The 69,972-nt window shown below is 41.5% G+C and overlaps 2 protein-coding genes across 2 annotated transcripts; both read left to right on the forward strand.

The window, feature by feature from the left end:
* The first annotated feature begins 2,422 nt into the window (after positions 1–2,422).
* On the forward strand, positions 2,423–50,779 carry pot1 (protection of telomeres 1 homolog). The gene is made up of 20 exons (XM_070907693.1): positions 2,423–2,459; positions 11,273–11,406; positions 12,007–12,076; positions 14,277–14,377; positions 16,593–16,700; positions 17,954–18,028; positions 20,746–20,872; positions 22,865–22,995; positions 23,156–23,449; positions 25,877–26,032; positions 42,659–42,843; positions 43,526–43,620; positions 44,871–44,897; positions 46,296–46,452; positions 46,683–46,891; positions 47,125–47,260; positions 48,189–48,271; positions 48,787–48,881; positions 49,114–49,219; positions 49,696–50,779. The coding sequence occupies exons 2-20, from the start codon at positions 11,287–11,289 to the stop codon at positions 49,836–49,838; spliced, it is 2,418 nt and encodes an 805-aa protein (XP_070763794.1). The 5' UTR covers positions 2,423–2,459; positions 11,273–11,286; the 3' UTR covers positions 49,839–50,779.
* An 801-nt stretch (positions 50,780–51,580) lies between these two features.
* Positions 51,581–56,761, forward strand: gpr37a (G protein-coupled receptor 37a). The gene is made up of 2 exons (XM_070907900.1): positions 51,581–52,540; positions 55,928–56,761. Exons 1-2 carry the CDS (start codon positions 51,581–51,583, stop codon positions 56,759–56,761), a joined length of 1,794 nt encoding a protein of 597 aa, XP_070764001.1.
* Positions 56,762–69,972: the final 13,211 nt, after the last annotated feature.

Here is a 69,972-nt window from a genome sequence, read left to right on the forward strand (position 1 = left end):
ACAAAGTCTGACAGCTTGAAGCTGTGCTGCTTCTGACACACTTCCAGTGGATGTTGAAACCACAGTGGAGATGCATCACAGCCATTTGGACATTTGGGGTCAGATTCCCATTTCCCAACTGAAGGCAGCAGCATGATCCTGAGGTCAGCGTGAACAGTATCTATCAGGACCAGCTAATGAGTCCCCTTTTCTCCCCCAGGCAGCAACAGAGCTGAATAGAACAATATGGAAGTTGTTGTTTTCCATCTGGAAGACAGCTTCATGTATGTAGTTTATTGTTAACATTCTTCACAGAGGAGGATGGTTGATTAGAAACATAAAGCAGGAGCTGAACCTCAGGCCTGATGCTGTGGTGTGTCTCTGCAGGAGAAACTCATTAGTGCTGAGTAATGAGTCTCCTGCTAATACAGCAGCAGAATTATGCTCTCTATCACAGGCTCTGTGAGTGTTTGGCATTTTTCAATTTAATTAAACAGTCAGTAATCTGGTTGTAAAAGCTTCTGAGGTTTCCATCTATAATGTAACATGAATATGACACCGGCGATAGCTCAGAGCAGCGCTGCTGTTTGACGAGAGGGAAGTTGTTGTTTCTGCCCTGCACATAATGACGCTGATTGATCCAGATCCATCCACAGAAAGATATCTCAATAATTACTGGACAGATTGATTCACTCTGGATATTCGTGCTCACCAGAGGATGATATCGGTGACATCCTGACTTGTCCTCTAGTGCCACTGAATGCAATAGATTTTTAGCCCCACCTCGGATAAGCCTCTAAGACACCCTTCATATGATCAGCGATACAAGCTATACAAGCTAGGATGCAAAAAACTGCAAAATTCAGGAGAACAGGCTGATATGGGATTATATCACTAATGTGTGCCACCTGGCAGGAAAATACTATGCACTGTACATGTTTCCTGGATCTCCATGAGATTACCTGTCTAAACATAGCGGCTGATGAACAGGCCAGGATGGGTAACTAACACATGAAGGGAGTAAACGTAACACAGATGCATGTCGTCTCAGACACTGACACTCAGTGGTGTTGAAAAGGACATAGACTCTCCCACGGTGAGTTTCTGATGCCGGCGGCATCTGCACTTCAGTACCTCTCATTATTTTGACTCCTGACAAGACGGAGTGCTGTAGAAATGCCTCCAAAACACACCAATCGTAGGGGGGCGGAGTCACCGAGTGTGAAGTCCTCCGTTGTCTGCTGTCACTTCCAGTGGCTGCAGTCAAGAGTCTGGATGCTGGCAGGTCAACCTGCTTGATGTCAGTATTGCACCTCCTCTCCTCAACAGACTCCAGCTCTTGTCAGACGGCCAAAACAAAAAAACTGCTGTCACATAGTGCAGAGAAAACCTGTGGAAAGGCTGCCTTCAGTGCAATGATGGAAAAATATTCTAATTACATTAAAGTTCAAATCTAAGCCATGGTGGAACCTCTGTGTGGTCCACCAAAGCTTCTTGAGGGGACATAATTAAGCCTGGAATTTGGTTTATCCCAGTCAACGCATTTGTGGACTGGAGACAGGAAGTCCTAATTGCGGCAAAAAGGGGTGGAGTCTGGGTAATTTGTTGTCAACTGGACAAGACAACATTTTCTGAAGTTAATGTCTGTGTGCTCGCTGTGGAAATTTTGCAGTTGAAATATCTGAAATAGCTACGGCAAAGCTTAAGTTGAAGCACTGAAAGAAATTCAAGTGTGGCTGTTGAAACAGAATTTCTGACAGCAGTTTAAGTGTCAACTTAAGCACTGAATAAAGATCAACTATCAGTTCAAGTCAAAGTGCTGAAAGGACTTTTAATGTTAGTTGAAATTTAAGTGATAAATTCAACTGGAAGGGTCAGTTGAAGTAGAATTCCTGATATGAGCTAGTGTCAGTTGAAGTCTATACTTTTCAGGTAGATATTGTAGATAAGTATTAGTTTAAGTGTAAGCACTGAAAGCAGTTAGAATAAATAGTGCATGAAAGGTTGAAATTGTGGGGATGAGAAGAAGTAAAAGTGTCAATTTAAGTATAAACATTGAAATGAGTTGAGGTGTCAGCAGATGAACTCTCATTTCAAGAGTAAGAGATGAATGTGGAGGGACATGTAAGCGATGAAAACAATTAAACAAAAAGTTTAGAAAAAAAGAACAATGTCTAGACTAAAAAAACTTGTTTTGTTTTAGTAATAAAACAACGTTGTTTTTTATATGTATAATTTGAGAATTTATTGTCATTTATTATTTATACAATTTTAAATTTGTATTTTTTTTATTATATTTGTTTTTCTTATTTTGTATTGCTTTATTTGTATCATTGTTTTTATGATTTTTATTATCTGCTCCTGCTTACTTTCAATAATCAGTTTTTCTTGTCAATACAAATAGTCTTACACGCATGCGCGTTACAGCAGCCTGTCAATTCGAAACCAAGCGAGGGAAAACAAACCAAACCCGTGCAGCCGTAAGTTTTCCTCTTTTATTTCCAGGATGTAATGCCGTGTTTCCGTTCCGACTGCTAAAGATGGCCATTTTACCACGATGGTACTTTTGTTAACTGTATTCGAGAGGTTGTAGTTTGTAGTTTCTAGACGCTTGTTTAGCGACAGTTTGACGCAGCTCAAACCTCCGTTGTCTTTTAGCAAAAGAGCGTGTGGCCAGACCCAATCTAAAAATGTTTAGATTTTGGTTTGCATTGCATATTGGCAAAATGGCACACCATGCATAGTACGGGTTTAGGGGTTTTACAAATCTGTATATTCCACCTTAAAATTCGGCTTACATCCACAAGGGGATTCTTTGTTGAATAAAAAGTGTTTTTTTGTTTAGTTGGTTCTCGCAGTCTTCTTGACTCCCAAATCATGCTAATTTCCACAGCTTGCGGTCCGAGGGGAGAGTTGAAACATTACTTAAATAACGTGCTGCATTACGTATTGTATGTTTGCCGAATGTACCAGTAGAGTCTATTTATTCATAAAAAACTTGTACGTTATCTTCTATTTTCTGTATATGATTGAAGATAATCAATATAACTTTAAACCGAAGGATTTTCGAATGGAGTTCACTTGACGTTCGACTTAACGACAACAGGGTATATCTCGCTCGCTATGCTTTCTTACACTTTTTTATTGTTCACTAGCTTACTTCAATACTATACAATTAGTTTGAAGTGCATACTTGAATGCTACTGTAACATGATTATGTGCGTGTTTAACCGGAGGCTAAGCTGCCCTCCTTAGTGTTTGCTAAAGTTGGCTAGCAGGCTAACTAGCTAACAGTTAACTTGCTGTAGCCGAACTTCTGAATATCTGAGGTAACTTATCGATACAAAACTGTATTGGCATATCGGTATGCGCTCACTGTTCATGTTAACATTGGTTGTTAGTTACTTCCCCTTAGACTGCATAACACGAACTGTGACAGGTGGACCAGCAGCGCTGACACTGTTTACTCTGATGGTTACACCTGTGGCCCGAATGTATGCTAATGCATGAGAGGCTCAAAACGGGGCTATTAGTGGCTGATAGTGCTGGATGATGGTACACTGCTGTTTATTATCTACAGTGAGTGTTTTTTCCACTATAATGTTATAGCATTCACAGTGAGCTTTGAGCCACAAGAGGAGAAGAAGACATCACTGTAAGATGCAGCAGTCTCAGCCATAACGGGACACTTAAGTGCTGTTTTTCCCTCTTATTTCTTCCAGGTTGTGATTGTTCGGAAGATCTCTGTCTCTCTGGTTTTTACTGCTGATATTTTATTGAGGTGTGCTGCTTGGTTAATCAGATGAAGGATGACAGTGTGGGGCCTAACAACTCAGAAAATGGATTTAGCCTTGCTGTTTTCCAGCTTTTATTCGAGAGCAAATTGCAACAAAATCTGCTTTTCATTCTAAAAGGAAAGAGGCTGCAGGTATTTAAGAAAAGTGACCTCTGCACAAAATGTAATTAAGATGATTTCCTAATGAGCTGTTGTTGCTTTATACTGTATATGGAATTTGTATGTGGGTGTTTATGCCTTGTTAATATCACGCTGGAGTTATCGTAATTACGAGCTTCTGACTTTAGAAGATTTATACACTCTGAAGGCCGTTTTGGTAATGCTCCGTTTTGAGGGGAGAAAGATGCGTTTTTAGTCTGGACGTACTCTCAATTCATGGATCATTCAGCTCCTGGATTCCTGTGTGGATCTGCAGGCAAATATTTATGAGGTCTGAGGAGCTTACTCATCCTTTCTCCACCCGCCTGTGAGAGTTAAAAGTCCAGGTTCCCTCCTGCTTTTGAAGTGCCGGCCGCTCGCTGTGGGATAGATCATACAATGCATGACCCCGGCGACCTCCTGCTGGACAGCTGTATGAGTGGGTGAGGACATTGGACTTTCATCTGGCTGTGGCATCCTGGTATTTCTCCTCTTTGCCTTGATGGCTGCAGCATTACAGAGGCCACCTGTCACCTTTTTTCACCCTTTTCACCTGAAACATGGTTGATTGGAGTGAAAAAGAGAGTCTAGACTCTGGCTGGTTTCCCACTGAAGAGACTGAAAGAGCAGACTGATTCTGTCCACTCAGTCAAACAAAGTGACGAACTACATGTTAATGGCTATGTAATACTTCTTTCAAATTGCAAGATCCACAATTGTATTAACATTTGATGATGGTGTACAATTTGTTGGTGGTTTCGCTAGCTGTAAGACATCTGTTGCTGGCAAATTTACTCAGCTGTTGCATATACATTTTTTCTGTGACCAGGCCAAAATACAAGATGAAACTCTTTTGTTGATGTTTTGTTACAATGACGCCTGCATGTTGGTTGCACTACAGCTCTTATAGTCAGCCTGACTTCCTCAAGTAAGAGATATCACTCTGTATCAATTTGATGTTTTTGATTGACAATAGACTGTGTGCTTTCCAAAAAAAGAGCAACAAAGTTTGAATCTTTATCTAGATAAATGGTCAAGATGAAAATTTGAAATTATTGAGTAATATCATACCACATATGTAATATTGTAAACATAAATCAGTTTTTCTGTAGAAGACTTATCTGGCTTGTGACTTGTGAGAACCTGGAAGGAAAACAAGCATTATTTTATCAGATTATATTAATGTAGAGACACGATAAGTTTAATATGCTTGGTGCAGACTTGGTACAGTGGCATTATTTCTACATATTACCTATTACCTCAAATCGTCCTGCCTTAGATGAACTAGTAATATCCAAAATGTGGGGTGTTCCCTGTAATGTAACAGGACAGGTGAGTGACGTGGCGGTGGTGTAGGTGTAGGAGTCTCCGCCCAGCAGAACAGCAGCACGTCGGTCAGCTACTGATTCTTCATACAGAGACACAACACAGCTCGTTCCAGTATGGATACGACAATCCTCTCTCCAGATCTATTCTGGGAGTTAGGATCCTCTAGGAGCCTCTCAAAGATTATGCAAATGTGGAATAAATAAGGTTTGTGTCATGGCCAACGCTCCGGCGTCGACTGAGCGAACAGAGAGGACAGTTTGTGATTTTGACACACAGTAGCTGTTTGTTAGAGGAAAAAAAAACAAACCCTGCGAGGCTGCGTCTCAACACGGCCTCACTCTCTGTCTGACATGTTTGTTTTCCCCTCCGCCGCGCTCCGTCCTGATTAGCTGAGGTTTGGCGGGATGGATTAATTCACATCTTCTGCTGTCTCACTTGATTTCTGACACTGAGGCATGACAGCCTACACTGATAAAGGAGATTAGTTTTCATTCACGGTAGTTTTCAGAGAAGTTAAAAGATAAATCATTTGTAATAATACAACAATAAGATTTGGGCGTAATATTAAAATGTTCCCATAGGCCGCCGTCCCCCCTTAAACCAGCCATTTACCCTAAAATCTCAGGGTGGCTCTATGACGTGGGAAATGAATTTCACAAAGAGAGAATTATCTTTCAAGAGTTTATTGCAATATTCTGTCATTCACTTGGCAAATGGACCTCTGAGCTTGTTTGAGAGATACTGTATGAAGTTCAGTGATTTGTATTTGTGCATACAGCCGCATGCGTCACAAAACATCCCACATTCGTCACCTTCAGAGACTACAAGTTGTATGCACAGTTTTCCTGCTGTCCATTCTTAGCTTTATCTGTCTTTCTTCCTTAAGGCCTTTGTCTGCTGAGAATTAGAAGTTGAAGGCCGAATCCAACGGCTTCTCTTTTGATAACTTCTCACTCCTGGCAGTTGAGCGTTTTCACACGAGAGGCAGAAAAGACAAAGTATCCCACTGTGTGCGTAGACATGACACAGAATAACATAAGACAATACCTGTATACATTTCTATTACACTTTATTTGCTTTCAATTGCAAGAACAAGGCCTTTATTTGAAACAAGCCTATATTTGTAACGACCCCAGTTCTTCCCAGTTCTTCTGTTTGCGGTTAAAGATACACAAAACTCAAAATTAGTAATCGATATTATTCCAAGGGACAAAATACAAGTATATTTGTATGCAGTGTGAATTTCAGCAGAACTGGAAACAAAACAAACTGAGCTGGTAAACAGTTTAGTTCAGGAGGTGGTGGGGAGGCTCTGTCGTTTTTTTTCCCCAAATTAATTGTGAAATTGCTGTGATTATATATTTGTTACCTGCTGTGGTAAAATGATTCTGAGTTTATCAAGTGAGACATTATAATGCAGGTAATTCTGCCCCTCCTCAATAATTTTTGCCCAACCTTTTTAAGCGTCTTTTATTTGAGAATTTGCAGAACGTATGCAAGTGAAGTTTGAATGAAGAATGAATTGTGTTAACATTCGCTCTTGATGTGCGTTAGCCTTTCTTCACTTTCTTAGCATGATATGCTGTCATTTTAAAGCAATACTTTCTTGATATGTTACATTTCTCTACAAAAACAACCTCCTGTGCAATTAACTGATTATTAAGTCGTCATCTGTGATACAGTAATTACAGACCTGCTCATTCTGTCATCTTATCTGACAGCTCTGGCCCAGAGTCGTCCTCAGCCAAAAAGTGATATTTAATTTGAGTAGAAATAATTTTTTGAGTGAGGTGTACCACCATAGGAGCTCATTAAAACCTCTATCTCCATTAAATCAATAAAGAAGATCGCTGTGGGGCCTGCAGTCAGCAACTCTTCAGTATTTCAGTTTTGAGCTAAAGCTAAAAATCTGCTTCTACTAGCACAGAAATATCCATCATCGTTAAGGTCATATTTTTGTCCTGAGAAGAAGTCGTGACCAAACAAACACAAATCTGTAGTCTTGTTTTCCACACTGTCAGTTTTAACACAACATGTTAAATCATGTTTTTAAGGTTGAAACCAAGGCTGCCCCCTAAACATCAATATTTCAATTAATTGGTCAAGAAGCCGCCTTTTTTGTCAGTTGAATCACTGCACTTGTTTTTTAGCTGCATCATTTAGCATTGTACACATTGTTTCCCTCGAATTACACTATAGTAAAGAATATTTTTGGGTTTTGGATCGTCGGCCGGATAAAACGTCATTTTATGATGTCACCTTGTGATTTTTGATGTTGTAATTGCACCATTTTTCACAGTTTTCTTATAGTTTCAGCCCTCATCATTATGTTGTTCATAGTGTGGCTGTAACGAACAGTTGTGTGCTGTCCTGCTTCTCAGTGTACAGTGGTGATGTTGGGATTATTGAACCTGTGTAAACTTCTTCTTATCAGCTGCAGTTGGTGAGAGAAGGGTTCATCTCTCACTGCCCTCTGGGAGGATTTCTCTGATTCCTACTGCAGAGGAAACTCCTCCAGTCTGTATGGAAATAAAACCTTTTAGATCTGTGTTTTCAACCCGGGGGTGAGGAGATAAGACGGATGATTTGGGGATGCATAGATAAAAACCCTCTCTACTACACAGTGTGTGTCATTGTAACTCCTCCAGTTCTTCTGAAATACTGAATATTTTAAGCCTCTTCTGATGATGATGAATCAGATGAAACAACATGAAAAGACAAAAAAGTTTATCGGTTCATTCTGGTCTACACTAACACCGTCAGGGTTAGCGGTTCAATTCCCTGTTACTGATCAACAAACATATATGTACTGTTTCAATATATATGTGCAATAAGAGAACGGTAACATCCGGTGCTTGTCCTCAAAGTTAACTACATTTACATCACGTCGACCCTCGCAGCTACTCAGACATGGAAAGCGTAATTCATACCTGCATTAATTCAGCAAACTGTAAACATAACAGACATGTTATCACCTTAAAAATGTATATGGTTAACCTGTTAGCAATCAGCTGCCCACTTCCAACAAACACAGAGTTGTGTTTGTGTTCACCTAATCAATATAGGTCCAATATTCACTCTCCTTTCAGCTCTAGTTTGGTCTCCTCCAACTCCTGAGAAAAATATCTGGCTCTTTAGCTGCTAGATGTTCCATTTTCTTCACCTTCTAGTCTTAAAAGCCAGTAAAACTAGGAGCTGAAAGAGGATAAAAAGCTCCACAAAGCTGAGAGGAACTGCAGAGTTTGTCTGGGTTTGTCACTATGAGTGACATCTTTCACATTATGCATTTCATCCATTGTTGATGTAAAAATATTGATTAGAGCAGGTTTGAACTGTAGTCTGACTCGGCGGTCTGGAACCAGGCTACATGCTTGTACCCAATGGTTGTGCAGTGTGTGGAGCTGCAGGTTGAAGCAGCAACCAAGTGGCTTTTTTAAAAATGTAACCTTTTACTTTTTTTTTTTTTCCCCGGAGGAAGTGTAATGCGGATGTGAGATGCGAGACAATTTAAACAGGAGTGTCTGTGTCCAGGGTCTGTCTCTCTGTCCTTTTTTCTGCGCTCCACAGAGAGCCTGTGACTCAGTGCTGAAGTGTGGTTTTAAATGGTTTTAATAAATGGGGTTCTTTGAGTGCTGCAGAGCTGCTCTCCCTCGACACACTCCCTCCGCTCTGCACTCACAAGCTGCTCCTGACTTGATAAAAACCCCTGAAATCACCTGCTGAGCTGTGAGAGTTTATTTTTTATTTATTCAATAGGTGAAGCTGCTGGAGCGTACGTCTGTGGCAGCTGGAGGTGTTATGTTGTAGGAAATGAACCTTCGGGTTGCAGCCAACACTGTGTGTGTTGGAGTTCACCTCTGTCCATAATTAATGAGTGTACTTTGGAAAATTGGAGATTGTGAAACGGCAATTAAGAGTTTTTCAGTGGATGGTGGGAGAGAGTCGTGTACTGTGTCCTGTGACGTTGTGCTGCTTGTGTTTGTAACTGTACAGTTACTTTGGTGATCCTCTGAATGTGTTGACTGATGCCATATTTATGTCTCGTTCTCTGCATGGTTTTCCATCGTTTGATGTTTGACTGTTTTTATTACATCACCTTGTTGCGCCCTCTTCTTCTGCAGTGGTTTAATGGCACCTGACTGGATGTTTGCTCAACAGTGGTGGATGGAAACACACATTCTTGCACTACATTTGGATGAAAACTTTGCTAGTAACCAGCAGCCAGCAACCAGACATGTAACCATTGAGAAAGATTTAACAAAGAGATGTTAAATGTGCCTTTCTGTGCGTTTGTTCTAAATCAATCATCATATTGCTGCTCATATAGGGCTCAGTGGTCGTTGACTGTGAGCTATCAGCGATGGACAATGTCACATTGTTTTCACATTGTCTTTTGATACTGAAACCAGGTCTGGTACAGCTCAGGTCACACAGTCTAATGAGGGGAACAGCTCAATGATGCAACCATCTAGCATCCTCCTACCCCAACAGTCATGTCTGGTCTGCAGTCTAGCTGCTGTACTGAGCACATGGTTCATCAGTGAGCTGCTGCGTGGAGATCTATCCTCTGTCCCTCTCAGCGTCTCTGTTCCTCATGAACGATGTTGTTGGGATGAACTTGAGTTACCCTCTGAGTTAATGAGCGTCCCGGAGCAGCTGAGCGGTGGGTTTCGGTGACGCTCAGAGGAGCAGAAAGGCCTCCGACTGCTTGGGGTGGCCCGGCCGTCATTTGGCAGGGATCAGCTGCTGTCCCACCGCGGGGATCAGCAGACTGTTTACGGCCGACTGGTGGTCTCTGATATGTTGCTTCTCTGTGGGAGGGACTCTGCCTCACAGCTCAGTCTGTGCCATTCATTTACTGAAGCCGACAATCAAACCAGCTACAGACCAGCTCGCTGCATGTATACTTAAGGTCCTGCAGGTCCAGGTGTCAGGATATTATCATACAGGTGGGTTTTTGTCACGTCGCCAGCAGGATGCGGTGTGACCATGGATTTGCCAGTAGAGATGCAAAGTCAGAGAAGCCACTGGTTCCACAAATACTTCCCATCACTGTTAATCAACAATTTCAGTCTGTTTGTATGTGTGACAGTGACCCCAGAACGAGAGAGTCATGTTGGGGGTTTAAGCTGTTGAAATCTTTCTGAGCTGTCAGGTGAGCTGCAGCTCCAGCGTCCTGGTGGCTTAACCTGCAGGTGTAGGTGAGTCTGTGAGCCTGCAGCTCTGTGAGGTTTGTGATGTTTTGGGGGCACACAGACTGACGGAGTGACTTGTAGCAGCTGTAGGTCAGAAGCAGAAATCGTCTGTGGTACCTTCACACAGAGTGGCTCTGAACTCATGAATGAATCACTCATCGTGCTCTAATTCAGGCCTCCGGCTCCTCCCCTCCGGTCTAAATCAGAGAGGTTTATTTGATTTTATTTTTTCCTGGCTGGGTTTTCCGCCTGACTGAGCAGCTGACTTTACGGCTGAGTGAACAGCTCGTCTGCCTTGCAGGCTGTTCCCGCTCCGCCGTCCTCGGTCGACGAGGTACCACCGAGGGACTCGGCACTCAAATCTGCCGGAAATCAAACTAACGAGCTCTGACAGGAAGCAACGTGCTACCTGCTGGGAGCACGGCCAACACTTTTCTGGGGTTTTCTCTGAAACGCCTCACAGACTTTAACTCCCGCTGTGCTGTCGACATGGATCTGGTGTTTCCTGTCAGAGGTTTTATCCTGTTGATGAGTGGAGGACATTCAGACTGGACTTCAAAAGACCTTAAACCTGAGATCCCAGGTTGGATCACTGTCAGCAGCTGTGTGTCTTGTCTTCTTTGACAGTTGACAGATTAAAGCCTGAAACCACTGACATTCACTTCTGTCCAAACCAGATGAACAAGAACTCAACATTTTCAGATGTTTCATTGGTGACGTCATTATTCACAAACCTAGAATCGGTTAAAACATTGACTCAACTCTAACACAAACTATTTGTCACCCAGTTTGTTGGTACAGAAATGAATCGTATTTTTCTATTCATGTCCGGCAGATCACCTTGACGTAATGCCTGTCCGTGTGCTGTTGGAGGGGGCGGGGCCAGGCGCCAAGATACCATCACACCTGAGCAGGGTTCCCATCTCGCTCATCAGCATCAGCTCCGACTACACCAACAAAACAGTCAAGGTTTGTTTACAGCAGGCCCGTAATCAGAGAGGCTCTTCATTTATTACACAGTGATAAGACTGATGATACTGAAATTACTGTGAAAGAAACTATATCCACACTATACTCTGATCTAACTTTTCAACCCCATATAAGGAACATAACTAGAACAGTTGTTAGGTGTTTAAGTAGGTTTGATTACTACAATGCACTGTTCCCAGGTCTTCTCAGAAAGTCTATAAATCAGTTACAGCTCATTCAGAACGCTTTTCTGTTGACTTATGTGTATTTTCTTGTTTTTCTTTTTTTCCTCTTTATTCCCTTTTCATTTATCTGTCACCTGCCACCATTTGTTCACATCCACCTAGTTTCACTTTTTCTTTACGTGAGGCTGTTGTTCTTGATTTGTACGCTACAGGAATATATTTATGAAAACCAAAGCAGCAGAATAATCCACCTTCTGTCTCGCAGCTCATTTGCCCGAGGCGCTCATCAACGCTCAGTTTTCTGATGTGGCTTTGATCAGCTGACAGGCCCTCAGTGATATTCTGCACAGCTTCAGTCAGGGCTAAATGCTTTTCCAGTTTGTCTCTAAGTTTAGTGCTTTTTTTTTTTTTCTAGGGGAAAGTGGTTCATAAAGGCCCGCTGGTGTCGTTAGCTGACAACTTCATCCTGAAGACTGTCATCCAAGGTAACACTCAACATTTCTCTGTGTGTATCAGCTGTCCGTTTGTACCTGAATTTGGTCCAAGCAGCTGCCTGCTGGATTCTGTGTTTTTATAAATTAGTTTTCAGAGCAGGCTGGTACAGATGTTAAAGTTAGTTCAGCGCTGCCGTACTTTAAAGCTGTCAGTCACTGAGGGAAATCATGTATTTGTGTACTTGTTGGAAGTTTTCAAAATGCAGTCTTTAAATACCAGTTTGATTTTTTTTAGAAGAGGAAAAACTTATAGTGTTAAATTATTATTTTTTATGATTAATCATTATTTATTGATTAAATTATTAGAGTACAGGATAAAGATCTCCAGCAACTCTATTTGGCACTCATTGCACAAAGTGAATGGACAATTTCAGTTTTCTTTTCAGTTAAGTAACTTTTACTCGACTTTACTCAACAAGACATAATTCACACCACATATTTGAAGTTGAATCAACGTAATTTGCTCATCTGAGACTGAATTCTGAAGTCAAGGAAAAGATTCTTTGACAGACAAAATGAGTCTTTCGCACCAGTGCATGCTGGGAGGCTTCCTTACATACCTCGCTTGGGATGCTACAATATAAACTCAAACAAAATACTAATATGAGGTCCTATTATTTTATATTCTTATTCTTATTTTGTATTTTAGTTTGGCGGTGGAAAATACAAAATAAGAATAAGAATAACATCAAGGTCAAAACATTGTTGCTGCGTATTTAAATGCACGTGGAATGAACGACCAGAAAAAAACCACAATTGGTGTTGCATGAAGCTTTAAATTAAGTTTTTGATGTCTTTTAAAAGTTTTGCCTTTTCTTGCCCTCGTCGCACAGTTTTTAAGTTTTAATAAAATGTGAAGTTCAGGGCTACAATGTGCATTTCCTCGGTAAACCGCTGGTGCTGGAAGCTTGGTGATGTACTTGGTTAGTTGGAGATGTACTTGGTTACTTGTGGGCTATTTGTCTGTGGCGAGTGGAACATACTTACTAGGTTGTAACAAGTTAGTCACTAAACGCAGTTGTACTGTATTTGTAGCATTGGCCTCACTTCTGACAACTGCAGACAATACTGCATCTCTGTTGTGGAGCAGTTTATACTTTATACTATATAAAACTCACAGACATATTTAATACATTAGCCTGTTTTAGAGTCTCTGGCTCTCTGTTCCCTCAAAGGTCACTGTGAAGACGTTTTGCTGTAGGTGAGAATTTGCATGTAAAAGTTCACAAAGATTTGATTGTGTTGAGAAGGTTTATCAGAGCTTCTTGCTGAGACTGAACCAGCCAGTAAATGTGCTGTAAAACCAAAACTGGGTACCTAAAGAGGCTGAAAAGCTGCGTAGTACTGCAGGGTTGATGGTGTGGAGTATTTCACTGTGTGTGTGTGTGTGTGTGTGTGTGTGTGTGGACCTTTCAGGACTATATGTGTGTGTGTGTGTGTGTGTGTGTGTGTGTGTGTGTGTTAAGCCGTTTAGCTGGTCTGGATTGTAGAAGCAGACGGAGGCCAGTGTGTTTCATTGTTTCCTAGTCTGTGGCCTTCTTATCTCTGAGCAGCCTGATTAAAAAGCCACAGAGAGCTGAGGCTCTTATTGTGGCGGGGACATCCTTCCTTTCATTCCTTTAAACTCTCTGGCCACCATCCAGCTGTGTCTCCAGCTGCAGGACGAGCAGGTCCACGTCTCCTGTTTTGTTGGTTTATAGACTGTCAGTTTTGGTACATTGCTGCTGGTGCATTGTGGGATTTTGTGTCTGTTTCCCTGATGTGTGTTTCTTCAGTTGTAGTTTTTCAATGGCTCTGTAGAGATAGATTCAGGCTGTGTTTGCACAAACCTGATTAGTGCTGGTGGTGTTTCTTAGTTTGGTCCAGTTCGTTCAGACTGCTGAGAACACCTCCAAAACACCAAAGATGTTCAGATCAGTTCATTATCACATGAGAGAAAGCAAATCCTCACAGATGAGAAGCTGGAACCAGACAATCGTTTGCATTTTTACTTGAATAATAACTAATTGCTATTTTGGTAATAAATTATTTGATTAACAAAATGTTGAATGTCTTAATGTTTACAAACTCATGATAACAAATATGTATGACCGAGATCATCACCTGAATGCCTCATCATCCCGATCTCAGTGTTGAATATTCAGCTCTACTTCGTTCCAGTTTAAACAGACGTTCTGCTTCTGTTTTGCAGAAGAAGATTCCCAACCGAGCGCCTTGCCTCAGAACCCGTCCATCAACGTCGTCCTGTTGGGAGCGTTGGCCAAGGACTTCAGTCAAGCTGTCAATCAAGGGGTACGTTCGCTCGGTCATCAAAGATATGATGTTTGGACTTTTAGACAGAAACATATATGAAGGCACAGCAGTTACTGTGATGTTTTCATCTTGAAGCAGGTGTCAGTGTTATTTACATCAGAAAGAAACCATAGTAATTCATTCACAATAAAATATAAATATCCACCACATTACTCTGCAGGGTTTCTTACTGTCCTGGAAAAACGTTAGTAACTTTGCGTAAACTACATCTGTAGGAGACTGATATAGGAATCACATATCATAATAATCTATATTTAGTGAGTGCAGACATGCTGTTGTGATAATGTGTGAATCTTTGTGCACAGATGGTGTCTTGCTGTTGAATCTAATTTACAGTTTGAGTTTGAGGCCTATTTTCTCTCCTCTGTGCCACCTGAGTGTTAACAAATCCTGCAGGTGTGTTTCTTCCCTGGTAAAGATCGCACACTCTTCACCTTCTCAAACAAGTTTGTTTTTATTTATTTTATTTGGAGATCCCGAAATGCTTGCAGAGAGCCCAGAATGATCAGTAACTCATTTTGTTTAAGTTTTTTTTATTTATTTATCAATTTCTAAAAATGCCAAAGGAGAGGACAAAATGCAAACAATTTGATAACATTTAATCAAGCAAATGCAATTAAATTTTACTGAATTAGAAATAAGAAAACAGAATATGATGATGATAATATATAACGATGATTGGGACATTTTCTAACGTTATCTGTTGAATTGATTCTGATTCTTCATGTGAGACTAAAAAGCACTGAACAAACATCTTGTCATGTTATTTTCTTCTAAATTGACTTGACAGACTGTTTACTGTTTACTGTTTACTTACTTTTCCCCCAGAATTCAAACATCACACATTGAAATGATATATGATTTATTGCATTTATTATATTTCACAGATATGTTTGATTAGATACTAAATGCGAATAAAAGCTTTTTTTATAAATGAATATTCACGTCATGCTGATGAGATTACATGATGTTATTTTCATTAAAAACGGGGCTTTGCTTTTTGGAAGGTGTGTCTGTGGAAATTGTATTTTTCTGGATCATAAAACCTGTGAGTTGAATAAGGCAATGAGCTGAGTGATTCAGGTGATGTGTTGAAGAGTGTGACATTAATCTGTCGGATGAGATAAATTCATTTACATAGTACGTATGGTTTGAAGAAAGTGCGCTGAGCTGTGTTAAGCCTAAGGTTTGAAGTAATTGAATATATACATTAGCCATTCAATGTGTTTACATTCAGTAATTACCGCTCTATATAACAGTTTTGCTAGCCGAACACTTCCTAAAGCTGCCGCCGCTTCATATTAAAAGCATTCCAGTGGCGAAACACGAGGTGGCTTTTATTGTGAAGCAGCCACAGGAAACGCAGTGTGTTTGTCAGCAGTAGCTCCTCTGTTGTTTCTGACAAAGTAGCTGCTCAAGAAGTCAAGGTAAGTAAGCTGCCTCCAGAATTCTGGTACCTGTAGTATTAAACGGCACTTGCTGTTACCACGGTAACAACAGGTGTCACCATATCAACCAGGACTGAAATCTTGCTGATGTTGTTTCTTCATGTGTCAGGGCTCTGGTGGGACAGTTCACCTCCTGCAGCTCCTTTAAACTTTACCAACAAATGGACTCTGAATCTTTGCTGCCAGTTTACTCTCGGTCCACTCTGATACTGTCACATCTGTACACATCTGTGCACAGCAGAGCGGTGAATCTGGTTTTGACCTGGACGGGGACAGTGAACACATCAGGGATAATCCTCCTGTCAGCAGCATCTCACTGTGGTTTTGGTTTACCCTGCAGCGGCGTCTTGATGGAACTTCAAGCGCCGCAAAGCTCAGTGAAGGCAGGAAGTCATCACAATCTGAGCCGCTGTGCTTTGCTGTAGATCAGAGTTCTCGTCAGGCTGTGTGTCTCTGTAACGTGATTATTCAGACTATCTGCTGTCCCTTTGTCAGCCGTGAGTGGAGGGTTTAAAGCCGTCTTGGGGGCAGCTGACACGCCAAACAAAAGACAATCTCCACTTTTCACACCGGCTTATCATCTGCGGCTTGTTGTGACGTCTTACTTAACGTCTCTCAGGATGCTACATCAGCTGCTTCAATCTGTCCCCCCTCTGGGAAGAAGGATGTATATTTATCTCACTCTCTCCTCAGTTTTAATCCCTGATTTCTCTGCTTGTTGTTGTTTATCTTGTGTGTTCCTGCAGGATGTGGTGGAGGCCTCTGGCTTCACTGTGGGCAAGTCTCCCACAGTTCATAAAGACAAGCTGCACCCCTGTAACCTGCTGCTGTCGGGAGACGACGCCTGCGTTTATGTGAGGACTTATAAATCTTACTTATAAATCTAATAATATGTTCTATATGTATATACTGTTTGCATATATAAATAGGCTCCCTCATGTCTTTCAGTTCATTTGCTGTATGGATGCCTTCACACCTAACCTGTTGGGTTTGGTTAAAGTGAACTCTGGTGTGAAAGCTGTCAATCAAAGTCTGGTCTGACAACACAAACTTTGACCGAGACCCTCGTTTTCAAGCGTTCTCATGCCGCTTCCAAGCTAACTCTGGTGCTGTTTTGTGTGTTGACTGAAAGCACAAAAAGTCCATTGACTACAAAATTTAAAAAAAAAAAAGAAAAACAAACATTTGGTGACTAAACCCTGACACCTAGAATCATGATCAGGGAGGTCGTGATGCCAGATACATGTTTACTGCTCATCCTCTCCGCTTTATTATCTGTATCTGTGTGTGTTAGTGTGTCTGTATTGCTGTCTTTGTGAAGACTATCATAGTGAGGACATGTCTGCATTGTAAGGACATTTTGGTCGAGGACTGTTTGAAGGTTAAGACTTTGTTTTAAGGTTAAAGTTAGAATTAGGTTTAGGTAAAAGTTGTGGTTAGGCATTTAGTTGTGATGTTACGGTTAGGATTGGGCTCAATGACTGTCCTCACAAGTATAGAAAGACAAACGTGTGTGTGTGAATTCAGTCTGCAGGCTGTAACAGTCTGTTAGAGCATGAGATCTTCTGTGAGAGATGTAAATTGAACATGACTCATCTTCGGCCGTGTCTCACTCTACGTCAGTGTCAGACAGACATGACAACAACAACACCACCACCTGGAGACGTGTCTCTGTTTACCTGCTGATGAATTTTACACCATCCTTCTCATGTTTTACCTGCAGGCTCAGCCATCACTGTATTAACAACGCGACAAGTATCCTCACATTTACAACTGACACTCAGTCGTCTGTTAGTCTTTGGACATATCCACATGTCACCAGTGCAATTTCAGCATATATGTATATTTTAGGGTTCACATATTAAAGTACCCAATATTCAAAAACGTTCTGTATGTTAAAAATGTTAAAATTGCTCAAAGTCAAAAAGTCTAAGAGCCTATATCCTGATTTTGGACTATATGAATAAAAAGTACTAGTTTGTTGAATTATATTGTATTCATGAGGTCAATTTGTACTACATCCTGACACATCCTGTCAGTTTTCCTCCAGCAGCAGTGGTGTCTGCTGTTGTGGCTGAAATGTCTCCACTCTGTCTTTGTCCTTCAGGTGTCCCGCCTGCCACCTCCTCCTGACCCCAGATCCCCACCGGCCATCAAGAGGAGCTCTGTGCTCTCCGCTGAGGTCAGTCGGAAGCCTGGTTAGCTGAAGAGGCTGCTGGAGTGTGTTGTGGAGGTCTTGTGTCTGTCAGGACTCCTCATGTCAGCTGACGGCTGTCCCAGAGTCACCTCAGTTGGATCAGGGTCTCGCTAGACCTCTGTGTCTGTCTCGGTGGTGATGGTGGGGCGATGAAGATTGTTGTGATAGGCGTGTCTTTAAACCTCACAGCATTCAATAACTGTTTCATGTCATTTTTATAAGTAACCCATCATTTCCAACACGTAGAAAGACGTGGGCAAAACTCTGCAGGAACAAGTGGAAGCTGAGGAACTTTTCAGAACGTGGTATTAAGTCCACGAGGGAAATATAATCTGACATTTTGGAAGTAAAGTTTAAATATTTTGAGTCTTAAAATTATGAGAAACCTGAAACAAGGTTTTAGCATTTCAACCTTTTTTCTTGTCATCATAACATTACAACTTCTTTTCATAACCCATTACGACAATCATAGTTTTAGAAAAAGTCAGGTTTGTGCATAGAATTGTGTCGAATTGAGTTTTATTGTGGTCTGACAAAAATAGAATCCAAACTAAAGTGTCCAAAGGGCAGAATTTAAGCAGTTTAACATGATGACACAGAACTGAGACTGAAATTGTGCTTGAACAACTGCAAAACATATTTTATACATACATTGATATAAACGCTCTTAGACTACCTTAAATCTGAAATTCGATTGTACATTAATTTGCCAGTTTTGGTGACAAGTTGCTTGGATACGCCTACATGTAAGTTATGAAAGCCCTTAAAAGCCAAATAGGATGCTAGGATCTCCTTGGTGTTTGTTTTGACTTCACCATTGTGATTATTTATATTATATTTATATTTCTGCAGTGACCGCAGTGGGACCCACGAAAGAGAGACAGCAAACGCTAGCTAGACTTTTATAATGCAGGAGGAACTCAGCATTGAGTGTGAGAACGCTTCCAATGACTCAGCAGGTGTTGAAATAACATGAATGGAAACATCTAGTGGGAATTGGTGGTGAAGTTATAAAGCTATGCTAACTAGCCTCCACTTTCTGAGTGAAATGCAAACTTAACAGCATGATGGCTCATCCCAAATGTCGAGTGTTGTACAGGGACAGACAGTTTTTGAGGGATAAAATGAAACAGTTCTGCTTCTCAGTGAATGTAAAGCAAAGTTGCAAAAATAACGTCAGACTTTCATGATGAAAGCCCATCTGACTGTCAGCCTGCAGAGACACACGAAAACGAATATAGAAGTCAGCTCTAACACTGCAGAGATAATCTGCTGCCACTGTTAAAGATATAATAATATAATAAAACATAGATTCAAACTGCTTTACAACCACGGGAAATAGAATTTTAGGCAAATGTCAGATGAATGAAACCGTAATAGTGAGGTGGAGCTCTGATAAACGTTTTTAAAACAGAGTAAATTAACAGTTACAACAGACAGAGTAACACAGAGTAAAAATACATAAAAGAGATAAAATATTTTCAGAAGCCTGTGATCAAAGTTTAAGGACTCCATTTAAAAGCTTTTGATCTGTACTGTAGAACAAATACTGGTATAAATAAATGTTGGACAGACTATCTCTGTCTGGTTTTCTGTTTGTTGAGCATATGCTAATTTTTCAGATCTTTATTATTCTCCTCTGAAAATCACATCTGACTGAGGAAACATTGAAAGAGATTGAGGAAGTTGGAAACTATCGGTTGCTCTGATCTGTCTCCTAAGCTTTTAACATTTAGCAGAAATGACGTTTGATTACGAGATTACAGACCAAGATTACAAAACCCGTCAATCTCAGAAAACATGATTATTATTCATTGTTTCAAACATCAGTTCTGTCAGATGGATTCTTTTTTTTACTCCAGTAAAAGGTTTATTATTTGCTGCCCTTGTTGTTTTGTGACCTGTGGTCCTTCATCACACTCTGTCGGAGACAATCCGTTTCAAACATGCTGTGTTTTTAACTGTATTCCAAACAAGAGTGCTGAAAAATGTCTAAATCTATTTTTAATATAAACATCCCCTCCACACATATCTGAAGATATTTTAAATGACTCTGCTTTGAATAATAATTGGTCTTTGATTTGTTTTTTTCCCCCACAAAAATATTTGATTACCTACTTAAAAAGTCTTAAGATTGCATCCATGCTTTCTCACTCATTGAAAAATAATGTGGCTAGCATTATCAACACTTCATGTGGCCTTCACATTAAAACACATTTATTATGGAACACATGCAGGAGCTTCATCTTTAGTTTAAAGCAGCAAATGAAGCAAGAAGAAGGCAGTTGGGCTCCTGCTGTGACAATGTGTTTTAAATAATGATTATTGAGGTAATAATATGCACAGAGAGGCCACACCTGAATTAATGTAGCAGAAATTATGTAAATATAAACAGACATTAGAATTTAACACATAAGCTACTGTAAATCTGTAAAACCACCTCCCGTATTCTGCCTCCTCTTCTCAGTATCTTAATACATGTTACCGGATGTTGTCAAATTGCAGCAGTTTGACGGACAGACCGTTTTACCCGTTTTAAATATCTCAAGAATATCTCACACTGAACCCCACAGTGTCTTTCCACACACCTACCTCTCAGCAAGTGTGTGAGAAGCTTTGGTCAATAGCTTCTGCCAAATAAATGTAATGCATGTGAACAGGCTAACATAGTGGTGTTAACATTGGCGTTGGTATCCCCTCAGGTTTCCAGGACGACCAAGGCTCAAAAATACACGTACGTCAAACTGGGCGACCTGAAGGCTGGCTCTATAGTCAACGTGTACGGAGTGGTGGTCTTCTTCAAACAGCCGTTCAAGAGCCGCGGCACAGGTCAGTCAAAAGATGGGGAAACAGTTTTGTACCTGTGTGTTTCTAAAGCAGCCTGGAAGAAAAGCCTAACTGTAAAAAGACAGAGTCTACAGCCATGCTAGCGGCTCTGTGTGGTTGTACTTAGTCACAGAGGTGCTTCGAACTAGAAGAAGAATGCTAACAACAGCATGCTGACATGCTCACACTCCCAGTGCTAACATCCTTTAGCAGGAATGTTTACCATGTCCACCATCTTAGTTTAGCATGTTAGCATGCTAACATTTTCTGATTAGAATCAAACACAAACTACAGCTGACTGGAATGTCATTATTCCAATATAGATGTTTTAGTCTGAACCAAAGTAAAGACAAGAAAGACCAACTAACACTGCCATCAATCGTTATGTCTCAGTCAAAGTAATGAGAAAAAAACTTTTCTTTTTATATCCATTCAAAAATTCTGACCTGAAGTTTCTGGGTTAGTAAAAGTGTGACAACTCTGTCCTAGAAAGGTAAATAGAAGTTACTGTTTGAAACCAGACAGAGTGAAATGAAAAAAAAAGTTCCCTTTCAGCACCACGGACAGAGACGCTAAGATGCTCGGCAGACGTGTTTAAAATTGTAAGAAAGATTGATAGTTTTTGGTAAACGGAAACATAAACCGCCTCCTCTGAGACAGAAATGAGCTGACAGACAGAAAAGAAGAGAAGGTCTTTCATGATGTGATTAAAGCTGGATCAGTGCAGAGTAAGAGCACATACACAGTTTGTTTGGATGGAAATGTCTCTGATTATTCTCATAACACACTCAGAAAGGTGTGGAGGGACGTGGAGACGAGTGGCATGGCAAAATATATTTTCAGCTTATGTGTTGATAGTCTAATAATGGACGTCTGGGTTTGAACAGGCTGCTCAGGCTTTAAAAGCTTCAGTACTTGTCAACATCACACAGGAAGCTGCATTAATCTAATCCACTGAACCTCTGGAACAATTTTTAGTCATTTACTTCATTTCCACGTTAACACACTGCAGCTGATATCATCATGAAGTGCAGAAACAGCAGGCGTAGGCTAGCACTCAGACGGCAGAATTACGAAAGAAGGGCGGTGGAAATGATGACAAGACAATAAACACCAGGCCGTTTAGTCTGAGTTGGCCTGTAGCCATGCAACACAGGATGATGAAGTGTGTGTGTGTGTGTGTGTGTGTTATGGAAGGGATAATAAAGAGAAAGAAACATCTAGGCTGGAAACTGTCCAGACTCATCTTCTTTGTGGATCCTTCAGGCGTCTTTTAGAGTAAACAAAGATATTAGAAAAATCCATCTGATCAGACACTAGAGGAACACTCATACATATACACACACACACACACACACACACACACACACACACACACACACACACACGCCACACTAAGGTACACAGTCATATTCACACAGATCAAATCCTGTCAGATAGATGCACATGAAGCAGAAGAGGGATTTCCAGCAGTGAAAAAGTCTAAAAAGATCACAAATTGGATGGCTGGTAACTTTCTAAAGTCATTTTATTTATGGCCCCCAAGACTCAACGAATATAATATCTATGTTATGTATGCGAGTATGTTAAATCCTCCTGTTTCTTCCAACTACATCTGTGTTGCTTTTTATTACACGGCTGATTTTTAACCTTGTCTTGAAAATTGTACACTTTGGTCAACTCGTGCTGTTGACTTGACATTAAGTTTAATATCATTCACGTGGGTTTGTATCCCAAAGCAGGATTAGAAAGTCAGAGGAAAGACTTTAAAGTGTGAATGTGTACCTTCTTTCTTTTTTTTTCCACCAGCAATAATCATCATGCATAATTAAAAGATGCCTCCCCTTCATCATATTCCTAAAGTTTTGTTTTATGTGCTCCTTTACTATCAACAAAATATGCAAGGATTCTATTGAGAGCATCTGAACTGTTTGCAGTCCTTGGCTTTTGGTTCGTCTCTCAATGATCTGACCACGGGAAGTTTTCTTTCCACAGACTTCTGCTCCAGCCTGAAGATTATCGATCAGTCCAACCAGAAGATCGGCTGTACCATCTTCTGTGAGAAGCTGGACGACCATCCCAAAATCTTTCAAATCGGTGATATTGTCCGCATGCACAGAGTCAAGGTCCAGCCCAGTTTACAGACTGGTTCTTTTAGTTGCCCGATTTTTACATTTACATTTTGAAGTCAGGAAGTTACATCCAAAACTGCCAGTATTGTTCTTAAACTGAGAATATGTAACTTAAATCAATCAGTGATGAATGATTCCATGTTTCTCTACACAGACTCAGTTCTTCAATGACTCCATCACGCTGGTCAACACCTTCGGTTTCTCTGTGGTGGCGTTTGACGGGGCGGTGGGCGGAGCCATGGAGCCGCGGACCTCCAGCCGCTCCTTCCACTTCGACCAGGAGGACCGTCGGACCGTGGAGGAGCTGCGATCCTGGGCCGCCAGCCAGGCTGTCCTCCCCCCGGTTCCCGCAATCTCTCTGTCTGCCGTTCAGCCCAAAGCGTACTTCGATCTGACCTGCCAGCTGCTGGCCAAAGCTCCCATCGACACCACCTGCACCCTGCTGAGGGTGAGAAAGTTACACACATGGTGAACTACTGATATACTTAGCAAGTTCAGTTACTACTATGGTGCATTTCTACGTGTGGATTTCAGGTTGATGACAGTGTCAGTGTGTTAGAGAATGTTTTTATTGGTCAGAGATGTGACCCCCAGTTACACTTTCTTTGTAATTGCGATACAGTTTATTTCATTGGGTTTTACACAATGTCACAATACAAAAAGTATAATTTCCACATTAAAATCCTTTAAAAAGGCATCTACTCCTCCTAGCTCATTAAAAATTCCAACATCAGTGAATATGCAAATGTGTTTGTGCAACTGACGGCTTCAAGTTTCCACATCACACTTGTGTAAGTTGAATATTATTTATTATGTACTATATTAACCCCATTTCCATAGGTTTCATAGTGAAGGTGCCCCCCCACCCCCCTCACCTGAAACAAAGAGCGCTTCCACTCATGTCACAGGATATTTTTTCATTTATTACATTTTTATGAAATAACATTAGGCTTATTGAGCTTCAGTTTACACTACATCACACATTAAAGGCCATTTAATGACTGAGGCATCTGTCATCCAGTAACTACATTAATAGAAAAGATGAGGCACCTCAGGATGTGTCTAATTTAACTCAGCAGGTGATGGATTGATTGATAATTAATCAAAAGCAAACCGTTTTTAAAAGTTAGATAAAGTAGAGGCAAATGGCTCAATCAGTTTAACATGTATAATTGTGACGTTGTAAATTGTGGGCCTCCCTGCAGGGGTTTGACTACCTTCCTTATCCCATTTGAGTGCCCTGATTTTGTGGCACTTTCTGATGAACTAGAACCACTAAATTTGGTCCAGTGATTCTTCTTCTTTCAATCAGAAACCTTCAGTCTAGGTTCCTATACTACTTCTAATGGGCACTGAACCCCTGATATCCCTCACTGTCATTTTCAAGCGTAACGACTGCTGGGTGTCACAGCTGTGGAGTCAAAGCATTGTGAGCAGCAACCTGGATGACATACACGCATAGTGACTACAAAAACAGTGTGAGCTCACTTTCTATTTAGCTTTAAGGCCCATAAGTGTGTTTTTATATATATATATATATATATATATATATATATATATATAAACATCACAGACTAATGATAATAACCAGTGAAGTTTACCCATTGTGTGATCTTTCCTGCTAATACACAACACAAAATCTCTAAGTGTTCACACTGAAGCATCACAGTCACCAGGAAGCTTCCCTGGAGGCTGTTTACTGTCAGCTTATATCCATTTCTTACTACCTTGTTTTTATTTCTTGTCGATGTTAATGTGACATCTTGTTAGGAAGCTGTGTAGCTGTCTTGTTCCTCCTTGTTCGTCCATCCACAGTTCTTTTTTTAAACCTGCTTAAGTAGTTCATATTGTAATTCTCCCTTTAGAATAATGGAGGTGTTTTCCTCATTTGAGTTCAGAGGGTGTTGTATGCTGTACAGATTGTAAAGCCCCCTGAGGTAAATTGTGATTTGTGATATTGAGCTGTGTAAATAAAATTGACTTGACAGTCTTCATCTGTCTTGTAGTAAATCAACTTTACAGTCAGGTGGCCTCATTGGGAGGAGGTCTAATGTATTTTATCGTGGTCCTGAGCTGTTTTACCTGCCACCTCAGTTTTCAGAACAGAAATGAGGCTGTAAGTGGTGGCTGGTTTCCTGCCAGTGAGGCTGATAGAGGAGATAAATTTGAGCAGGATTTGGCAGTGAGTGCTGGTCTGCTGCCAGCCTGCTCTCACTGATTTCTAAAGCTGCTCTGAGCGTGCTGCCTGCTGTTACGCAACGACACATACAACCAGGAGAGGATGTTTTCCAAATCATAAAAGGTTGTTAGACGAAGAATAGATTTTACTTTCCTCAAGCACCGGAGGTCATCGTGTGTGGTGAACTTCTTCAGATGTGTATGATTAAATATTACAGTCTATTCACAGCATAGTTTTGATTTAACAGTCTTACAGCTTAAAGAATAAAGATCAGCTAATTGTTTCAATCATAAACACCAAAGATTGTCTGGTTCCAGCTTCTCCTATTGTACGTGAGGATGCTTGTCTCTGTTTTATGTCACCGTAAACTGAATCTCTTTGGGACTCCAAAGCTATAACACAGCTATTGTCATTTAAGTGTATCGTAGTATCAAAATAGAAATGAATTGTCCTTCATGGTGCCGATTTTCCAGGGAACTTTTCCAAAATTAAACCAAGTTTGTCCCAAAATCACGGATTTTTTGTCGGGGGGTTTTATGATCTATGCAACATATGAGACCCTCTATCCTCAGACCACGTTCTTCAAAAGACTTTATACCGAGCTGGTCTCAAAGTGAAGTGTTTGCTGGTCAGGGGTGGGTGGTGTGGATAAAAGCGTCTGTAGTAACATAATCTATGTCATGTCTTTTTTTTCAGGTGTGGGACGGGACCAGGTGTTCTCACACTCTGCTGAAGGTGATAGTTGAGCCGAACGTCACAGAGGGGCCGTCCTCCTTCTCTACAGAGAGAGAGAACCTCATCGCTAACATCCTCGTCTACGACAACCACGTGGAGTTCGCCAGGCAGCTGAAGGTTAGAGCTCACTGTCACAAACAAAACCCTGAAAGTGTTTTGCCCCCACACGACAGCTGAAGGTTCAAATTATAATCATTATGATCCCAGCACCTTTTTGACCCATCTTGCATCACAACTCAGTCAAATCTGAACCCACCGGTGTCCCACACATACTTCTGGAATCAGCAGAAGTTACTTCTTCCAGACATAGTGGTACACACTATGATCAGGGCCGAATAATCCCTAAACGACACCACAACAATCTTCATTAAGAACTCAAGAGAAAAAGCAGCAGCGATGACAAACTATAGTTTCTCCTCTGAACTTCCCCCCATTGTTCTTGTGGTTCATTCAGAATTTGCTGATTTTTTTTAACATAAAAATACTGTATATGAAATATGCCATAAGCCTGTAAATAAACTTTGTACAAACAAACAAATGAAATGAAAGCAATACAAAGTATTGGAGAAAGAAAGCGCCCAGCCTCAGTCAAACAGGTCGTGTGTGTGCTGAGCTTTTCTCAGATTACTGAATAAGACTGAAGGATTGTTCCTGATGTAAAACCTGCTACAGATTTATCAGGTGGAAAAGAAATCAGTCAGGAACTCAGCAGCGTTTGTTTGAAGCAGCAGGAATGATGGATGGTGGCTCTTGGAGTCAGAGTTACATAAATGTTCAAAGGCTTGTTTCTATGAGTTTAATATATTTTATTAATGCAAAACACTTTTACAGCTTTCTTTTAGAAAACGTGTTTATATTCCTCAAAGTACGGTATCAAATAATATCTTTTTGGTATCAATACTGAAACTCAGGTATCGTAACAGCGTTAGGATCAATACTCAGTTTACATTTCCCACAATTATTCATTAATGTTTGGCAGCAAATGTTGCCCTCGAAACTGTAACTTGACAGAAAGGTAGACTCCTGTGTTGTGACTGAGAAATCTGTATCCTTGACTTTCTTCCTTACTGTATAGTGCAGCATTGACCTCCATCTTTATGTTAAACATGTATCTCACTCTGTTCTGCCAAACAAAGCAGTTTGTTCTCTGCAGCTCGGAGCGCCTCAGGCTCAACTCAGATCGCACTTCACAATAATCACTGTGAATTTTTAAAAAGGATGCAATCTGAGATCTCAGTTCGCTCATTTCCATCTCTCTCTCTCTCTCTCTCTCTCTCTCTCTCTCTCTCTCTCTCTCTGTCTCTCTCTCTCTCTCTCTCTCTCTCTGTCTCTCTCTCTGTCTCTCTCTGTCTCTCTGTCTCTCTCTCCCTCTCCCTCTCTCTCTCTCTCTCTCTCTCTCTGTCTCTGTCTCTCTCTCTCTATCTATCTCTCTCTCTCTCTCTCTCTCTCTGGAAAGTAGAACTGCAGCTTTGATCCTCTTTGCTTCTCAGCTGTTCTTATCAGCGCTGCAGACAGGGATTCATTAACATACAGCTGTGGAGCTCTGACACTCATTAGACCTGTTCTTCTTTACTACACATGAAGGAGTTTTGCTTTACGTTTATGTTTGATATTGTTGTCATTTAGCACCTGTGGTGAATCACAAAGAGTGAGCATGTTGTTGTTCACAATTAACAGTCTTTTAATAAACTGTGTGTGTGTGTGTGTGTGTGTGTGTGTGTGTGTGTGTGTGTGTGTGTGTGTGTGTGTGTGTGTGTGTGTGAGTGAGAGAGAGTGAGAGAGAGGTGTGTGAGAGAGAGAGAGAGAGAGAGAGAGAGACATTCATTCAGCTTTCAGCTTGTTAGATTGGATGTAACACCGGACAAATCCACACAAGTCTTTTTTACAATGATTTCTCTCAGTCTGCTGTGAAGTGTGTGTGTGTGTGTGTGTGTGTGTGTGTGTGTGTGTGTGTGTGTGTGTGTGTGTGTGAGTGTGTGAGTGTGTGAGTGTGAGAGAGAGAGAGAGAGAGAGAGAGAGAGAGAGAGAGACATTCATTCAGCTTTCAGCTTGTTAGATTGGATGTAACACCGGACAAATCCACACAAGTCTTTTTTACAATGATTTCTCTCAGTCTGCTGTGAAGTGTGTGTGTGTGTGTGTGTGTGTGTGTGTGTGTGTGTGTGTGTGTGTCTTACTGACTGACTGACTGACTGACTGACTGACTGACCGACTGACTGACGCGGAGAAGCACATCCATCTTTATTCAGATCTCTGAGACATAAATTACATTGTTTCGGTCGCAAAGTCACATTGAATTACAAGACAAACCACACAAACACACACAGACTCACACACTGTTGTGTAGTTGTGGTTGCAGGTTTATTACGAAGCTCTGTTGAACACGTCAGACCCTGAATGCATCATTTTCGGACAATTCACACTGACACCAGTTTATAAGGCATTTCTCAAGCTTTTTGCCGGTCTGTCACGTTTAACAGACGCATTTAAAGTCCACACAGACTTCTACAGTTTACATCCCTTCATATGACCCCTTTTGTTCTTTTTATTCTACAAGTTTTTTGTCTCTTGCTAAAGTGTTAACCCCACAGGCAGATGTTCATATCTACCATACCATATCTTTACATATCTTAGGTAGAACCCGATTTTGTCGACCGATGGGTATATATTGTCCGATATGAACACTTTTTTTTTACAGAACATATGACTGAAAAAGATGAAAATTGCTTTCCGATGTCAACTTGGATAAAGACAACGAACGGTTAGAATGATTTTGTTACATGCATCAGTTCATCAAATAACTGTCTTTAAAAAGGCCCTCTCCTCTTTCTTCAAATTATAGAGTATTATGCATAATAGTTCTGGCAATCACAGCTGTGAATGCCTTTCTCTTACGTTTTGGGGTTGTTGTTGGTGTTTCAGCACCCTGAGGTCTTTGTCCTTTTTGTTTTTATACATTGGTAATCAGTATTGAGAGGCCTGTGGAACTGTACGGTGGCTGAGGCGACAGGGGAGAGCCGGCAGGAAACCGGGAGCTCATTTGTCCTTTTCACTGTTTCCCTACGAGGATGTTCACCCTGTAATAATCACAAATAACTCCGTTCTAACGGGAGAAATCACTGATTATAGCTGTGGAAACCACATTCCCTGACCTCCTGCTGCAGAGCTTATCCCACACAGCCTCAGCTGCTGTTTGACTTTACACACAGGACTCTGAATATGTTTGCATTGACCTCTGGGTAGTTTCAGTGCCTTTCTGTTGTTTCTTTACTTACTCTAATACATCTCTTATACTAGAGTCGTGTGGAGGGCCACAACAGAGATTCAGAGATTTCTCTCCTGTGTTTGCTTGTAGAAGAACGTGTCTTGTATTATAACCTTGATTTTAACACTTTCAAAGTTTAAAACAGCCTCAGATCTTTAAAGCCACGAGACCTCAGATGTTTGAGCTCTGGCGGTTTGGTGTACCTAAGATGGATATTATCTGGCATTTTTATTGTGTGTGTGTGTGTGTGTGTGTGTGTGTGTGTGTGCGCGCGCCTGTGTGTAAGTGTTCACCTTCTTGAAACCTCATTAACAACAAACAACTTTTCATGCTTTAGTGGCAGCTCACAAATCAGCTGTGTTACGACATCGTTTTGAGATCAAGTGAAGTAAGCAGAGTGTAAAATCATCTTAACATTACAATTAAATGAATGAAATGAAAATAACCTTAAGAATAAGAACCTTTCCCCCAAAACACTGAAATACATGCCTTGGATTTTCCTTCCTGCCAGCAATAATAACCTCAGGTCAGTCCTCTGAAGATGCTGCCATAAAACCCCTCAGACAAATGAAAACTGGAGGACAGTGAATGCTGAAAAACTGAAGATCAGAGTTTGAGATGTTGAATCTCAAACTTAATTTCTTGCTAAGAAAATCCTGCAAAAAGAGTGATATTTTCCAGGGTAATCATTTCTTTAAAAATCATCTCTGCATGTCCCGGCAGACCTTGACTGAAGCTGATGAATGTCATAAAAATGTTTCTATAGCCCTAGTTCATCATATCTGTGTGTGTGTGTGTGTGTGTGTGTGTGTGTGTGTGTGTGTGTGTGTGTGTGTGTGTGTGTGTGTGTCTGTTTGCAACCCAAATCGCCAAAACCAATAAGAAAACTGGGGGGATTTAAGTGTTTCTTATTTAGTATTTAATAGCTCAGTTTAATGTTTTGAAGTTGTTCAGAACAGTGGGAGCTTCCTCTTCCTGTGGAGAACTCATCAGTGAGTTTACGCTTTTGATGGTGATAGAAAATGACTGTTATTCTTTAATATTTGCTTTATTTACCAATTGTTTGCCTAAGTGAAGTGAATTTCTTCTCATTAATTTTAGTGATTATGTATGAAGTGATCATCTGTCAGATGTTGTTCCAGAGTCGGTTAAATGTTGAATCTCTGAGGTTAAGCAGGGTCTATTTTTCTGTTTTACTGTGAGCAGCTCTCCATTCTGTCCTAGCGGCGCACATCTACACTCGACCCTGGAGGCGTTAGAGCTCTTCGCAATCAACCCGAGCCGGTTCATTACACAGAATATCTTTAACCACATCTAAATGCTATAAATACACTTCATCAACACGTTATTTAACTTAAAACAACAGTGGAGATAATGAGTTTGAAATTATGTGTTGAATGAGATCATCTGGAGGTCACTGGTTTAAATGTAGTTCTGAAATTATATAAGTGGAGCAAAATATATCATGACCTCTACTGAAGCCTCAGCTGGAGGAGAGTTTTCTGTGTAGTACTGCAGTACACATTTAAAGCACACTTTAGTATTATGGTTTTGAAATTGGTCTTTAGGATAAGAGTATTTCCACACCAAGTCAAGATATTCACATGAAACCAAGCAGGTTGTTCATCTTTGCGATGGGAAAAACTTTGTTTGATCAATGAAATGGGTTTCTGTTTAATGATGTAACAGACGAGACGACTGAGGACGAGGCGGCAGCATGAAGTGGTCATTCGCTGTGTGTCATTAGTAGTTCCACATCTCCTCGTTCACTTGCCCTCAGCCCTTTGTATTACGTAACAGCATACGTCGCATGAGGTGAAGTGGGCAGGAAATGGAACGCACCTGCCGTTGTACACTTTCAGCCATGGATCAGTTGTAGGCTCAGCGCTATACTGCTTTTTACAAATCATCAGAAATACCTGCAGACTAATTTCAGTGAGGCGAAGACGTCTTCTGTGGATAATTGCAATACGTCAGCACTTGGTAATTAGCTTCATCAGTTTCTGATTGTTTCTGTTTGTGATCTGTATCATGATTATCATCAACTATTATTGCTACCGGTTTATGATGTGTTGCAAAACCGCAATATTCCACGCGTTTACAGATAATGTTGGAAATAAAGAACAAATAAGCTGAACAGTACAACAATCTAAGTTAATCTAAGAGTATCGCAGACAAGACCAGGTTTTGGAGTGTCACGGTTGGGATGGGGTTTTTGGAGTTGTATAATGATGTTTTATAGGGTTTGATCTATCACACATCTGATTATCTAATTATTTGTGAGACTTCACTCTGCCTGCCCCCCTAAACAAAAAAACAAATTACACCAAAGACTGTTGTACAGACTCCACTTGTTTTTGTAACCCTCCGGGACAAACTTGTCATTTTCAGCTTTAGAAATAATTTGAAATGACTCTCTCAGACTTAAGACCTCAGGATCCAGGATCTGGTCTTGCTGGACTGATCAGCTGTGTGAGAGGTCTGTCATGGTAAACGCAGCAGAGTCCGCTGTCCTTCACTGTGGTCCATGAGCTATTGTACATCCAGTGTGTACAGTACATCCTCATCCACGTTCAGATGTGTTGTATCCCAGTATGTCATCCGTGTTCATGGCCTGTGATCACGCCGGTGTATTTATAGTTGTTAACCTGTATCCTGATCCGCTGAGTGTGAACTCAGACATAGATAACAACAGAGAGACAAAACCTGAACATTATGAAATACAGGCACCATTTGTTGGAAGTGAGAGACTTTATTTCCGCATGAGAAGAAGACAGATGTCAGGTGTGTGAAAACTCAGCTGAGGTGTAAAAATTAAATTAAGATAAGTTTAATTTTAGATTATGTTGTTTCTCCTTAATAGAAAACAGTCACAAGTGTTGTCAGGAAGTATTTTTGCTCACATTGTGTAAACTCTGTGTAGTTTGTCTCATCAGTTTGACCAGAAATGTCCTCTTGGTACCCACAGTGCCACAATAAACTGTGATTGTGATCTTTTCCAGGGTTTGGACATTGGAAAATACATTGAAGATCAGTAAATTACTTCATTGACTTAAATGAATGCTTTTTGTCACAGGAAAAGACCTGGTGGCATGGTGCCTGATGCGGTGGTGTGTTTTCTCGAATGAAACCGGAGATATTCAGAACTGATGATGGTAAAGAGATAGTGGGAGATGAACTACTGAACTTTATTGTGATCAAGATGAGACCCCTGAGTCACGATGAAAGTGTTTTGCTGGTGACACACAGTTTCAGCTCTGAGCGAATAGAGTCCTCAAAGAAGACTCTGTTTGAGGTTTGTCCTCAAATCTCTCAACGCTGTGTCTCTCACAAAGGTGCACAAAAGGATATTAACGACGTAAAGATGTGCCTTAAAGTGCTAAATGAGTGTGGAGAGGATATACCAAGATTCATCTCGCACTACCTGGAAGAGCTCCCTCCTGTCTCATTCTATCACATTGATGTTTCGGCGCTTCTAGGTAGAACGGAGCAAATAAATAATGACATTTGCTGTTTGAAAAGAACGCTTGAAACTCAAACAAATGCCTGCCAGAATATTTGGGTGGTGACTGCTGCCCTTGATGACCGGGTGACTGCTACGGAGGAGCCGCGTGGCCCTCCCGTCATGGACGCTGATGTCAGATGTCAGCGATAACCGGTGAAATCATCGACAATAATCCGGGGCAGCCTACAGCTACAGCTACTGCTCCGTATTGGAACCCAGGACAAACTCAGTGTCCCGGCTAGTAATATACAAGCCGTCAAAACGAAGACGGCGAGTGTATTTGCAACTAAATTCAATCGGAGCCTTGATCCGGATTATATGATACAAGGCACGTGGCCTGCGTGTAGGGCACAGTGCTGTACATAAAACTAGACGTTTTGTGGTTGACATACTTTTGGACACTGTGTTGCTTGGTACATTTTTCTACAGCAAGTTACCTGTCCTCATTTCACAATTTCACAATCTCTTATCCAACGTGTTTTGGTGAAAGTCTTGTGGCTATAATACGTACAGAAGTGCCTCTACTGTCAGTAGAGAAGTATATCAGTGCTCTTCTTTGTGGTTTTAAAATGTTCGTTTTACTTTAGGTCATTCCACTTACTAAGCTCTTGTCTCAAAATAGCACCGATCTGTTCGGAGACATGTGATCACATTTGGCTGACAGGAGGATCCACACAGTCACACAAACGCTAATCTGAGCTCGAAATGGTGAAGAGGAATCCATTTAAAACGTTACAAGGCCCGTAAGTAAAACTCAGAATGACGTGTCATGGGTAACATGTCTTTTTTGATTGGATTTTTTTTAACACCTGTCAGTCAATTCACATCACACTCACACAGTGTGACACACACTGTGAGCCTTTCCACTAAGGAAGTGTTTGAACAGGAATATTTCCCCCAATTACCAGCTCCTCTGGTGAATCATCAGTGATATTGTGTGAAATCGACTGAGGCGTTTCTGTGAGAAGAAGGCCATTAGGAGTGAAAGGAGACCATTATGATGAAAAGAGAAGCTGAGGACAAGAGAGCGAGGAAGGAGGAGGAGGAGGAGGAGGAGTGCTGTAGTTAGTGTGTGTTGCCTCCTCCATCATTGATTATCCCAGAAACAGACACGCACAGATGATGAAACATTTATTTGAATGGTACTTGTTTAAGAAAGGAAGACACTCTCTGCAGACGTAATCAAAGCAACAAAATGTCACATGTAACTGTCAGTCTGTCACTCCTACACCATCTTTATCAGCAGAAACACTCAACTCTGTATGCACAAGGAGATGAAGAGCATGTAGATTATAGTGCCCTGTGTGGTGCTAGTTTCTATGTACACTTTTGCATTGACGGTTACATTTGAGATGATGAATGTCCTGATGAAGCAGATTTAACTTAACTACTACCCAAGTTTCCCCCCCCCCCCGTTTACTAGAATAATAATGGGACCATGCGTGTCTGTACACACTTTAATTGAAATCCATGCAATAGCTGTTAAGATATTTCAGTCTGGACTAGAGTGATGGACAGTTACTTAAAAATATTTCCTGCATTTTACTCTACTCTCTTCTGTTTTTGGTGACCCGAATAATCTTTTCTCCGAAGGTGTAGACTTGCTGATAGTTCTCTGTGGGTTCAACACTGCAAACGATCCTTTCACATAACAGTGAGTCATTTCACTCAGTGTTAATACAGAGAGTACAGTATCGCGTAAATGGGCCTTTGAGCTTCATTTAGAGGAGTTTCGGATTATAACCAGACTTTTCTTGATGGTTGAATTCAGAAATAGCAAATGAGCCCTGACAGTCCCTCCAGTCCTGAGAGCTGAATTCAGCAACATCAGATCTTTAACTAAACTCTGATGAACTTGTATTTTCTTGTCTTCTCCTTCTCGCCTGTTTCCAGCCTCAGAGTCACTCGCCATTATTCTCACCCACACTGTCTCTCTCACTCCTCCTGTCTCTTCCCCGTCCATTTCACCATCTCTTATTTTCTGTTTCTCCTGACTCTACCATTCTTCATGTATCAATTTATCTTCCCCTCTCTCCCCCCTGCAGTCCTTCTCTCTCTGCCTCAGCAGAATTTGCAGCACAGGTGTTTAGCTGGTTACCTCGTTTTCTCTTCCCGCTGAACCTGCACCTTTCTGCTGTCTGAGTCCTCGTCCCTCCAGCTCACTCACGAAGTGTCTGTTGTTTCCTTTGAACAGATTTTAAACACCATTGTCAGAGTTATTGTGGGCGTTCAGGAATATCTATGAATCTGCTTCATACAGACAGCACTTTGGTCTTTGACACAACACAAACTCATGCATTTAGTTCCTTCTTTTTAGTGGTGCTAGTGGCATGACTCTATGGATGGCAATGTTGGTCGGTCGGCCACCACTTCGGTCCAGACCGAAATATTTCATATATCAGACATTCATGGCTCCCAGGGGATGAATCTTAATCATTCTGGTGATCCCCTCATTTTTTCTTTATCGCCACCATGAGGTTGACATGTTTGATTTTGAGTGAAATGTCTTGATAAATATTGGATGGATTGTTTTGAAATTTGCGACAGGTATTGAAGGTTCCCAGAGGATCAATTCTGATGACGTTGGTGACTTTAGCTGCTCACTGTTGAAATCAAGTTAAAAACACACCAAGCCACCACAAATATCTCATGCTAGCATGGTACTCTCTTATGTTTCCAGGCTGACATTCCTGCTTTTATAGTGTCATTGTTGCTGTTTCAGATTTTTATTAAGTAAGGCATTTCTTTTAATTAAATGTTTTTATCCCACACTAGCGCTTTGAGGATGAACAACTTCCATATTCACACAGGCTGTCTTTATCTGTCGGAGGGGGCGACTGCCACCCGCCAAGTTATCCGGACATCTCTGCTTTCATTGTCAGTGTAAAGGTTTCAGTTCAACTCGTCAAGCGTCACTTCAGAGCGCAACACATGAATGAAATACCGGATTCCTCTGTAATCTGCAGAAATAGTCGGGCAAAGGTTAGTTTTCATCCAAATGAGAAAGAAAAAATGTTGCCATGTACAATGTGAAGATCCTCAGTCAAGGATGAAGGGGGATGTTTGGATTCAGCTGTTGTATTTCATAACTTTTGTTTTCTTTAATGGCCACATCCTGAAATATTGTGAGGAAAGTTTGAGCCATTGATTGTTGTGCTCACATTGTCATCGTGATCTCCTCAGTCTGTGTTCAGCTCCGACGGCTTCCGCTCATTATCTCGTTTTTAGCACTCACGGTCGACCGAGTGCACATTTCCATGTCATTGAATGTTTTTGGGGGGTCGTGCGCTAATGCAGCGCGCTCTTTACTCCCACACTGTTTCCTGTTTAGTGAACACAGCTCTGAGGAAAATGAGACTTCATGTTGGCCCGCAGGCTCAAATCTCCTCCTAAAACCACCGACTGCAACAGAAATGCTGCTTCTCCTGGCGCTTGAGAAGCCAGCAGAGCATCACTCAAACAACCGAGAGTTCAGATCCACATTCACACTGACGCTTCATTACACAGCTCTCGTCTGAGCCGAGCTTCATCTCGTGTACACATCATTTATTTAGATAATACAGCTTCGGACAGATTTATCTCCGTGTGAGTGGGTGTAATGAATAATCTGAGGAATTTTAAAACAGCTTTTATTTTCCAGCCTTTTCTTTTGTCCGATTCTCCGACTGTCAATTCTTTTGGCTCATTATCAACCTTTTGATCATAAAAATGAATGTTATGTTCATGTAGAGTAAAACGATCCAAGTCTTCTCGCCAGTTTGAGTAATGTATTCGTTTTTACCGTTGTGAGGGACAGGACTTCCCTGGCAGCCGTTTGACTCCACGTCGGCCTCGCCTCAACCTCCTCCTCCTTTTATTCATGATGAGAGATAAGGACCCAGAAAAACTGAGAGGCGCAAAGATCCTCTCTGAACACTCTTCCAGAGAATACAGTAAATAAACTAGTGGTTTAGTCACGTTGAGTATCGATGAATAAACAGTGAATCCTACTCAAACAGCTTTATTTGATCAGGAAGTCTCATTGAGATCTCTTTTACAAAAGAGCCCTTAGAACAAATTATATAAATACGACATCACAACAAGACAGTCACACAAAGCAGTCACAATATTTTGTAAGTTTTATAGGAATGACTGTCTTGCAGTTCTTCTCAGTAGTAAGGTGCATATTAGAAAGCAGTCTTCCCCAGTTTAGAGTACCAACTCTTAACTTTTTCATTTAACTCAATGAATTTCATGGATTTTGTCTCTGATCAGATGTTTGTTTGCAGTCCTGCTAGTGACCCCTTTCACAATATGAAAGTGTTGGACAGAACAAACGGCATACTGGTGACGAGCTTTGAAGTCTGGTTTTGAACTAGAGCAGTCAACAAAACAGTCTCACCACAAGGTCAATTCTTTTTTCAGGGTTTTCCACATTTCTCAGCACTTTAAGGGCTTCTCGTCTATGTCGGCTTTAAAGTTGAACTTTTCAGGGATCCAATTCAGTTCAATTCAAGGCCTAGAATTAATTTTGAAGCTCAACTTTTAAACCAACAAGGACAAGAAGTCCTTAAAGTGAAACTTTCTCCTGTGAATGTGGGGGGGGGGGGGGGGGGGGCGTAGCTTTTCTTAACGCTTACCAGTAGTGTAGCTAAAACATCTGATGAGGATATGTGAACATAAACACATAACAGGAGACTTGAATTACTTTTTTAAAGAATTGTGAATTGAACTTCAATGAAAACAATCAAATCAAACATCACAGAGCAAAGATCACTCATAATTATGAGTGAAGTGATTGTTTAAGCCGTAATCTGGTAACAAGTTGAGATGCATTAAAACGTGTGTGATTCAGATCAATTTCCCGGTGGGCTGTAATAGACACATGACCTTGAACATATCTCTGACATTTCCTGATATTTTCTATATCTGCTGGACTCCAATAGTGAGTGAATGAATTGAAACTTGATTAACAGATTATTCACCAATGAAAATAGTCTTCACGTCCTGTCATTGATTATCTTATTTAAATAACTAAAATGTAGTCGAGGTATTTAATCTGAAATTAGGTGTTCTTGGGTTGGTCAAATCCCCTGCTCCCCGTCGAGTTGATTTCCCAGCACAAAGAGCCCCGCTGTCGAGTTAGGCTCTATCTGTCTGGCTTTGAAAGCCCATCTCCTGCTGCTCCATAAAGAAGCCAGTGTGAAATGAATAGTTTCTTCTTCTCAGCGAGGGCACAAGTTTTTTGGCTGCTTTATTGAGCCTCGGCTTGACGAGAAGCCGTGGAAGCCCAAAGCAATCTTTTGAATTTTAAGGAATCCCTTTTTACTGAGCAGCCGAGCAGCACTAATACCATGAGACAGCGGCAGCGGCGTCTTGGCTGTCTGGCGGTGGGCGGACAGTGGAGTGTTTAGTTTTCATACAGATCAAGTACTTACAGAAGCCGCCACAGGCTGCTCCTCTCTGGTCCCCCAGCCTCTTTAAAAAGAAAATGGTTTGTTTGCAGGAGAAGCTGCAGGGAGCCATTTTCTGTCAGACAGGCCGATCGCTCTCAGAGCTTTGGACCAGTGTGTCCTACGGTCCCTGAACACCCCCTGTGCACATGCTGATGGTGATAATGTGGCCATTATACTAAGTGTGGTCTCAGCTGAATGATCTGATTGGTCAAAGAGCCCAAAAAGCCGGTCACAAAGCTCTAACGATACCGCCGATTTTCCTGCTGTTGGTTGCCATGCCAACTGTTGTAGTAATGACTGAGCCATGAGGTGATTTTCTCTTTTCTCCTGGGTTTTTATTTCCTTTAAATAGGAAATATTCTCAGGTAATCTTGTTCTAATGAAGACTTTAAATTGTCTTCATTTTCGCTACCTCACACAGAAAGTAGAGAAAATGTCTCTTTCTTGATAATACTAACTCCATGCTATAATATAGCTTCTGTAGTTTTGCTTTGTTTTGATGAAATACGTCTGTCTCACTGATGTTGTGTCTCACCTACAGTTGCAAATTACAAATGAGTGCCAATATGATACCTGAGTTTTTTAGCCGCTGATACCTGGTCCTTTAATTTAAAACAGTATACACTGGCTCTTGTTCAGTTACACTCATATTGGCTCTCACATAAATCCTTACTTTGAGAAATAAAACAAAACCCTATTTTCATTGAACAAAAGAAGCCACAAAATATTCAACAAGCAGCTTTAGAGAGACTTTGCCTAAATAAAATAGAGCATAAAACTGGTCTAAATTTGGTTTAAATCAGTAAATGTGTTATGATAAAGAATAAGCAGTTCCCAAGTCTAATAACCATACAAAAACATTAATTGAAATGGAGATAAAATTCAAAATTTTAATGTGTTTTATGCTGGAATGTAACCAAATGCAGCCTGTTTTAGAGGATATCTGAGAGTCTTTTATCATCTTTATGGGGACACCTGGGAATCTGCTATTGTCTTTACGGGGACACCTGGAAGTCCATTCTGTCTCTTTTATCATATCTACTTTCCAAAGGAACAAAGAGAGGTTTAAATCATTCTCCAAGCTGTGCTCACGTAAATCAGGATACAAAAAAACAACTGAAAAAAGACGAATGACAATGAAAGCATACAAGTTCTGTCACCGTCAGAAGGTGTTGTAAGAACTTGCAGCGCCAACTTTCATTTACAAAACCGTCTCAGTAAGCTACTGTACTTTTGGACGCACTGTGACCTTGGTCCTCTGATCAGATGAGTCATGTTCTGGTCTAAAGTTAGTGCTGCTTCTCTCAGCTGAATGTCTGCTCATTATAATCACACCTGGCCCTTCAGGACCGCGACAGAGGATTTAATATGTGAATGCAGACAGGGAGCCTGACGGGGCCGAATCACAGCCGACGCCACATGGCACCTCCTTTATTTGCCCTGCCGTCTGTCTGCTGGTGTTTTTTCATTGTCTCCCAGAATTAGTCACTCTCTCAGCTCTCTCCACACCTGTTTCAGAAAAACACAAACTGTGGTAAATTCTGCTAAACTCTCATGTAGCTCTGAGAAAACATAGCCAGACTCCCGAGTACTCGCAGTTGTTTTCTTCTGTCTCATTCTGCTAAACATCCAGGTCTCCGGAGATGAAATAAAACCCGGGCAAAGTCTGGGATTCTGCGAACAAATACACTGTCTGTTTGGTCTCATTGTTTGCTTCCTGCCACAGTGGGATTTACATGGTCTAAATAATGATTCCATGTTTTCTTACGTACTTAGAAAGTGCTGCTGATGAACTAAAACTAAAACATACACCCAAAGAAAAAGAGCTGAGAGAGCTTCTTCTGGCCTGAATTTAACTTAATGGAAACCAATTTTTATTCAAATTAAGATAAAGAGGTTACTAATCAGATTACCCCTAAAAGAAGGTATTTTAAATCATCCAGTCTTTTGATGGGATTAAATAGTCGATGAAGGCAGGTATGTTTCCAAATGATGGCAAGATAATTCATGATAATTCCAAAAGGTTTCCCTCGGCATCACTCTGGAGATTAATTTTTCGTCATTTTCTCCCCTTTTTGGGATTAGTGTGAATTTTTCACTTCAGTTGAAAAATGTCTTTATCGAGAATCTGCGTCTCTTTGCACCCAAACCAAAATTCGCTTTGCATTCAGGCGGGCAGCAGCAGCTCAGTCAGTGTGGAGTTGGCTTGGGAACTGGGGAGTGTGGACTGGTAGCTGCAGAAGCCAGTTCACCTCCTGGGCACTGAGCAAGGCACTGAACCCCTAGCTCGAGGGGCGCCGCTATGTTTCGGGCATATGTGTTCAAAATTGTAAGAAAAATGGAGTGAAAAAAGAATCAATGAAGTAATTCTTCTTCTTCTGCTGCTTCTTCAGTCTGAACTTAACCTTGAGAACCTTCGTATCTCAAGGTCTTCATATCTAAGTGACAAAGGCTGTTTGTCATTTCCTTACAAAACAAGCCACATACAACCTCTCAAACGAGGTTCTGAAAAGTTCGCCTACATAATTAAAACGCACCAACGTTGACTGTTGGGAGGAAGCCGGATGTTAGCAGCAGTCAAGGAAACTATATGTCAAACCATCATTTAGAGTCTAAGCTGTCATATCAACACGCCACACACACAGTTGGTTAGTCCTCAGTACTGCTAGCTACAGCTAATATATGTACTCTTGTATGTACTCATTTTTGTTTTGAAACACACCTTTCTTGGTCATTATTCACACAAGTAATTGCTTGTTGGTACGAAAACAGACGTTTTGAGAGTTTGAACAAACTACCTGTGCTGTCATTTTTCTCCTTACGGCTGAAAAACATCAACGATCTTGGCGTGTTTTTATAAATGTTCATGCTCATCGTTTCATTGTTTTAGTCTTTCGTCAATACAAATGATTTTTTCTTGATCTCATTAAACATCCTCTTCTCAGATCACGACACAGAGGAAGTAAAACAAGGTGAATTTCATTTTTTGATTTCTTTGAATTCACATAAGCGGCGGTTACGTGGACATAATTCTAGATGAAAGAATAATAATTCCAGATAATAAAATGCTTCCCTGCTTCCAGCTCTCCAGTCCTCCCAGTTCATCTCTCAGCTCTTCATGTGGATCTTCAGAGGAGGAGAGGCCTCAGGAGATCAGCTGTTAATCCACCCTGACACTAACTCAAACTTCACTCAGTATACGGAGAAAATGGATTTAAAGGAAGCCGCAGCTTAAAGAGGATTCACTTTCTGAGTCTTTCTTCTGCTCTCCAGCTATAATGCAATTAAATATGTGTGTATATATGACCTTTAATTGCATTAAAGGTGTGTATATATATATGTGTGTGTGTGTGTGTATATATGTGTATATATGTATATATGCAATTAAAGGTGTATATATATATGCAATTAAAGGTCATACATACGCACATATATATGTGTGTGTGTGTATCTGGGTCTCATATTGGCCAAACCCTGCCATGTAAAAACACTATAAAGGCTTCAGTGAAATGTCTGAACAGAGTGAAACCCTCTGACACTTCACCGAAGCGTTTGTTGATGATGAGATTGAGGAAGATTGTCAGCTGCAGGCTCATCGTGATGGAAAGCTGAGAGGAAAAAAAACAAAAACCAAAAATGACAAAAGCCTCCAAACCAAGTCCTTTGAGCAGCCTCTGAATCACTGTCACCACGCTGACTGTAAGTCTGGTGCAACATCGCCATCTGCTGTTTGATAAGTTTACACTGAGTTAACTCAAGAGGCGTCGGATCAGATTAGTTAAATTTGATCCACATGGCCGTTTACATACAAGGAGGAACACAGTATTAGAAATTCCTTAAGGTTCGAGTTAGAGACCAGCTGGTGAAGAAAGTGGAACATCTAACAGCTAAAGAGCCAGATATTTCTTTTCTCTAAGAGGGGAGTGAACACTGGACTTACACTCATCAGGTGGACGCAAACCCTCCATGATCATGTTGCTCCGTGTTCGCTTGATGTGGAAGTCACGACTACTTTATCAGCCGATAAAATGTCAGATGTTGTGTTTACAGCTTGTTCTGCTGCCCCCAAGAGGCCAGTTAGTCCGTTACCGAGACTTTTCACAAACTTACAATTTATTTATTTATTTATACCCCTTCAGTTGTCACCAGTGCAACATCTACTCTTCCTGACACAAGATAGGCCTCTTCATATTTGACTGAATCTGACTGACGTGTTTGCTCAGTGAGCGTCGCCTCTTTGTTCCTTTTACATTTCACTCGAACGGTTTTACACATGCAGGTCAGTGCACTGTTCATGGTTAGTTCTCAGCCTGTAAAAGCAGTTGTAAAATGCCTCCTGTGGCTCTGGAGGAGAACATAACCCTGATGGCGTCATAGTGATGTCATCGGGGTTATCTCATCTTGGACTTGGAAACTGCAAATTGAATCGATTGATCTCTGTTTCTGCTTGTCTGTTAACTAATAAGATGTTTCTAATATTTTAATCATTTCTTATCTTTGCTTTTTTGTGTGTTAACGTGTCCTGTTTGTCCCTTCAGCCCGGGGCCTTCCTGAGGATTTACAACCTACGAGCGATCGCAGGATCCAGTAAGGTGCCCGGTCTCACCAGCAGCCAGTCAGAGGAGGTGGATCACCTGGCGTTTCACCTGCATGGAGGGACGGCGTACGGCAGGGGGATCCGGGTTCTTCCAGAAAACAGCACCGAGGTGCAGGAGCTGAAGAGGTACAGCAGGAGACAAAGGACAAAATACACCTGAGAGACCTGAGGCTAAAAATAAAGTCATTGTAGGAAACCTGCTTCATATTGCAGCTCAGATTCTACTTTCTGGTTCTGGTTCTGCTGCATAATTGGACCAGAAAAGACCAAAGCAGCACTAGTGTTGACAAGGTGTGTCCAGTCAGACTTCTGCAATGGCTGAGAGTCTAAAAGTTTGGAGCATCAGGTTCAGAGAGGATTTAAGACTGCGCGGCAATCTAAATGAATCCAGGATTTAATCCAGAATTAGAATAAATCCTAGTTTAAATGTAGATATTTTGATGAAAAAGGACAGAAGTATCAGAATCAGAATCAGAAATACTTTATTGATCCCCGGGGGGAAATTATACAGTACCGGTGCTCCCATTCAAAAGTAGAAAGTAGCATAAATTTAGAAATGAGAGTATGTACAAAAATAAGATATAAAAAATACACACATTTACAATATTTAAGTGAAAAATAAAAGTATAAAAAAAAATACAATAACAATGTATATGTATGTATATATATATATATATATATATATATATGTGTGTGTGTGTGTATTTCACTGACATTTGAAGAATAAATGACGAGGTAGTATATGAATGAATTCATGTTTGTGATCAGAAGTCTCATAATAATATTCTTCTTGTTTATGTATCTGTAGAGTCCTGGACGCCGTCCCAGAGGACGACGACAACCTCTCTAAGCTGAATGACTCGGCGTTGTTGGAGGTCTGGAGCACTCCACCAGAGTCTCTGGGTACGAAAGGATGTTGGTCTCAAATTTATCAGCTGACATGAAACTTGCTAGACATTCATGTTCCCCTCAGGATGCGTTCAGGCACAGTGGGCTCAGAGCACAACACGCAATCACTGTAGTTACATGTGCATAAAGAAGGAAGTTACGCTTCAGGTTATGTTTACAGCAACTGAAACATCTCCTGTGTAGATACTTAGTCTATAAAGAACATCTAAATGTTTTCATTGCGTGACTGAAATACAAAGAAGAAAGAATGATGTGAGTGGTGGCCGCCCTCCGGTATTTGATTAAATGAAAAATGTGTTCGCCAGCAGTGGAAATATGAACATCCTGACTGTTCAGACAGACCAATTTCTTCACTGAGGAAAGGATGGATGGATTGAAGCTGCGGGGAGCTGCTTCCATTAGCGGGGCCATCTAAAAGCCCACGCTTCACTGGGGATAAAACAAAAAGTCAGAACTTTGAGTGTGACCTGAAGGTTTCCACACAGACAAACAGCTGCAGCTTTAAAAGAACTCTTCGGCATTAAAAAAAAAGCTCAGTGTTCAGTCCTGCAGGCCTGATGTCTGTTGTGTAACTCTGAGTGAACAAAATATTTAGGATGCAGTTTCTTTTTTTTTAATGTAACCTCTTTATCAACATACCCCAACAACTTGGCTTTGTGCAGACTTCAGTAATTCATTTTTTTTTTTTTTTACAAGGCACACAAAAACCAGAAGAACCAGAACTACATTTAAGAACACAGATAGCAGAGTCAGCAGGTGAAGGAAAATGATGTTGAATTCATGACAAAGCCACAGATATTCTTATTATACAGTACAAAGACGTGAAAACAATTCTTTCTCAGGTCTTAACTGTTAATTCAATTTCTTTGAAAGATCCTTGTTTGCATCATTTTTGCTTTTATGTTTTAAAAGGAAATAGACAAGTTGTATTTCTGTGGAAACAAAATTCAAATTTGTAATCTTTTATTAGCTTTTAATCTCTAGATATGTCTGGAAGCTTTCTGCTCAGTAGCAGGAAGATGTTCACAGTGATTGTGGTGATTATACACAATATGTGAGCTGAAGCAGCGCGCAGAGACTGCTTATTTTAAGCCTTCTAATATAATGCTTATCAGATCAGGTGATATTCTTTCCCTCAGCTGGAGCAGCTCAGCAGAGCACGGTTTGTTTACAGGCCTTTGTTACTTGCTTATTGATTTATCAGTCCTTGATGGTTTCTCTGTTTATTTATTTATTTTTTTTAGATGGTGAAACAGTGGAGTGCAGCACAGGTATGAAACACAGCACACTGCAGCAGCTCCACAGGTCTGGTTCGAGGTTAAACCGTCCACATTTGTGAAACAGACGCAGCCCTTTGGAAGATCAGTGGTTTGTGTAATTGTTCTGGAGTTATTTTGTCAGATAAACTTGTTCATAATAACTATAGTTATATCAAGACTTTTTTCTCTCAGTTTGGATTATATTTAAAGTCACCACCAGCTCTTTTACCACTTTTATTTGGATGCTTTCTGTTGTCTCTCACTGGTTCTGTATTTCCTGGAATATCCTGGGATTTGGAGAAAAACTGTCAAAGTGGGAAAGTCAGAAATATCAGAATTCTCTTTCATTGGAATTACAACACACATGTTTGCTAACTAATTAGCTCAACTGGAAACAGACTGAAAAAGTTTTCTTCTACCAGTGTTTGTGTATGACTTTAGGGATTTTACTGTAAATCATGTGGAGTTTACATCAACGCAGACCATAATTAGTTTTAGTTTTGTGACTGGTTTTCCTTCCACTCGTCCATGTTCGACTTGTGAGGAGACTGGAAACTTTGCCAGTCGTTGGACTGAACATTGTCGTGTGAAAAATGTTCTGTTAATGCACTGATGCAGGGTTTCTGAAGGTTCAAAAAGAGGCTTGAAATTGTATTAAAAAGTCTTACATTTGCAAAAGCCTTTCCTGCTGCAGGCAGTAATGTTAATTATAAAATGTTTTTGTGTCAGATCACACATTTATAAACTAAAAGTGGGATTGGTGCGTCAGTGGATTGCGCTGCAGGAGGCTGTTCAGTCCTTTTTTAGTTTCAGTCGACACCATCAGCAAACACTGTCACTGCTGCAGCTACAGCAGCTTGGAAGGTAATTGTCTCATAATGGACAAGTGTCGGTTTTAGCAAAACCTCAAAGGAATCTTTTTAATCGGTTAATCCATCCATCCATTTTATGCCAGGTTGCGTTCATTTAATTTGACGTTATTGTTATATACTGCTGGGAAGTACTACTGAAATGTGATATAATGATAAATAATTCTAGGTGTCATCCTCCCTCCTGGTTTTCCGTCGTACTTTCATACCTGTCTGAGAGTGAAAAGGGTACCAAAATGCATTCGATGTGGTATTAAAAAGATTGAGCTTGGTGAACCTTGTAGGATCCCCGTGTTACCATCGCGGGTGTTGAACAAAACAAGAATCAAATGAATTTGAAATGGAACAGCCCCCGAGATGTTTAGGATGTGATAGAAAAATTCAGCGCTTCTTAAATTTTGTTTTAGAAGTCTAGATGTTGCCGTGACTACAGGCTGCGTGTCGATAGTTCAACAGTTATTTCAAGGAAACATTTTTACGTATTGTAAAGTTGATGAAAGTCACTCTGCTTGTGTCTGTGTACATTTATTGTGTGAGTCAGAGAGAAGCTGCGGTCACGACATACAGCCGACGACGCTGTCCGAGCTGAAGCGGTCCGATCCGGGTCGAGCTCACCACGTCAGAGTCCAGCTGAGATCCTACGAGCCCCGCAGACTCCACCAGTCTCTGAAACTCTACTGCAGCAAGTGTAGATCTATGTAGGCTCACACACTTCTAATAGTTTACAGCAAGGGGAAATGCTGAGTGAGGTTTTGTTGTTGTTTGGGGTTTTCAATTGGTATTCAATTAATTTCAGGTATACGGATGTAGACATTTGTGGCAGAAAGCATTGAATTTAAAGTTCTGAATCTTTATATCTCTCTCTAAGAGTCAGTGTGCATTGCTGGATTTGTAAAAATGTAATGAAATGAATGCTCTGTGATCTCAGGCAGGACGTCCCGGACGATGAACTGCTGGCGGGTCTCTTCTCTGAGGCGTCCAGGGACTCTGGACCCTACAGTCCCCCACCGTGGGCGCTGTCTGGGCGTGTCGATGTCCCTGGAGATTCCCCAGGATCCCCGAACCGAGCTCTGAGTGTTCACCTGTCCACCCAGCTCATGTCTGAGGGCAAAACCAGAGAGCTCATCTTCCTCATGGGTAACAGTCTCAACCAACACTCTTTATGCTCCTCAGTTTGTTTGTTTTAAATAGCGAATGCAAAACGTTCTTTGGACACAGTTGAAGAGAAAGGATGAAGCATGTTACACAAGAATCTTTCTTCATTTTAAAGGATAAAAGGTTTCTTGTTTCTGCTGCCATCAAACCCACGAAAACACAGGTTTTCATCCTAAAATCCGACACCTGGTGACAGAGGTTTTGGTGTCTTGCAGGATCGACTCTGGAGGAAACGTGTCGGCTAACAAGCGGCTACCAGAACATTGTCCCTGTGAGGTCGTCAGGAGGTCACCTGGCCCTGGTCGACCTGTCTGCACCTTTCCTGTTCAGAGGCAGGAAGAGATACTACGGGTCAGAGATGAATGCTAGAGCACAGTTACGGCTTTATTAAGAAATGCTTGATTTGATTAGCTCTGTCAGCCATCTTTCTTGTTTTCTTGTATTATTATTGAGGTTGACTGATATTGGACTTTTTGATAAGAACCTTTTAAATTTGGTTGTGAAACTATAGTGACCCAGATATATAGTGAGCGGTACATTTTACTATTAAAGATAAACTTGTCAGCGCTCTCTGGTGGACAAAGTATGTACAGAAACTGTTTCTAAATCACCTCAAACACATCTCTGACATTTCTCTACTTAAAAAAGCTGTTACGGTTTCTTTACTTGTGGATCGTGAACATTTATGCCTCAGTACATTCACAAAAAGTCCAAGAAAAAGGTAAATGTTGGATCATATGTGATGGTAACTTACTATGGATTCAAATGCTTCTGATAGTTCGGAGGCCCACTTAAAGAAATATGTACAATAACATCAAGACTTGAGCTTGAAGGTGCAGTTTCAGAGTTTGCCCAGTTGCAGATATTTCCTGCTTTGTGAGCACTTTAAGGACTTCTCCTCCATGTTAGCTGAAAAGCTGAGATTAAAACTTAATTCTTAACCTCGCAGACTGCAGTTTACAACACAACCAAGAGAAGATCTTCTGCTGAGGGAGATCATGTGATACAGAACAGCTACTAATGGATGTGGTTTCGTGTCTTTTTGTCAAAAACATTAAGGTGTTTGCTGGATAAACTGTGGAAACGCAGTCTCATTGCTCTATTTGTGGAAATGCTGTCAAAATAAAGCAGGTTACATTTCAAAGTAAAGACACTGTAGTGAGCAGCCGTACGTATACAACATAGTGAGAGCGACATTTGACAGTTTCTTGAGCCATTATAGGATGCCGGCACGTTGTTGATCACTCGCACTCGTTATGACTTCCTGTGTGTGTTGTAGGTGTAGGCGGTGCTCAGAGGCTGCAGTGAGGGAACCGTGTGCTGAAGGAGTCGAGCTGATCGACGAGAAGGTCATTGCAGAAGGTGAGCGAGGTTTGAATCTGTGGAGGTGGAGAGCACACAGGGTTGTGTTTTCAGCTTGCTCTGCTGCCACTCAGTGGCCAGAAACAGAATTAATGCAGCTCCAATAGAGGAAACCATCGGCTTCACCTGATCCTTTTCACAACTCGATCAACATAAGATTAATCAGCAATTCTAATAATCAATTTGTCAAATGTAATCAAAAGTAAAATCCATCGTAAACTGAATGGAGACGTCACTTTGGGCTCTGAGAGATTGTGATCTGATTCTGACATGAATAGAAAATAGAAATAACTGTGCAACCCCAATATTATAACCCCAGCATTGTCCTTGAATGCACCGCCAAGTTTTAAAACTGTTGCCTGCTCTCAGCTGCAGCTGCCATGACAATAACCTCTCTCTAACAAAAAAAATAAAGTGTCTGTCGGCTGTTTGCGTGCTCGTCCTGACCTCAGGTCTGTTGTAGCTGCAGGTTTTTTCCCTCTGAAATAAATCGTCTCTGGTCTTCTGGTCTGCAGCTCTCGGCGTTCAGCTGCTGCAGTTCGTCCTGCTGATGAAGCTCGAGCTGCAGGACGCCACCGACACGCTGGACGTCTTCCTGTGGAGAGACGCCGTGAGTTTCAGATCTTCTTCAGAGTCCTGCTCAGATTAGATCACAGGGAGAAAATCTGAGTTTATTACACATTCCTGTCTGTCTGAACTTTTACCAAAACGATGTATGAAGCATTATGAAGTCTGTGTGTTTGTGTGACTACTGTGGTGGCAGCGAGTCTTAAATATGTCGTTAAAGTGGTTTTTAGGTAAAACATTAATGAGTTATGATGATGGTTCGTGTCTTTCATCAGGAGACGTTCTTCAGTGTGTCGGCAGAGGACGTGGCAGCCAATCAGGAGGCTCAGAACAGCATCCGTCAAGCAGTGGACTTCCTCTGTCCACCAGGGGGCAGCGCTGGTACATCTGTCAAACTCACAAACAGCTGGATTAAAACTCTTTATTCCAGCAGCAGCTTCTCTGACTGAAAGTGACATTTTCAGAATCAAATTTTTAGTAACTTTTGGATTACTTGGTTTTAATTTATTTTTTCTTGTATAAAAGTTTTAGCTCCATTATTGTCTCAGTTTAAATTACAGGAACGTTCATTTCGAATATGGATTTAGTTTCCGCCATATCTACATGTAGGAATACACGTGATTTTCTGTGCAAAGCATTTGACCCAACAAGAAACCAAATGTAAAGTTTGTTTGTGCCGAAACACTGACGGAGGATCAATAACTCAAATATCAATACACAGATCCGCTCAACAACCATAAAAATAGACAAACAAGCTCCATATTGCACCAATAAGCTGTTAAAAGTTACATGTTGTCCATGTTCGTCGTCAGGAGTCTGATATGAAAGTGAGTTCAGGTGTGTTTGTGTCTCCTCAGGTGAACGTCCGTGGCTCGATGTGTGTCTGACGGCGTACCGAGCAGAGGACGACGACGGGGGACAGAACCAAACCTGCTATCAGATCTGCCACACCACCATCACCAAACCCCCCTTCGCACGGTCCGACCCCGAACCCGCCTGACCCGCCTGCAGGTCAAAGGTCACCGGTAAACCAGAATCCTGCAGAAAAACAATATTTTTTTGTATTTCACATCCTTTTTGATTTTGATTTTTATTTATTGTGTGAAACAAAACAAATGTAAAAAAAAAAAAACTGACATGTTTCCTGTGCAGCTCACACAGCCTTTTAATGACTCTTTCAAAATAAAAGACATTTCTGTTAATGAGGTTGTTGATATTTTAGCAGCGGGAGCAAACAGACGTTCTCAGTATTTCACCAGCAGTACAGATCTTGGGTCAGTTACGCTTTTTGCAGAATTTGCAGCATCTGTGTTTGAAAGTAAAACGGCTCCATCCATCCAAGTTTCTGTCAGCGGGATTTATTTATTGTCTAAACTGTGAACCTGAAATAAGGATGGATGGATGTGGACATTAATAATAATAATTAGTTCATTTTTGGGCATTTTTGCTTTTATTTGATAGTTGATAGAATAGAGACAGACAGGAAATCTGTTTAGCCACGTTACAGCATGGCTCTGTGGGTGGCAACGTCATTCCCATCAGCCCGAATGGATAAATCGAGTCCATCTAAGGTGCCTGAAACCCTGTGAAGAACTTTGTATTGAGGTCTCTTCACTCACAAATAGTGACTACAAGACAGAAACGTGTGTTCATCCTTTCTTTGTCCCTTCTTATTTCTTTCTATACATCCTTCGGAGCAGGAAACCCTCTGCTCTGGTTTTTGTCCAGAGAGAGGACGTAGAGAAGGCGACCTCGGCTAACCTCTGTCTCTCCAGCCTGAACAAAAAGACTTCAGTTTTCTCTGTTTGTAATCCCCAGACTTTGCACTAGATGGCACAAAAGACCTGTAAATATTTGTTGTGACACTGAATACAAAGGAAACAGAGAGAATATTTTTATTTCTTTGACTTTTCACCAAACTGAAGAGACATACTGGGAAATCTCTGCCATTTAATTAAAATATTTAGTAATTCAATAATAAACGATTGTTTATAAATGTGTGTATTAATGTTTTTCCTACTAAGTATTCCTTCAATTATATCAAGTTAGTCTATATCCAATAATAGAAAATAGTTTACTCACTTTCATTAAATATCTAAATTTGTGTGTATTAGTTACTACAAGAAGTGGAGGCTAACTTTCCTGTCTGATCACTTTCTACTTTTTAGACTTTAGTAAATATGTTAAGCTGATATCAAGAAGAGCTCTCACAGATTACACTTCAGTGTGTTTGTACAGTTTATTATCGGATCAGAGTAGGTTTGACAGAAGACCCCCCCCCCCCCCCCTCCTCCTCCTCCTCCACCCTCCCTCCAGCCTTTCTCCTCCTCTTCTCCCTCCTCCTCCTCCTACTCTCGGGTCCCCTTGTCTCTCAGACGGAGCCCGGCGTCTCCACCGGCCCCAGCTCTCTGCGCTCTTCCCTGGCCTCCGAGCGCTCCGGAGCGGCTGCGCGCGTAGAAACTTCATGGGACGGAGGTGGACGTGCCTCGGCTGGGATTGAACACTCCAGCCCAGTGTGAGGACATACTTTCCGCTCTGGTTTTTGGACTCTTCGGTGATGCCTCCAGACTGGAGCCGCTCCGGGACGCACCCAAACCCGACAGGTGCACCTCCTCTACACGACCAAAGACTTGGGTAAAGTTAAGAGTCGCTTTTTTTGAGCTGATTATCAGAAACCAGAGATGGGTCGATCAATTTGGGAAACGCGTCAGTTTGATCTTACGGGTTAGACAGAAGCACACGATGCTGCTTCCACTCTCGAGGTTACTGTGTCTGTGGCTCTGCAGCGAGGCCGTCGCGAGTCAGTTCCACTGGGAGAAAACAAAGACGACTTTCAGTCCTCATTATGAATCCACCGCCGCTGATAGGAATGCGCAGAACTGGAGATGGCGCACAGTAATCGGGGAGGACAATGGGGGGACGCGCGGTACGAGTGCGCAGGCCTCGTGGCTGGATACTGTAAACCCGTCACCCTCCGAGCTGCAGAGGACACGGATACCCCGGCGCGCTGTGCGCAAAAGCGACGCGCACAACGGAACGCAGCGCATCCGACCTGTACCCGGAGACGAAACTTTCCGCACGGATGTCAACAAGGCTGGAGAGCCGCGGAGGGGTGGATATAGTCCAGGGGAAGTGCTCAAACCGACACCGCATGGACGCTCTTGTCGCCTCCGGAGGGCCGGACACAACCGGCGGCAGAGACGGAGCGCAAACCCCAACCGGACGAAGCGGAGCGAACCGCTGCGGGACGGAACCGTGGCCGGGTGGGGAGCTCTGCCCGCGGCCATGGCGCAGGAACAAGAGGCCGGACCCCCCTTTGGACTCAACACCAGTGACTATGAGGAGGAGTACTCTCTGCCGGACTTTCCCGACACCACGCCGTTCGTGCCGGTAAACACGCGGACCAGACGGAAGCAGGTGAAGAACCCGTTCTACCCGGTCACCGCAGAGTCGTACGGAGCGTACGCGGTCATGATCACCGCCGCCATCATCTTCAGTGTCGGGATCATCGGGAACGTGTCGGTCATGTGCATCGTGTGTCACAACTACTACATGAGGAGCATCTCCAACTCGCTGCTGGCCAACCTCGCGCTCTGGGATTTCGTCATCATCTTCTTCTGCCTGCCGCTCGTGGTGTTCCACGAGCTCACTAAGAACTGGCTCCTGGGGGAGTTCTCGTGCAGGATCATCCCCTACCTGGAGGTGAGAGGGTCGGGTTCTGGGGCTGAAGCTGCTGATGGTGCAGATCGGAGGTGACGGAGTGTTCATGAGTCAGATGTCAGTGGGCAGGTGGGGGGAAGCACGTGTGACATTATCTTAAGTTTCCCCACATCAGATTCTTCACACCTGAACAGAACAGAGGTTTTGATATATATATAATTTATATTATATATTATATATATATCATATTTAATCCACAGTCCTCCTTCTGTGCAAAATTAGATTCCAAAGTTTATCTGAAGTTAATGTGAGTCACCATCAGTGGATCAGCAACACAAAGAGGAACATTAGTATTAAAAAGAGTTTGGAACATGCATCCCTCCCCAGTGTGAGTGACGGGGGACAACATATACAGCCTCTGTTTCATGCAGTCACTTGTAAAGTGCAGCTGAAGCTTACATGAGGCTTCTGCAGAACTGTTTTCTTCATGTTGTTGAAAGATGTGCGCCTGACCTTTAAATCACGATCTGTATTAAACTCAACAGTACTGTAGGTTCCAAGCACTTGTAGAAATAAGACATTTTTATGTTGGCACTGAACGTAATCTGGGGAGTCGTTCACTGTCACCTTTCATGGCTTTCTGGAGAATTATAACACAAACAAAATGCATGCTGGGAAGTATAGCTGGAAATGTTTTTACACAATTTATTTTAATGATATTGTTACGAGACTCATCAGTACTGACACGGTTCTTTATGAATCCGAGTAGAATTGGGGGGACGGTGGTTCCAGACTGCGGTCGGGGTTTAAATCAGGTTTAATGTCGCCTCATGTGAAGGGTCTTTAATCTGATCAGTGTCACATCAGGCTGCAGGAAAACAAGACGACACCTGCTGAACATGAGACGTCCTGCTGTCCAATCAGGGAAGTGAGTGAAGATCAGGATTAGTGAAGAGTCTCTCAAACTGAGATTAGAGAAGGACGACCCCCACCCCCACCCCACCCCCCTCCTCTGATCAGTCTTCATCAGAGGAAACAGGACCAGGAGGTCTGAGAATAGATCCGGATACATTTGTTTAATTTCATGATTTATGTGGAGTTTTTATTCCTTTAATGTTTCAACATGATAACGTCCTCGTGCACAAAACCAGCCCCATAAAGAAACGGTTCTCCCAGTTTGGTGTGGAAGAACTTGACCATCCAACACCTTTGGGATGAACTGGAACACAGACTGTGAGCCAGACCTGATCACCCAACAACCAATGTTGGACCTCGCTAATGCTCTGCTGTCTGAATGGGAGGCTGTTACAGCTGCAGATTAATGTCACTGGTTTTGGAGTCGTGTTAAATGTCACTGTTCAGCTGTCCACGTACGTCTGGCCGTGCAGTGAACGCGTCCTCGGAGTTGGCAGCCTGTAATCCCGGTGTTGGTGATGTTGAGCTGAAGTTGACATGTTTTAATCTGCTGAAATGTAAACGTTAGCCGCAGGTTAACGTGTTTGCAACTCGCTGATGGTGGAAAATCTTTTTAATGTGAAATCTGGAAACAAAAGGTTTAATCTTCTTAGCAGCAGCAGCAGCAGCAGCAGCAGCTCTCTTTGTTTGAGATGATGACCTACATGACATTAGTGATATTTACCAACTGTCATCTTCTTTATTGATTTTTGTCTTTTTATTCCTTTATCTATAATACTACTATTATTATTATTATTATTATTTAGGGAGGATTGTCCTTTAATTTAATTACAAATTATAAAATAAAAAACACATATATTCTAACACTAAACATACATAAAATGACACATTTCTTTAAAAAGAAAATATAAAAATAAAGCAAATTGTCTTAAGATTTAGTTTTTTTTAAACTAATAAAGTCAATAAAGTGCTGACATTAGATATGTCAGTGTTTTACTTCTTGGTTGGTAGCTTGTTCATTCATTTCTAAACAGACTCAAATAAAGTACCACAGAGCTGCAGATCTGAGATCAGTCCTGTTGTCTCCACTTACTGTTTAATGGAGCGTAATCACACAAAACAGCGAGAGGATTACATCCGGAAACTGTTGTGATGGCCCGACCCCCAACACACACACACACACACACACACACACACACACACACACACAGAGTCATAGAATAGATAAATTGATTTTTTAAAAATTAACTAAAATATAACATTACTAAAAAAAAACGAAGCATGTGACTTCAACATCATATGAATGAGATGAAAAATGGCGGCAGCTGAAAACATCAGATCTGTGTGGAGCGATGAGCGATACATGAAACAGAGATGTTATATCTCCATCATGTTTCTTACATGGTTTTCCACCGTATGAGCTTCAACGTCATCTTGTTGTGTCCTCTTCTTCTTCGATGGTTTAATGGCACCCGACTCCTAATATTCCCACAGTGGTATTGGATGGAAAACACAGAGTTTCTGGAAATGTGGTTAAAATGTTCGTTACATTTGGACTGAAAAGGCTCAATAATCACACAACCGCGTTGATTTGTCTGATGACGTGATCGCTCGTAAACACGGGAATCTACCATCCTCATATTCTAATGAAGGTCTGTTGGAGATGCTCGTTTATATCCAAAGAGAGATCGTTTCGAGTTACAGAAGCTGGTGGCACAGCAGCCAGACAGGAAGTGACATCAGGACTCTCAACAGCAGCGTTACACTGGTTTGCCTGTCTGTTGTGTGTGAAGTGTTTACAGCTGCTGAGATACAACAGATGTGGTTTGTGACGTTATGACGCAGAGCAGAAGTGTGTTATACCGGCTACTCACATCAGAAAACACTTCAGATGATCGGATTGGCTCGTCACATGCTTCACTTTAGGGTTTTGATTCAGGATTTAGGTTCAATTACGTCTTTGGTGTTCGCTCGTAGTTTTACCCATCATTAGTTTTACCCATCATTAGTTTTACCCATCATTTATTTAACCTGCAGAGACTTGAAAGTTGCTGCAGAAAGATGATCCATCACAGCCAGACATTAAATCAATTTTGAGGGTATTTTCTTTCCCGCACAAAACTTAAAAATGACTATTTATTAGTAAATTAGTATTTGCCCTCATTATCGTGACTTTTTTGCTCATTGAATAATGACTATTCTTTAAATTACTCAACTTTAATTCAACTTTATCTCTTAATATCTTTCCCTTTTTCTCGAAATTACAACTTTAATCTCATATATTACAAATATATTATATAAATTATAAATATTGTGACTTTATTAACTGACATTTTTTTTCCCTCACAGTAGTCGTCACGCTCTGTCGTAGGTTTACAGTCTTACAGTCAACTGATTTATGAAATGATATCTTATTCTGGACCATTGTTCCCTAACGTTCCCTCTACGAGCGTAGAGAACTTTTTTAAAGTTTACTGTGCGAAGTGTAACGTGACGTTCCTCTTCTCTTCCCAGGTGGCTTCTCTCGGGGTCACGACCTTCACGCTGTGCGCTCTGTGCATCGATCGTTTCCGTGCTGCCACCAACGTGCAGATGTACTACGAGATGATCGAGAACTGGGCGTCCACCACGGCCAAGCTCGCCGTCATCTGGGTGGGCGCTCTGCTGCTGGCGCTGCCCGAGCTGCTGATCCGACAGCTGGTCACCGAGGACGGCGACCCGCCTGACGTGACGCCATGCGAGCGCTGCGTGGTCCGGATCTCCACTGATCTCCCGGACACGTTGTACGTCCTGGGACTCACCTACGACGGCGCGCGACTCTGGTGGTACTTCGGCTGCTACTTCTGCCTGCCGACCCTGTTCACCATTTGCAGCTCACTGATCACTGCCCGCAAGATCCGCCACGCGGAGCGGGCCAGCGTCCGCAGCAGCAAGAAGCAGATCCAGCTGGAGAGCCAGATGAACTGCGCCGTGGTGGCGCTGGCCATCCTCTACGGCTTCTGCATCATTCCGGAGAACATCTGCAACATCATCAGCGTGTACATGGCTGCCGGCGTTCCCAGGAGAACCCTGGACATCCTGCACCTGGTCAGCCAGCTGCTGCTCTTCTGCAAGTCTGCCGTGACGCCGGTGCTGCTGTTCTGCTTGTGCCAGCCGTTCACCAGAGCCTTCCTGGACTGTTGCTGCTGCTGCTGCGAAGAGTGCGGCCCGCCGCGCTCCCCCGCCACCGCCACCAGCGACGTCGACAACGAGTGCACCACCACCGAGCTGGAGCTGTCGCCGTTCAGCACCATCCGCATGGAGGCATCCACCTCCGCTGCTTACACCGCTGTGGGAACACACTGCTGAGGTCAAAGGTCAAAGATCAACAGCGTTAGGCGGCGCTTGGGTCATGCCTCTGATGTGATTAGGAATTTGATTGGTGGACGCGTTGACATATCGGGCGGTAAATCCCTGAGTGGAATCGACCCCAAACTGTTGAACACATTGGTGTTTACTGACGTGACTGAAGACGTCAGTTTGTCCTTTCACTGTTTACAGAATTTATATATGAAACGACACACAGTCAGTATTAGTTAATGGCATTTATTTGTTTAGTTCTTTTTGATTAACTCACCAGTATTTCTTTTACTGAATCTGCACTCGCTCTTACTTTTTGTTCCTTGTCACTGTATTTTACAGAAGCTGAGCGCAGACGTGGAGCCTGATGAACCTTTTCTGCTCCTTTTCTTGAGATCGTGAGATTGAGCCTCACTATGTAGACCAGGGATACTCGACTCGCTTTGCCCGGGAGCCACTTTTGCAAAATGACTGGGGGCCAGTTAATTAATAGGCCTCAGGCCTTTCTGCCAGAAAGCCTCTCTAACATGTGGTTAACGTTATGAAACGGTCGCAGTTTGGGTAGGTTTTGGCACCAAAACTTCTTGATTAGGTTTAGGAAAAGATCATGGTTTGGATTCAAATAAAAAGTCAACTTTGACTTTTGGTTTCACGTGGGACAGAACAGCTGTCTCCTGGGTGAAAGTCCTGTCTTTCTGGCAGAAAGCCCTGAAGGCAAACTTCTCCAAAGTGCCCCAGTGCACGTCAGGTGTACATGAAGTTTCACCACTTCTGCACACTACAGTCAAGTGACTATTGGACATTTACTAATTGGTATAAACAAACAAAATATTCCCTGTGTGAATCAATTTATTAGAAAATGGTCGATTGGCACCCTATCGCTGTAAGTTGAGTACCACTGACATCTTGAGATACTTGATAATTAATTTGGGGAACGCTTTATTTTACGTGTCTGTAATTTCACAATACTTTCCTTGTAAAAAAACAACAACATTATTTTAGTTAGAGTTTAGTTAGTTGTGTTGAATTTAAAAGCAGTTCCTATGAAGAACTGCATCCATTTATATACTCAAAATATTAATTTATTATACATTTTTTATTGAAAACTTTATTCTCTATTTCCTCTGTGTTCAAGGAACGTATTAGGAAATTACAGACTCCTAAAATGAAGCGTTACCTTAATTCATAAAAAGTTATCATCAACCATGGCCGCTGTCATCACCTGTAGTTTTGTTCTTTTGGATGTTCTTGGTTGATTTCTTTTCCTTCTTTGTGTGAGTGAGTCAGTGGGACGTACAGTAATATATTGAAGATGGCTGTTGATGCTGTGTTGTGTGTTTGCTGATGATGTTCTTGTGAATCAGTTCTGGCTGCGTGAGTGTGTTGCTCTTCACTTTGTGTTTAATAGCAGAAAAGTGACTTCTGCTCAGTATGTAATGTGACAGTTGTTGTTTTTTTTCTAGCCACAAGAGATGTGTCACTTTAATTAAAGAGTATTTTAAAATAGATTTTTTTGAACCCTGGTGTGCGTTCAGACAGCTGATTTATTTGTGCAGCACATTTCCTTGATTTCAGTGTCATGGAAGCTCGAATTTCACATTAAAAGTGACCGTCTTGGCTCAGGACACAGTCAGACTTTCATTCATAAAAGCTAAAGTTTAGAGTGAAATCAATTTGTAACAGTGGAATCATGCGATTTGTGGATTTACTCACAAATGCAAATACGCGTCAATTCAACGTTTGTGATCTCTGACCGCTTTTATGTCACATCCAATTTGTCTTTTTTGATGCGTAGAGTAAAACTCTCTTACAACATTGACTCCAGAAGTTGCCGTAGTGCGTTTATGTTGTATAAATTCCTTTTAAAATCTAGTTTCTACGTAATTTTCCGACACATTCACTGTGGTCTCCAACCTGCAAGTTGCTCTTGTACCAAATAAGTCCAAATAAGAAGCAGAGAGAGACTCGCCATCACCGTCCATCCAGAGGACACAGCCACCATTGTTTGTACAGTTCAGACTCAACACAACATGTCCTCATCCACTCAGAGTTACAGTCAGTCCAACAAACAACTAAACCTTCCTCAGGCACGGACAGAAGGCAGCCAGCATTGACCAGTCAATGCACGAACATCATTTATTATGCAAAGTGTTTATAAAAATGCTTTTATTTGCTCAAATGACAAAGAAACCGACTTCTCCTCCTCTGATTACAGTTTATATGCTGCGTCACGCTCAGCACAAATCTCTGTAGCTGTTTTTTCTCTCGCCATCGTTTCGTCATCATCGTCGCCGCCCAGCCGGGGAGGACACAGCGCGCCATTGTCCTCGCCTCCCGTTGTCATGACGATGGAGGGAGTCTGCCTCTCAGCTGGTCCGCCACAGTGAACAGTGCTACAGTACCACAGGCAACACATCGAGGCTCATTTATTATGAAAGAAGTTGTCACTGATGGTTTCTGGTCTGAACTAGTGCAGTCTGGCCTCTGAAGAATACATCCTGTTTACTGCTCAAAACATCTAAATAAAACTGCAGCGGGTGTCCAGGTTAACATGAAGAAACTGCTGACTGCAGGTCCGGACGGATTTCTGACTGCTGCTTCTATTCAGGTAAATACTGTACAAGTAAACACACGCTGTTTCTACTGAAGCTCGACACGTTATTATAAAGTTTATTATTGATGCGAATGGTATAAACTACTGGTATAAACTACCAGTGTGGACTTTGGTTAAACTCCCCTGATGTGAACCAAACTGTCGGACATGTACACGCTGAACCCAAAGACTTGGATCCTTGCAGGTGTTAGCATGGTATCATGTCTACAGTTAGTACTTTAAAGTATGCTGAAAAGTATTTGGAGTTGATTAGCTCACATTTAGCATCATTTAGAATATAATGTGAACATTTCATTTGAAGGCATTTTGGTTTAGCCAGTAAGCTTGTTAGCATGCTAAAATGCATATGTTAGCATGTTCACATTGTTACATTTAGAACGTTTGTAGCATACTAAAGTTTAGCATTTTAGCATGTTAGTAGTAATAATTTAATGTAAAATGCCAGTAAAATTTGATATGTTAGCATGAGCATGCTAATATGCCAACATTTTATGTGTTAGCCTATCAATATGCTAATGTTAGCATGTTAACATCAGCATCTTTAGCCCGTTACGTTTATCACATTGTATGTCACCATGTGTACAGTTACCATAGCAACATCCTTACATTAATCATGTTAGTATAACATACCAATGTTTAGCATTTTAGCATGTAAATCAATTAATTATTAAAAATATAGTATCTGGCACTTTAGCATGAACATGCTAACATGCAAACATTTCATTTGTAACCTGTTAATGTGTTAGCATGCTAATACATTTAAGCATCATAACACGCTTGCATTTAGCATGTTAGCATTAATCATGTAGAATGTAACATTTGATATGTTAGCATCAGTAAGATACCAGCATTGTATTTGTAATGTTTTGCCAGTTAGCTTGTTACCATGCTACATTAGCTTACTCAAAGTGCAGCTGACGTTGACAGGGACACAGACAGATATTTTACTCTGGACCAAAGGGTCCCTATAAATTCAGCTGCTGGTTTACAACCAACCAACGGCTACAAATGGACTCTTGGCCTGAAAGTCATCAAAGATATATTCACATTTCTGAATGCAGGAAACCTGAAGATTGTTCAACCATCAGATCAAATCCTTAACGCTGCTGCAAGAATTCTCAAATACTTCAGCTGAAATCCTCATCAGTGGATATACATGAAATCCAATATCTTACTTTAATTAGATGCGTCCAAAAATATAATATAATATGATTAAAAACATTTGAATTTCCATTAATAGTATTCATGCTGTTGGATAATTACGTAACATTCTTTTCTAATTGTATTCCTCACAGAATTACCAAGAGGGGACTCTTTGTATGTAAACCAACATTCTTCTCTAATCACCCGTTTGGCTTTGATTTGCTCTCTGGCACCAAACTTGCATGTTCGAGTCTTTTGTAAACGAGGCTGGCGGCCCCAGTCGCTGCTCCAGTAATTAGACCACCCCATTCATTCAGAAACAAAGGGGCAACGGGTACACTGAGGCTCCACTGCTGAACAAGCTGCTCACTGACCTTCTCCAAACTGCTCCCAGGACTGTGTTGTGGGATGAGACGGACGTCCTGGGAGGGCCGGGATCGCTGCCCTTGATTGGTGGACAGGAGCCAGGCTTCCGCGGCAACCAAACCACTCGCCCTGGATGGTGCAGATTCAGATAACTTTTTTTCTCTTTTCATAAAATAAAAAGTTCTGAGCATCCTTATAGCAAAGAGTTTGCAGCCAAGTAGACGTGTCTGTATTTTTCTGTTATTGCTCACATTAAGAGACATTCTGAACGCACCACAAACAGCATCCTCCAAAATGACCATACAGCTGAATCAACACCTTTCTGAAGATTATAAGCCTCATGAAGGGAGGATTTATTGCAGGACTGTTGTATTAGGCTGCATTAGTTTTTACCTAATAAACTGACAACTGAGTATTTCTTTGGAGGAGAGGGCTGGTTGTTTCTTACCTTTTGAACCAACCAAGTGTACACAAGGTAGCCAGTCACTAGTCAAATGTTGCACACTAATCCTCTCACCCTTCTGGTGAATGTCAATCAACAGTTTGACATGATCACTTGACTGAAATAAATAAAGGGCAGCTGAGTACTGGTGCGCCAAGTGGTACATTTTAGTTCCATTAAATTTAAGTTGGAGTCTCAATAAGCAGCCCGGTCTACTAAAAAACACATTTATATTCTACTAATATGCAACAGCAAGTTTTGAAGGAACTTAATGTCGACCAGATTACGTTTTCTATTAACATAATGAGGAAATGTTAATTTACGAATCTAGTCGTAGAAATGATGATACTAAATGTATCAGTAAAATGTTTATTGACATCGTATTTAATTTGTTTTCCGCCAAAATATCCGAACTTGCAACACAATATTCCCTCGTCGGGATTCCTGCATTATGGAACCTTTTATGGTTGATTATCAACGTTTAACCGAAACCGCGATCTTTCTATAACTTTAACCAAAGTGCTTTTGTTGCCTAAACCGAACCACAGACAGGACTCACGATGTGGACCTCGGTCTCTGGTGTCAAAAGGGTCAAAATCCACCCCGACCACCTCCTTCTGACCCCAGTGCGGTACACAAATGCAGCACTTCTTTCACTCCAAAAAGCATTGTCGGTGGACATAATACAGGTAGCCATTACATTTGTTAACACAACCTAAGTAGGAAATTTTATGCCTCAACAAACTCAGACAGCTCATCCTCACATGCCAGAGGCGACGAGGAAGAAGTGTGTGATGATGGGACCGAATCGGCTGGAGCTCTGCGAACTCCACGAGAAAACGCCCAGTGATGCTAATTGGAGCCGTCACGGTCTGGAAAACATGGAGCCGTCTGAAAGCCCTTTTCAGTCCTCAATCAGGAGCTCTGTCGTCGCAGTGGAGGAGCTGAACGAATGTCTGTACATAATAAAGATAGAAAACACGGCGGTAGATGAATACACAGGCGGAAATTTGCTTCGAAGCATTTCAATGAATCAGCAGCACATTTCACGGAAGTCTGACCAGAAGTTACCATCCTAAGTGTTGGCCTGAACATCACCATCCTTATTTCCTGCTGTTCTCAGACTAAAGAAGAAACATCTTGACTGCAGACCCACTTTGTCTTCTCTCGCTCTGCAGTGTGACAGCGTCTCTGCTGCTAACCGGTTCTGACTCTGCAGCAGCCCCTCGTGGCCCCCGGGTGAGGAGTCTTAATGGAGGCCCGACACCGGCTGCTGTCAGGGAGCTGCAGTGATCTGATTCACCCTAAAGATTCCCTCCAGGCATCTGCTGCAGCTCCCTCCACCCTCTCTTCATATCCGATCTGTTTCCTCACATAACACACTGAGACTCTGCAGACGGAGGTGTCACCTCCTCCCGCGGCTGCGTCTCACATCCCGAGACGACAAAGAAGAGAAACTTCAGACATGTTTCAGGATTTCTGTTCAAACTGAGATGTTGTGTCTGTAGAACTGTTTGTTTCAGTGTCTTAAATGGTTAGAAAGCTGCAGAAATAATGACTCGTCAGCAGAAACAATGAAACACAAACAAGAAGCCAAACAGAAGGGAGGCGATACTTACAGTGCTTATAGGGGTGCATAAATACTGTGTGGAGTTAAACCTAATGTGACCCAAGTTTTGAATGGTGTTTTAGTGACTTCAAAGTCAATGTGATAAAAACTGAGAAGCATCAACAGTGATTGAAAGCAGGAAGTGGATGCAGGAGTTATGAGAGTAACTGAGAGTCTACAGTCAGGCCAGCAGCTCTGTGACACAGTGGTGCTTTAAGCTAAATGCTAATGTTCACGATGACAATGCTAACATGCAGGTATAATGTTTACCATGTTCACCTTCATAGTTTAGCCTGTTAGCATGCTAACATTTGCTAATTAGCACTAAAGACAAAGTGCAACTGAGGCCGATGGGAATGTCATTAGTTTTGCAGGTGTTTGGTCAGAAGCCAGATTTTGACCTGATGATGGCGCTTGAAGAAAAGTTAAGGAATAACCAAAATTATTAAATTTCATCCAAAGGGGGACATGAATCTCTACTCAGGTGTTGGGTCATAAACCAGTAAGTACAGGACAAACTACCTGAAAATGTTTGACCTGATGATGGTGCTAGATAAAAAAGTTCAGGGATTACAATTCAGTTATTACAATTCATGGTAATCTTTATTTATTTATTTGATTGGGACAGAGCATGTTAATGTAAACATGCAGGAGTTAGCAAGAATGCTAATTTACATCCAGAGTCATAGGCAGGTAACAAAATCAGAAACAAGTGACAATATACAAATATACAATACACAAATCTATCCAATAGTTAAATAGAAATATTTCACGATCTTAATCTCGTTTGTTTAATCTGTAAAAAACTAAAGTATAAAAACGACATAACCCACAGTAGAACGTTAAATTTCATGTAACATTAGTGAACTGGTAGGTGAACTGCAGCTGAGCTGTGTGTCTGACCTCCATTTTTAAGAAAATAATTTAATTTTAAAACATAATTTGTAACCACAGCCTCTGATAGCGGCATCATTAGCGTGTGCGTAACCCCTCTGAGAGAGATCGGGGTGAAAGGTTAAAGATAATTATGAGGAGAAATCTGAATGGGGAAAGGATCTGTGAGCCCGTCCGCCCAATTATCACCATGAAAGAGCCTTTTGACAAACCGTTTGAGTCAGCATCCATAATGTATCTGCCTCTCTGACGGAAAACAGAAGCTGGAATCGTTTGGCAGATCGCAGCCCGGCTGTTGTTGCTGGGAGCACATTTCTAATTGTGTTCCCCTCGACAGTACTGGGTGAAATATGGGGAGGGGAGGGGGGTGAATTCCCTCAGTGAAGAATCAGTTTGGGCAGCGGGGCGTTCAGTCACAGCCGGTGACCTAGAAATGTTGCTGCAATCCCCAACAAAGGAGAAGAACCGGGACAATAAAGCTCTTATTCCCCCCCGGACGACAGCTTCCTTCTGACAGAGCAGATTATACAGGCAGGAGGACGACCGGGCCGAGCCAAGCTGGGCCGGGCTGGACCAGGCTGCCGGAGGACGGAGGGCGACAGCTCCACCAGGAAGAGGCTGTGGTCCAGCGAGCAATCAGCTGTTGGGGTGTGTTCATACTCAACAGCCACAGTCGCTCTGTGATGATTTTGGTGACCCCCGCCGAACTCTCCTGTTGGGGCCACCACCATCACCATCATGAGCAACACTTTGGGTTAAACCAGCTATTCCTAAATCCCACCATTTGCAAGTTAAGTCCTTCCAAAGTAACTACTCGCTAGTTTCAAACTGGTGATTTATTAAAAAGAGTTGCACCATTAAAACTTAAGAAATGACTCATGGTGGAGACACACAATTCAACTGTTGAGCTGATTATGAATATGATTTGGGGCGTGACTGTTCCAGTTGGTGTTGGCAGATAAAATCATAATGTTTGATATGTTAAGAGTCTAATCTTGAGTCTTCAGATCCAGTCGCTACCAGTCGTTCATATGAAGATTTTTAAACATGTTTGATATTTGCGACTGACATCGCTGAAAGATGACGTCACTCGTTTGTCTCCCGAGCGGTAAATAAACACCTGACGTTAGCTTTACAAAGTTCAGGGTCGTAAGGTTGATGCTCCTTCTTGACAGTCAAAGACTAAAACATCCGTGCAAGTTGGTTGGAAACCATCTTTACGCGTGGTCACGGTTAGTCTTTGTAGGTTTCAGCGTCTTTATTATTGTGTAAATCAGTTGCTAGGAAACATCTGTAGAGTCGCCCAATCGAAATCAGTGTAGCTGCTCACAAGCTGTAACATAACTGCCGTAAATGACAAATTTAGGAGGCCAAACAATATATTTAACTTAACTGCCAATATCTTGTAAAGGTTTATATGAGTTTGTCTTATTCATATGTATATTTATAAGCACACATGGAGAAATATGTGTTTCAGACTTAAAATATTCATTCAGTTTAGAATTAATCTGCACATCCTCTTAGCGTGTGGCCCTGATAGTTGCATAAAGCCTAAAACTCAAAACAAGAAATACTCATAAGTTTGATATATTTGGAGGTCTGTACCCGAGGCGACATAACAAATTACACCTTCCATTGTTTGTGTTTGCTTATTATTTACACTTATGATGCCTGAGAGGAGGCACTGCCTTAAAAGCTAAAAACAGGGAGCCACTACTACTACTACTCAAATATTTTGGGGGGCAGTCAGAACTATTTAAGCTGGTTGCGCAACTCAGCAGCTCTTCAGCAGGTCACACCGGCTGTTGTAGAGATCCTTTCAGCTACAAGACGTTCTGTCAAACCTGCAGGCCACAGCAGAACTCAGGACGAGAACCCAGACATGAAATATTCATAGAGCGCACAACAGGCCGGCTGTTCACCAGCGCAGCTCCGTCACTCAGATACTGGATTCTTCTGAAAGACCGGCTGATGCTGACGAGTCCTGAATATGGATGAGAGGACGTGAAATGATGTGTTGTGACGTAAAATCTCGCTGTGCTCTGGAATTCAGTCATTCACACAACTAAACAATGAGTGTGTGTTTCAGCACCGAGCTCTGCATATTCCAGACAGAACGAACACATTTTACTTTGCGCTGGTGGGCGTTTTCCTGTCTTTATGCTAAGCTAAGCTAACCAGCTGCTGGCTGTAGCCTTATATTTACCAACATGAGACAGACATGAGAGCGGTATCAGTCTCCTCATCTCGACTCTTGGCAAGACGGCGAAAAAAGCTTTTTCCCCCAAAGTGTTGAAGTGTTGAGAAATTCGGTCCAGTTAATTTCAGGCAAATTAGAAAAATAAAGTCAACAAACAAACATGGCCCTGCCACATACTGCACGAGCACATACATTCTGTGGATTGGTGGTCCTGGCTCAAGGAGAGGATCTGAGCCAGCATACATCTTCCTCAAGACAACGTTGTACGGGGCGGAGAAGGGGGAAGATTGTTGTTCTTTTTTAGGTCCTTTGGGGTTTTTGGTTCTTTGAAAGACTTTGTTACTTGGTTTTTGCTTATTTGGTTTTGTTTCTTTAGATTTTATATTTTCTTCTTTTTATACATTTTGTTTTAATTTACTCTTTTGATGAAACCCAAAATCCTGTGCTGCTCCTCTCTGAGATCATCTAAGTAGCCCCCCGCAGGTAAGAAGACTAGTCTCCTTGAGATACGCCGACAGTAGATAATAATTTGACTTTAGTTGGTGAATGTTAATAAAAAAAAGGCTGTGTTTGTGTGTGTTTATATTGCAGTGTACAACATGGAAGCACATGCTGAATAGGTTCAGCTCAGTTGTCTGATGTTATGCTGCTGTTGTGTTATGTTTGGTGATGAGGTTAAAGTTTTCTGAATATTTGGGACACAGGGAGGGATTTCCTAAATTTATCTCCAAATTATAAATTAGGGTTTAGGGCCTTGAGGCAGGCCCAGTGTAAAACCAGGCGAGTGTCCTCAAACCGTCAGAGGGGACCTCCTCCAGTATTGATCTGTTCCTTCAGGATCCTACTGAAGTACCACCAATCTCCAAACACCTACTGCACACAGATATTCCTGCTAATATCCGGTCGTTGGCACAGAGTCGACTATATAGGCCCTAAAGACATATTACACATGATATTCATGATATTCCGGGAACGTAACTCGACTCCCTCAGCAGACTGAGGCGGCCTTGCGTGTCGATTTTGGGAGTCCGTTCGAAAACCTAAGTGTTAGGTCGTAGAACAGCCGTCACAAACTCAAATAACTCTCAAAAGTTTGCTGACAGAAGTTACATAGTTCCGTCCATGAAACCTCTTAGAAAATTACTAAGTGCAATTATTTGATCTGAGAGATAAATAAATAAATAAAGTGTTACACAATTAATTTCTTTTTCTGGTGAGTAATGAGCATCACGGCCTCAGTGGCTGTAGGCTCTTACCTCCAAATACTTTGACAAAATCAGACCCTGTTTTGTAGAGGCGACATATTTGGGAGTTTTTCAGAAACTGAGATGAAATTAGAATAATCCTATCCGCTGTGTTGGTGCAGAGCTCAGTGTGCAGGAGTTGTGTGATCTTTGTCGTGTGAAATCAGAAACTGCAGTAGAGACATGAAGATCACAGCCGGCCGCAGGAGGAGGAAAATGTTTCTGACAGCAGAACTGAAAACAGAAGAAAATCCTGCTGCCTCGAGGACAGACAGCCGAGTGTTAAGACACAAACAGAAACACAGTCGGTGACACACAGCAGCCCACATGAACACGGCATCATGTTCTGCTCCAGCTGAATGTACTCTAGATTTATTTATTTATTATTTTTTACATTTTTCTGCTTTTTAGCTCACGCTGTTATGCAGAGTCTCCTCAGTGTTGCATCAGTAACTGGCTGCTCTACAAAGTGCTTTTCTCTTTTTTCATCTTCAATCAGATATAAGACCTTTTTTTTTTGAGTGTTTTATCACAAATTACCTGAAATAAAGTATACGAGATAAATTCTGCACCGATCTGCCCAAAGCCTCTTCAGAATTGCTTTTAATGTTAATTAATGTTGTGTGGTTTATGTTTTTGGTGTGTTGCTTTTTATGACCATTTTAACTTATGTAAGATATTGTTGAGTACCCTGAAAAGCACTCTATGAATAAAATGTATTATTATTATTATTATTTAAAGACAGACAGACAACATCCATATCTGCTGTTTGGTGCCGCTTTACACTCGTCTCTTCAAAGTCTTCCTGTCTTCTGCTGTTATAAGTGTCTGATTCAGTCAACAGTCCCCATAAAACCAGTGAGACTGCAGTGTGCAGGGACAGAGCTCTGACTCCCCCTGCAGGACAACAACCTGCAGTGCAGCTCAGACTGTTTCTACTGCAGCAGAACTGTACCTGCAGGTCTTGAACTGTACCTGCAGGTCTTGAAACGTCTTAAAAAGCATTGAATGTAGTTTCCTCAAAACATTTACAAAAGTCTTCTTCTATTTCTCTCGGTTGCTGTTGGCAGTAATGTTAGTTATAAAATGTGTTTGTAATGGGATTGTTGTGACAGTGGATTGTGCTGCAGGAGGCTGTTTAATCCTTTTTTTGTGTTTTGGAGTTTTAGTCAGACCTGCAGCAAACACTGTCACTGCTACAGTAGCTAGGAAGCTCATCGGCTCATTATGGTTAATCCATTTCATTTCATTAATTATATCATAAGAGTTTTCACTGCTTGGAAGTACTGAAAGAAATTAGATGTAATAATAAAAAGTAATTCCAGGCCATATCGTCCCTCCATCCTACTTTCATTCTTCGGCCTGAAAGATAGTAAAACAGATATTAAAATGACATTCTATGAGGCATTAAAGTCTTAACTTTAACTTGGTGAATCCTGCAGAAACCTTGCAACCCATGGCCACTGAAAAAATGTATTATTTGAGTGAATTTGGATGACAAATCAACTGTTGGGGGACGACAACGCAAATTCTGAGGCCCAGGACTATATTTTTATGATGTTTAAAACCGAAACGCAAGATCAGACCTTGTTGTGTAAGTAAACAAACAAGTTATATTATTATTTTTATTACTATGCCATTTAGTTGGCAAGTGGCCATGGCCTAGGCAGGGAAGCTTGTACCATTAGGTGGTCGTGTCGGGTGGTTCTTAGCCTCCACGTCATTCATTACAATCATGGAACAATATTTTGTTTTTATTGTATTGAAGAATATCCTATGCACTGAAACAAAGACCTCCAAACCTCATTAATGCTGCCACACAACCGTCTGACCTTAAGTTGCGGTTATTACAGTGATGTAACCAGATCATCTTTTCACCTGCAGTGGTTTCTTACAGTTGCTTTTCATGCTTAAATGGCAGTTTACGGCTCAGCTGTGTGGCAAAATATTTGTTTGATTAAGTGACTGAAGCAGAGTACAAGACCTGCAAACATAATCTATGCAGACGGTCCAACAAGTGGCTTGATCAGAAATGCAGACTTGCAGACACCGAATGTCCAACAACAATGATCCTGTCAGAAAACAACACACCAAACTTGCTGCATGGGATGCTTCCTGTACTGCACACAGCAATAACCCCCATTTCCCTAAAGCCACTTGGGCCAGAAAATAGATGATCAAATTATTATTTTTTTCCACCACCTGAGTAATAGTTAAGGGGAAATTCCAGTATTTATAAACCTGGGCCCTACTTTCATAAATGTTCTTTTCTAAATGAGTCATAGTTACCAAACGTTTTGGAACTGGTCCAGTAGATTGCCTCAGCCGGCAGCTGCAAACAGGCTGCAATGGCTGAAATGTAATCCTTTGGGGCAATTTCACCCGTGAAAAGTACATCCACTAAAAGTGTTTGTTTTTGACAGGCTCAGATTGTTATTCTAAGTGTCTGACAACAATATGAAAAGGATTCCTACAGAGAAAGACCTTTTGTTTAACACTGTCATCCTGCAACACCTCTTGCAAGACTTCTCCTTGAGCAAGACTTCTGTTCCAAATCTTCTGTTCATGAAGTAATCATTTTAAAGTAATGGGAAATCATTGAGCCCTGATCTAAATGTACCACAGCACCTCTGACAACAGTAAAATCTCAAGTGTGCCGTCAGCCCTTGGTGCTTTATTCACAAATAATCCTGACATAACGCTGGTTT

The sequence above is a fragment of the Enoplosus armatus genome, chromosome 6 (genome assembly GCF_043641665.1).
Source record: "Enoplosus armatus isolate fEnoArm2 chromosome 6, fEnoArm2.hap1, whole genome shotgun sequence".
NCBI classification, from domain to species: domain Eukaryota; kingdom Metazoa; phylum Chordata; class Actinopteri; order Centrarchiformes; family Enoplosidae; genus Enoplosus; species Enoplosus armatus.

What these genes read in the sequence shown, in the direction of transcription:
- pot1 (XM_070907693.1), top strand. Translation starts at nt 11,287, where the DNA reads ATGCCTGTCCGTGTGCTGTTGGAGGGGGCGGGGCCAGGCGCCAAGATA. An exon ending in ACACCAACAAAACAGTCAAG is followed by an intron (nt 11,407 to 12,006) that starts GTTTGTTTACAG and finishes TTTTTTTTCTAG; the next exon opens with GGGAAAGTGGTTCATAAAGG. An exon ending in AGAGCTCATCTTCCTCATGG is followed by an intron (nt 46,892 to 47,124) that starts GTAACAGTCTCA and finishes GGTGTCTTGCAG; the next exon opens with GATCGACTCTGGAGGAAACG.
- gpr37a (XM_070907900.1), top strand. Translation starts at nt 51,581, where the DNA reads ATGCTGCTTCCACTCTCGAGGTTACTGTGTCTGTGGCTCTGCAGCGAG. An exon ending in GGATCATCCCCTACCTGGAG is followed by an intron (nt 52,541 to 55,927) that starts GTGAGAGGGTCG and finishes TTCTCTTCCCAG; the next exon opens with GTGGCTTCTCTCGGGGTCAC.